This window comes from Quercus suber, unplaced genomic scaffold, assembly GCF_002906115.3.
Source record: "Quercus suber isolate HL8 unplaced genomic scaffold, Cork oak 2.0 scaffold_907, whole genome shotgun sequence".
In the NCBI taxonomy this organism is placed as follows: Eukaryota; Viridiplantae; Streptophyta; class Magnoliopsida; order Fagales; family Fagaceae; genus Quercus; species Quercus suber.
In genome coordinates, this window is record NW_027070331.1 from 1,515 (window position 1) to 73,603 (window position 72,089).

At 33.9% G+C, this 72,089-nt stretch overlaps 4 protein-coding genes, 1 long non-coding RNA gene and 1 pseudogene across 5 annotated transcripts in view; 1 reads left to right on the top strand and 5 right to left on the bottom strand.

The window, feature by feature from the left end:
• Positions 1-772, bottom strand: part of LOC136065264 (NEDD8-activating enzyme E1 catalytic subunit-like) — a gene marked incomplete at its 3' end in the record, with an annotated part of 2,281 nt that extends 1,509 nt beyond the window's left edge. Inside the window, exons 1-2 of the mRNA XM_065768225.1 lie at positions 530-772; positions 231-394 (exon numbers count right to left, since the gene is read on the bottom strand). Coding sequence (XP_065624297.1) covers positions 231-394; positions 530-631 — 266 coding nt within the window. The remainder of the gene's footprint in view (positions 1-230; positions 395-529) is intronic.
• A 2,416-nt stretch (positions 773-3,188) lies between these two features.
• On the bottom strand, positions 3,189-9,108 carry LOC112035237 (protein trichome birefringence-like 10). The gene is made up of 4 exons (XM_024068063.2): positions 8,136-9,108; positions 6,207-6,596; positions 4,453-4,611; positions 3,189-3,931 (listed from the first exon to the last, which is right to left on the bottom strand). Exons 1-4 carry the CDS (start codon positions 8,570-8,572, stop codon positions 3,568-3,570), a joined length of 1,350 nt encoding a protein of 449 aa, XP_023923831.1. The 5' UTR covers positions 8,573-9,108; the 3' UTR covers positions 3,189-3,567.
• A 3,464-nt stretch (positions 9,109-12,572) lies between these two features.
• LOC112035239 (protein trichome birefringence-like 10) lies at positions 12,573-42,385 on the bottom strand (annotated as a pseudogene).
• An 8,151-nt stretch (positions 42,386-50,536) lies between these two features.
• LOC112035236 (protein trichome birefringence-like 10) lies at positions 50,537-55,793 on the bottom strand. The gene is made up of 4 exons (XM_024068062.2): positions 54,807-55,793; positions 52,818-53,207; positions 51,595-51,753; positions 50,537-51,468 (listed from the first exon to the last, which is right to left on the bottom strand). Exons 1-4 carry the CDS (start codon positions 55,241-55,243, stop codon positions 51,105-51,107), a joined length of 1,350 nt encoding a protein of 449 aa, XP_023923830.1. The 5' UTR covers positions 55,244-55,793; the 3' UTR covers positions 50,537-51,104.
• A 6,592-nt stretch (positions 55,794-62,385) lies between these two features.
• On the top strand, positions 62,386-63,667 carry LOC136065266 (DNA ligase 4-like). Its single transcript, XM_065768229.1, has 3 exons — positions 62,386-63,104; positions 63,229-63,328; positions 63,409-63,667. The coding sequence occupies exons 1-3, from the start codon at positions 63,026-63,028 to the stop codon at positions 63,545-63,547; spliced, it is 318 nt and encodes a 105-aa protein (XP_065624301.1). The 5' UTR covers positions 62,386-63,025; the 3' UTR covers positions 63,548-63,667.
• Positions 63,668-66,787: 3,120 nt separating this feature from the next.
• Positions 66,788-69,972, bottom strand: LOC112026377 (uncharacterized). The gene is made up of 2 exons (XR_010626892.1): positions 69,499-69,972; positions 66,788-67,762 (listed from the first exon to the last, which is right to left on the bottom strand). It is a non-coding gene; the product is annotated as an uncharacterized LOC112026377 (long non-coding RNA).
• Between the last annotated feature and the right edge of the window lie 2,117 nt (positions 69,973-72,089).

The following is a 72,089-nucleotide window of genomic DNA, read 5'->3' on the forward strand; positions in this document are numbered from 1 at the left end:
CCATAACAGTAACATAAACAAAAAAAAAATTACTACTTAGCCCAAGTGCTCCACCATCTTCTAAATAACCCATGACAAAGGGTGTCATCCATATACTCTATCTTAAAGAGTAAAAATTAAAACGTTGGGGAATAATAATAATAAGCTTCGATTGAGACAAAATAAACCACAAAATAATAACAATAACATAGAAACAAAAATTCATGGATCTTAAAAGAACAATAATTTACCTAAAGAGGAATTGGCGATTGAGATTGGTGACCTCGATCGTGTCCATGTCTATAACCTCGAGATTTTTGAAACCAGATAAAGCTAAGTCCTTTAACAACTCACATCCCAATCCACCAGCTCCTACCACTAAAACTTTTACATATTCTGCAAGGTCATCTCTCAACTACCACCAACCAACAAAAAAAACCCAGAAAGCAAATTTCAAAAAGATGATAAATAGCTATAGTTATAATAGCAAAAGAAATTGCACATCAATTGTTTGACAAAATGTCACAGAGAAAAGAAAAAGACGGTTTACTTCTTGGCCAGGATCGAAGTTATTGCCGATAATATTCCCAGGGCGGAGAAGGAGCTTGTCAAGGTCCCTCGATCGGCATGGTTGCACCAGGGTGTCCGCCATTTTTGTGCGTGGGTGTGTCTCTGAGACTGGGTTTCTGCGCTTTTTGTAGTTACAAATAAAAGAAGTCTCTGAATTTCTGAACGCTCTAGCGGCGAAGCCTAAAGAGCACTAATTTTTACAGACAAAAAACCCCGATTAACCGGCAGTGTTGTGTTGTGAGTAGCTTGGATTTTACGCTTCGGCTTGGTTAAAACATCATGAACTTTTAGGGTACGTTTGGTATACTGAATGGGAATTACAATAGGAATTGTAATCTTTACTACTAGTAATAAAATGTGTTGTAATGTAATAACTAAACATATTCATTAGTTTAGTTGTAAGTTATAACATTAGAATGAAACTTAACATTTATTTTAGGAAATATCTTATTCATATAATTAAATTTCCTTAAAAATTGTTATTTTTAAATTTAAGAAAGATATATGTTATTTTTTATGATTTTTTATTTTTATAATTATTAGATGTATATGGAAGGTTTGTTTATTTAGAAATATATTAAGTTTTGAAATTAATGCACTTAGTAAGGAATAACTAATACAACCTTTTAAAGAGGAATAGTTATTCCTCATTTTGAAGAATAGCTATTCATAAGGAATGACTATTCCTTGTAATAAAAACATAACCAAACTCAAGAATAATTAAACTATAGGAATAACTATTACATTACAACGCCTATTACAGTCTACCAAACATGCCCTTAGTTTTAGGACTCCATTTTATGATGCAGTCACAAGTCACCATGACATATAGCACCATACAAAGTACAAACTTTTGGTTACATATTAGTCCAAAAAAAAAAAAATTGCTTATATATAAATTTCACCTTGGTAAATTCTAAAATTACTACCAATTTTATTACAAAAATATTATAAATTGGTGTGACCATAAAATATAATTAGCACCACTTCAACAACATAATAATAAATAAATGTTGGAATTAAGTTAGTGACACATCAAATTATAAGGTAAATGCACTAAAATTTGTGGTATTCTTAACATGGCTCTTTCAATCTTCTTAAATCAACTTTTATTATTTTCAAAACAAACCCATTGAAATTTCGAATTTATATTGAAACAATTAAAGATCCAGGAAGAAAAAAACCAAAAGGCTCTTGCCAAATGCAAATGACCATTAATTGTAATAACACATAGAAGAAACTTTAAGAGGATTAAAATTACCCTCTTATGGTCTTTTCATGATTCCATCAATGCCCCAGTGTTTAAGACTAGCTCATCTACATCTCTCCACTTCTCAGAGCTCCAATCCACTTGATCCAATTTCGAGGTTGTCTTTACTTTTCGTGGAGCTCTAGAAGGAGACCTATAATACTCTACTATACAATTGTAGTTTGTCAGACCATGAGTTGTATCATTCCACCTCAAAACCAATTAGTGATAAGGAAGACACACTCAAATTTTAGGTAGCCATTCACTTCATAGATTGAATCTTTGGTGGGAACCGCAAAGGAGAGCATGCAAAAGAGGGATCCACAGTAATGTGAGAGGGGAGAGTACGCATTTATGGTACTCTAAAAGTACCCAATAATTACCTATTGAGTCACCAGCAAAAGCTAACCGTTGTTTCTCAGTTTTTTTTTTCAACATCAGTTTTACATCAAATCTATTTTGATTACACTCAAATTAGTTTTACATTTTTTTTCCTTTGCCTTATGTCATTTAAATGAAAACTGAAAAATACAAGACTTTAAATGGAATAGTATAGGTATCATACAGTTATCTATGTAATGTCACAACTTATTAAGTAATTTTGAAAATTTTGATTCTAATTTTTTTGTGATAGACAAAAATTATATATTAATTTAGAGTAATATTACAAATCATACAATAGTTTATGATAGGTAGTTGAATTACCCTTATATTTTTGTGGAAGGAAGATTTGAATCTTGATTCTTCTTGTAAAGAGGTACATATCATGAGATACAAATTAAAGAATCAAACAAAATACTTCAATTCCCTAGTTGCTGAGAGTATGAGTTCCTTATTCTCTCTTTGACTTTAGTTCTAGGCTTGGAAACCTCATTGAAGAAGTCCTAAAATTGTGAGTTAATAGTTTGTTTCACCAAAATAATAATAATAATAATAATAATAATAATAATATAGATGTTGGATAAAAGTTCAAATTATAATTTTCTGTGCATAAAAATTAAAAAAGTGGCGTACTGTGCAGTGCAACTATAGAGACACAACTAGTTTCTACTTTTAACAAGAACCATAGAATAGGATGATAGGAAAGGTAGCCAGATTTATTTGCAAGTGGGCAAATTTTCCATTAGTTTTGAGATCAAAATAGGGTACGAACAAAACAATTAGATAAACACTCCTCCCACCTTGCAGGGCCAAAAATACCAAGTTAAATTACAATATTACATATTATGCTTACCATTTTTAAGTGAGCAAACATGATCCTACCTCCATACAATTATTTTATATAGATTTTTTTTCCTTATTACTATTCTCTCAACTGGCAAAGTAGGAATTTTAAGATTCATAATTTTTTAATTTTTTTTTAAAAAGGAACAAAATGTTTGGTCCTTGATACAAGTTATGAAATACGTAACTTTGTTAATTACATAATTTTCCCCCAAAGAATTGTACACCATCTTTAGTAATTACAATAAAATGCCCCATGTGCGAGTGTTTCTCTATAATGTCGTGTCTTTATTCCAAAAATCCTTGAACTGTGCTTCTTTATTTAAAATCCAATATTCTCAGTGTCTGATCTCTCTATCAATATCGAGAACTAAGACTGGCTTTCAAATTAACCTTGCTGCAAAACTCTTCCAACTGTCAAAGTATCTTTTCTTTCCCTTAGTCATTTTTCAGGAATTTGAATACCCTACCCTATGCATAAATGTCCAGTACTTTATCTTGTTGGCATATAAATAAGAGGCTTTCTTCATCAATCATACTTGCACCTAAAACCTTGATGAGTTACAGGAGCTAGTCGTCACATGCTTAAGGAATAATGCATAGAGGAGTTCATTCCATGTATCCGGAACTCCAGGAAGACACCAATGACTGCAATCCTGGCGATGGAGAGGTGCAGGGCCTTCCTTAGGATCTTGATAATATATAGATGAATGTCCATCTCTCCTCTGTGCAGTCATATGGGTTATATTCAATACCTCAACTTTCAGTGCTTCTGATGTGTTCAAGTGAGCTGATAATACAGAATTGGCTATTTTGACTATATCCCAAGAATCAGAAGGTGTCAATGAGGATCCCAGTTCTGGAAGTGTCTCCAAGTGACAGTTTCCACCAGTCTTCCAATCCCCTCCTCTGTATAATACATAACATTGCAATTTAATTAACTCCCCAAATAGGAGGCATATAAGGCTACTTCACAAGTATTAAAGATATCTTAAGGTCCAATCCTAGTCAAGGCTAAAGTAAATTGTTCATATTCCTTGTTTTTAATTCTACTTTGAATGTAAGCAAAATAATCTTAATCTTACTTGGAATACAAGAAAATTAATCATAATCCTAAACATAAGGCTTAATAATAAAGATGCAGTTATATATTAAGGACTTCATGTTGTGGATATAGATTGTCAGGCCAAATCACGTTAATTCCTTGCATTATCTTTCTTTCTCTTGTTTTAGCTTTGTCTCTTTGCTTTATTTTATTTTCTTTATTCTATTTCTACATGGTATCATAGTTCTAGTAGTTGTTGTTGTTGTTTTTATTTTTATTTTATTATTATTATTATTTTTTTTTAACAAGAAAGGGTAAAGGAAAAGGAATACATGTAGATTTTAGAGTACTGGAAAGCTCATGTTGTTTAAGAAACAAAACAAACCTGAAATGTCCTGGTGAGTATGTGCGAAAGAAAACTTGGGTCTTGCTAGAATTTAGTTCGGTTTGTGTCCAGTTCGCCACAGTCTCTATTGATCTCTGATATGCATGTTCTACTTTCATATCCATTTTCACCTCTGTACCTTCCTGAAAGTAACAGCCCCTGAACCAAAAAAAAAAAAAAAAGAAGAGAGAGGAATAAATGGGGTCTATTACAATCAAAACTAAAGCTTGACAAAAGGCATGTCTTGCAAAAGTAACTAGTACGTAGTGACTCTGCCACACTACCTACAATTAGCATCATCCTTCATGCCATCTTTATTTCACTTCACAAATGTTAGGGCAAAAGTAGAGACAAGACTTGTTGATTAAATTCATATACAGAAAAATCTCATTTCAATTATAATCTAAAGAAAAAAGATGAGAGGATGTAAAGTCCATTTCCTATTGAATTATAAGTCAAGAAGACCCAAGATACTCAACCATTAATAGGTTCAAGGAGGAAAAAAAGACAGGCTTATCTGAAAAGCGGCTGTTATTAGCATATATGTCATTCATCACTTTTTTTTTTTAAAATAGAAAAATAATTTAATATCCAGAAACTTCTTACCAAAAAAAAATTCTATCCAAAAACTATCTACATTGATATGACATGTACCTAATAAAGTAGATACAGTTCAAAATACTTTAAAGATAAGTAGATACAGTTCAAAATACTTTAAAGATTCCATTTTATCATGCAGTCACAAGTCGTTATATCATATATTATCAAACTAACTTTTGGTTCCATATGGATTTCACCTTTAGAAATTTTAAATTGAAATGATAATAAATGTAGTTAGTGAACTTTAACAACATAATAAATAAATGTTAGAATTAAATTTGTAATACATTATGTTGTAAGGTTTTATTATTATTATTATTTTTCTAAAATTTGTAGTGTCCCTAACTTGACTCTTACATGTCTCAATGTCTTATTTAAAAAGAAAATTCAAAAGAAATTGTCATGCACTCCAATTCAACATTTTGAAACTGCCTTTTGGCCAGTTGGATCCTTAAATCAATTTTTATTATTTCCAAAACTAACCCGCCAAGGGCCTTGTAGCTAAATTAACATCTCTCCATGCACAAAATGCTTGGGGGTTTAGGGGGGAAATGGTTTGAGCTGCGAGGTTAGCCGTATGTTGTAATTATGTTTCCAAAAAAAAAAAAAAAACCCATACCACCGTGTACACTTACGTTTTGTTTGTTTCGATGAAAAGTTTTGTGTAAAGATAGTTTTTCATGTTTTTCAGTGTTAGTAGCATAAAAATATATGAATGAGTTAAAGGAAAACTATATTCGGTCAACATAAAAAGTATGACTTACTTTTAAAGATAGTTTTCCACTAAATTTTTTTTGAAAAACAATTCTATCTCACAACAAGCTAAATAAGAGAAGTTAAAAGATTGTTTTTCAATTCATTTAAAGTTGCTACCAAACATTAAAAAATGAGATAGTTTTATAGAAAATGCTTCTTGAAAAATTACTAAATTTTCTAGAAAACATAATTGCTAAAACAAACAGAGCATTAAATTATTCTAAAGTAGAATTCTATCTTGTATTAAAAAAAAAAAAAAAAAACCCATTGAAATTTCGAAATTATATTGAAAAAAATTAAAGATCCTGGAAGGAAAACCAAAAGGCTCATGCCAAATGCAAATGACCATTAATTGTAATAACACATAGAAGAAATTGAAAGATCTAGGAAAAAATTACCCTCGTATGGTCTTCCCATAACTCCACCAATGCCCAGTGTTTAAGATCAGCACATCTGCATCTTTCCACTTCTCAGAGCTCCAATCCATTTGATCCAATTTCAAGGTTGTCCTCACTTTTTGTGGAGCTCCTGAAGGGGCCCGGCTTTGCAATACAAGAAATGGAGACCTGTAGTACTCCACTGTGCAGTTGTAGTCCTTAAACTTGAAGACTAGGGACAACTTGTGCTTTGTAATTGGGTTGCCATTCACTTCATAGATTGAATTTTTGTTGGGAACTACAGAGGAGAGCATGCAAAGAAGGGACTCCCATTGGTTTCTCCCAATTGAGTCACCAGCAAAAACTAACCGTTTGTTTCTCAGTTTTTCCAACATCAATTTTGCATCAAATCTGTTTGATTAGTGACAAGAAAATTATACTCAAATTAATTTTTATATTTTTTTTTCCTTTTCCTTTTGTCCTTTTTAAATAAAAACTGAAAAATACAAGGCTAGAAATGGAAGAGTATAGGTGTCATACACTTTTTTTTTTTTTTTTTTTTGTTTGTTTGTTTGAGGAAAGGTATATCATACACTTATCCATGTAATGTTAACTTTTTAAGTAATTTTGAAAAATTTTAGACTAATTTTCGTGGTAGAAAAATATCGTATATTAATTTAGAATAATATTACAAGTCACATCATAATTTATGATTTCTCTCTCTCTTTAAAAACTTTAAAGTTGTGAAATAATAGAAATCCAATCCCACTGAAACTCGAAGTTGTTTAGGGAAAAAAGAAAGAATGAATGATCTATGTGAGTGCACCAAATCATCATTGACTATCAATTCCTCATAACGGCTTGAGCCTTCAACTTTTATATGTCAATCTCTCACAAAAATTGATCATCAACATTTGCAACTTAATCTACAATACAACCACACACCAAACAAACTTCTATATCTAGCACCAAAATCAAAATTGGAAATCAAATTTTATTTTTCATTCACCATTCATTACCTTAAGCAAGGTAAATTAAAATTCATTTAAAAAGAAGAAAATAAATTTTCACATCTTTCTATTAACTATTATATATGCGTTCTTAATCTGAAATTAATTTTGATTTGATTAGTATTAGTTCTGCAAAGTATATCTTAAATCCGCCCTAGCTTGGACATAGTGTGGTTGTTGGATGATTCTCTTGTTAAGCAAAAATGAAAATAAAATATTAATAAAACCTAAATATATTTTAAATATAAAATTATAATATGGAAAATCAATTAAATATTATTTAATTAAATCATTAAATGTAAAAGAACTCAATTAAGGGTAATGCTATAGTCACGGGTCTTAGGCCATGGTTGAAAATGTGGCCTAAAAAAAACGTAGCTATAGGCCAAAAGGTCCTATAGCCACGTTTTTAAGAGCTATAGCCTTGTTTTAAAAATGTGGTCATAGGACTTTTTTTTTTTTTGGTAGTGTTGTCTCTCCATTTGAAATGGATATAACCTCAAATGGACTATCCTCATTGCTCATGCCCTTAATATTGAAAAACTTTCACACCATATATTCTTTCTAGCTTCCCTAATTTACTTGCTTAGCAGCCAAACAGTAAAGCAATGAAAAGTAGTAGGTCAAAATGGCCAAATACCACTGTTTTTCAAAATATTTTGCAATTTATCACTGTTTTTGAAATATGTATGGATCTACCACTAATTGAGGAGTCTTACTTTATAAACATCCATTCCTAAACTAAATACATCCTCCAAATATGAAAAATTGTTTTTTAACAATACTGAATAAACATCATTTGCAACTTCAAAATTAAATTAAGAATTGAATACAAGGTACTCGAGTTTCAAGATTTTGAGTTCAACATTCCTTTTTAAGTTTACAGTGATATTTGACCATTTTGGCATGAAAAAGTAAAATAAAACATCTTAATAAGAACCTGGGCATGTTGCAATTTTTGGGTTGCCATCTCCACTTGGTGTATGACAAGTCTGGTCTCCCATTCTCAGAACACCGAAATCCATTATCTAAAAGACTGCAATCTTTGGACTGATACAATGGATAATTCTCATCCCACACCCAATTCCCTTCAAATAAATCACACTCTCCACCCTTTTCTCCGAAAAATTCAACCCCTTTGTCCTTATTGGCCCCCTTAGACGTGAACCTCTCTGAATGACCCGGAAATAAAAACCTTTCAGCTGCAGCTCTGCTATAATCCAAGTAGAAATATCCACAAATCACACAGATACTAACAAAAAAGAACCCCAGAAAACCCACAGACTGCTCAAAGTGTCTCAAGCATTTAAATTTATTAAAAAGCTCAAAGATAGGCTTGGCTTCAGGGTCTGGTTCAGATGGGGTACTCTTAGACATATTTGAGCTCAAGAGCAAACTTTGAAACCTGTGTATTGTTTCTCTAGTGGGAAAGATCAAAATTTTGAGTTAAAATAAAAAAGGCAAAGAGTGTGAAAGAAATGAAGCAAAGGTCTTGCATGTAAGGAATATGGAAGTCATGGATAATGCGCAGTTGACATGAACCATGTTCTCAACTGCTTTCCTTGCTAGTTGCTAATTCTAGGTCAGTTTCGTTAAGCTATGAATGATATATAGTTCGAAAATAGAGATAGACTGGTATATAGAACAAAGATCAAATACGATTGGGTTTCAAATCCTATAGATTGAATTTATTCATCAGAGAAAGAGGGGGAGAGAGTCAGAGAGATTTCAGAATGAAATGCTGTGCTGAGACAATGAGAAATTAAGAGAGATTGGAGTAGACAAGCGTGGGTCTTTCTCTGATTTCTGAGAATTATTAATAGGTTTGTTTGAGTGTTGGAAGTGGCTTAAATGGCGAAAGAAAAAGTGTGCAATAGATAATATCCCACTTTTTCTCTTAAGAAACGTAGGCCTTACACACTTCCATATGTATACATATATATATATATATATATACAGCGAGCGAAATTGTTTCACTAACGGTAACCTCGGTTCCCGCCAATTACCCATGGCTGTATACTTATCTTCTGGGGCTGGGGATCATGATTCATGAGATGGTTTATTCAGATCCATTGAATACATGTATGAACATACTAATAAAAGAAAAAAGAAAAAAACAACCCCATTCCCCAACAACACAACTTGTGTAAAGTGCTTAAGATGGTGTATTCAAAGACTTTTCTAGCCATAGACGCCATGTGGCTGATGCCAGTAAAGACCAAATTGAGTTGAATACAAATTAAAAATAATAGGGACTAAATTGTTTTTGTCAAAAAGTAAAGACCAAATTGACAATAATTTCAAAATATAAGGGCCAAAATTATATTTTTGCTTATTATAAAATATAAATTTAGGGTTTTACCTATAAAACAAATCTTGTTCTTTTTTTTTTATTTAAAATAATGCATAATACTATTTAACTGTACACACTACCATTTGTCTGTTTGTTAATTTTTCCTTGAATGATTACAAAATACAACTATAATTTATGGTATATTGGTACTCGAATGTAAAATAAAAAAAAAAAAAAAATTGTACTCCAAACAATCTACAGCGTGTGTGGACTCGATTTAAATTAAGGAAAATTATTTATTTATTTATTTTGTTGTCTTCAATTGTTAGAAATAGCCTTGAAAACGTTTTAAAGTGCTTGTTCTAACATAAGCAACCTTTCAAAGGTGGACAATTCTTTGTAAATTATATATAATCATCCGTTTTTAAGTATTTATCGATTTGATAAAGGTTTTATAATTTGTACATATTTTAGCACACCATACATAAATTCACAAGATCCTCCAAGATTTATACTTGTACAATCCAAGCTTAGTTGTATCATGAAGACGGTTTTTTCTGCAACCTATTAGCAAACTCATTCAAGTGGGGGCATATATCGTCTAAGGAAAATGATTGATTCACGGCTCTAAATCTGTTTCAATTCTTATTGTATTTCCATTGTGTTAGGACTTTTAATGTTGGCTAATTCTATGAAAAATTTATTCATAAATTGTTGGACTATGTTCCATTGAAATTGTAAGGGTGAAGTAAAGGTTGAAGTTGAAGATTGCTATTCATTGTGCATATTTGGATATTTCGGTTGAATCAGAAGACAAGATTGATCAACTGAAATTGGATGATTGGAAAAAATCTTATGGCAAAAATTCACGAGATGGTTTGCGCAAGCAAACCTAATTTGGAAACCCACTGACTTTGTTTCCACAGTTTTCTTTAGCCACTCAACCCAGAATCCCTATGCCTATTTAAACTAGAATTCAACAAACCTAATTACCTATAGATCAAGAAAATCACACAAAATAGAAGGAAAAAAAAAAAAAAAAAACCCATATAAAGAGCTTCCTTTATCTTCCCATCTATCCCATTGATTCATCATTGAGAGGTTGAACACAAAGATCGCCATACTTGTGTTGGACATTTTGTTGAAACCACATAGGTAACAACAAATCTTCAAGGATTTTGAAGTAGCAAAGTGATTGGTTTCTAGTTGGTGTATCGACTTGCAATAACAAGTAACTTAGAAGGTACAAGGCTTTGTACCTAGGTTAGAGTGTATGATTGCTAATAGAAGCTTGGAGGGCTTAGGAACTTAGTTTGATTCCATGTATATGAAAACTTGTGGGAGCATCAAATGTACCAAATCAAATTTCTATAGTGGACTTGTTGAGTTGGGCTTGACCCCAAAGTGTTTTTATTGGGTTTTCACTCCATGAACTTATGCTAGGCCTTGTGTGGATATGTTTATGGTTCACGGAGTGATAAGGCTCTTGGCATTGATTGTAGCAATTTGAATCTTAACTAATTAACTACAGGGTTAATAATTAAATTAATCTATTAAAATTGGTAGTTAAGCCATTGTAGTGGTCCTAACTGGGCATGATGTTACTTACCCAAAAAAAGAAAAAGAAAAAAAAAAAAAAAGGAAGCAAACAAAAAACACAAAATAGATTAGGATGTAATGTACGTGTGTGGGGATTGGGGATATTGTACTATTGACATGTGAAAATTTTAGTTGTCTCTTGATATCTGTGATGTGCCAATATGCTGTTGTGAAAATTGCTGAGTTTTAATTCAGCCAGGACTAAAGGCAAAGTTTTCTTGAGAAAATGCAGCTTTTTAAGGAATGATTTGGACGTGATAGTACATATTCCCCTTTATGTTGGAAAATGATTAGGACATGATGCACATATATATCCACATGTATATGGGAATAGTTGTATACGATTAAAATTCATAAAATGATTGACATTAATCGGAGATTGTCACTGTTTGTGGCTCACCAAGAATAATTATAATGATATAGATTTTGGGTGGAGTCCGAAAAAGACCAAAAGGGTTCAAAACTTCAAATTGAATATGCTAGACTAATCTATATGGAGATTGTAGAGAAGAGCATGGTATAAGAGATATAATAATTAAGGATTGGTAATTAATTTTCCTCTCCCATTTATTTCATGTTCTGATGATGACAAAAAAAAAAGTGATTACTCTTTCTCTATCTCTCTATATTTTTCTTTTTGTTGATAGATTTTTTTCTTGCTTCTACCATCTTGCCATGAATTAGGTAATATTTATTCATTATTTAAAATTTTGCTTATAAACTTAAAGGGGAATGAATACCTTAATTGAGCTTGAGGAAGAAAAGGATCTGTGCTGCTTCAAGTTATTGATATGTTTCTTCTCAAAAAAAGAAAAAAAAAAGTTATTGATATGTATAAATTTAGTTATCTTTTGCTATCTGTGATGTGCCAAAATTTTCTTGAGAAAATGCCTTTTAAGGAATGATTAGGACGTGATAGTACATGCCACTTCTATCTTATGTAGAAAAAAGATTAGGACCATGATGTACATTTATATCCACATGTATAGGAATAGTTGTATACGATTTAAAATCGTTAAATGATTTCAAGCAAAAAAAAAAAAAAAAAATCATAAATAGCTTAAAATTTTTTTTTTTTTTTAGATTGCATACGCTACATGAAAAAGAAAAAGTTAATGAATTTTGCAACTCTTAAAGGTTTAGAAAAAAAATATTTATTAATTATAAATACATTTATAACTATAATTAAGAGGAATTAGTAACTTTTCATCTAATGTTCATAGTCTGTATATGAAAATAAATTTTAAGTTATATTTATCATCAAAACCCCATTATATAATACTCACAACTGTGATCCCACCTAAATACAACCTCCTACTACTTTGTTGTTGCAATACATGCATTTTTTTTTTGTTATAGTCTTGTAACACTAAGAACTCCAATAGTGATGGCATCTTTTAAATGCTTCATCTTAGCTTTATTCATTGCAATATTCATATTTAGTATTGATGTTACCCTTGCAACTCGTCATCTTTTACAATCTTCTCAACCCAATGTACCAAGCTTGCCAGTCATACCTACATTGCCTAACCCAACACTGCCACCTTTGCCTTCATTGCCAACATTGCCAAATCCAACACTACCACATTTACCTTCATTGACAACGTTGCCAAAGCCAACGCTACCACCTTTACTGCCTCCATTGACAACGTTATCAAAGCCAACACTATCACCTTTGCTGCCACTATTGCCAAAGTTGCCAAAGTCAACACTACCACCTTTGTTGCCTCCATTGCCAACATTGCCAAAACCAATGCTACCACCTTTGCTATCTCCATTGCCAAAGTTGCCAACGCTACCACCTTTGCTATCTCAATTGCCAAAGTTGCCAACGCTGCCAAAGTTAACACTGCCACCTTTGTTGCCTCCATTGGCCAAANAACCAACATTGTGAACCATTCCCTCAATCTTGCAAAACCTAATTACTACAAAGGTCTAGTCTAAATGTCCTCAATAATTTAGTTCATTTACAAGGTTTACAATACTAAAAAATAAATGAAAAAACTATTGGGTTGGATGGCTGGTACAATTGCGTTACAAAATTAAGGGCCTCTTGCTTTTTTATCTTCTCAAATGTTATGTAAGGATTTAATTTATGATGTGATATTTATTTTATTGCATTTTATTACGTATCATCTTGGAGTTTGATTTTATGTTATCATACTTAATAATCTATGTTTGTAATAATCTTTTAAATTTTTTTATTGTGACTTCTCCTAATTTGTTACCGCTGTTAAGTTGTTGTTAGAGAAATGAGAATGATGCCTATCCATCAAAATTGGTCTATTGATCTTGGCTTATCTGCTACCAAGATTAAGGATTGAAGGGGCCAAAATAAGGGGTGACTAAGAAAATGTATATAAAGTAACAAATTTAGACAATAACATCAAAAAGCTATCACCATCACTAAAGAACTAGGTCAAAGGGTACAATTTTAATAAAATTACTCATCACTAACTCACATGTCGCACAACAAAATATTACTACGCAAATATGGTAGTACATATATAAGCATTATAATATGTATGTATTTTCATTATCAAAATCAAATGAAAAAAAAAGCTTAGAAGTTTCACGATCAATAGGCTTTTTTTTTTTTTTTTTTTTTGAGAAACTGGATCAATAGGCTTCATTCAAGTAGTTGCGCTATCTTATACTGATATAAGCCCATAGTTTCCTTTATTTTTTGTAAAATAAGGTAGTCTCATATACGAAACAATGTTGAGCTAGCTCTTAATAACATATACACCATTATGTGGCCAATGTCCTATATATATAAAACATAAGGTAGTCCTATATATGCCCAATCTCAAGATCAATTCTTCATACACTTTCTATATATTTTTGTTATGAATTATGAGTTATTGGGTGCCAATGGGCTGGGTAATGAGTTGGGCTACTGGGCTAGCCCACCGGATACCCTTGGACATAAAAACTAGCCCATGGCCTGACCCACTGAGCTAGTGGGCTACTTATGGGCCTCAATAACAATGGGCTGGGCCGCCCATTACCCGGTGGACTGTCGGGTTTCTGGGTCGGGCTGTGGGCCGTGAGTTGTGGGCTATTTGATGACGCTTAACCCTACCATACCATTCTCTACAATCTATATCATTATAAATGTTCTTGGTGGGCCAAAAATAATGGCAGTCGCATAAAAAATTAAAAAAAAAATTTAGTGGCAGTCCCCATTTAGACAATAAATGTCAATCACAATCAATTTAAGCTATTTATGTTCTCTATAACAATTGTTATTAATAAAGGAAAAAAAAAAAAAAAAAAACCCTTTAGTATACATGTTTTTCACAAACTAAAAATCTAAACTAATGGAAGTCAAACTTAATAGAAAAAATCTAACATTCTTAATTTATACCGTTATATAATTAATGAGTTTGTTCCAAAGAGAATCGTCAATTAGGATATTTAATACTAATATGTTACCAATATTCAATGTTAGCCACGTCTCTAATGTAGGCTGTTTAGAAAAAAACAACAGTTATGGTAATATTTATTAACTTGTGTTATACTTAATCAATCAGTTAACGAAGAAGAAACCAGTGCATGGTAATATTTAATTGTAATAACACATAGAAGAAACTTTAAGAGGATTAAAAAATACCCTCTTATGGTCTTTTCATGATTCCACCAATGCCCCAGTGTTTAAGACCAGCTTATCTACATCTCTCCATTTCTCAGAGCTCCAATCCATTTGATCCAATTTCAGGGTTGTCTTCACTTTTCATGGAGCTCTTGAAGGAGACTTGTAATACTCTACTGTGTAGTTGTAGTTTGTCGGACTGTGAGATGTCTCATTCCATCTCAAAACCAGTTAGCGATAAGGAAGACACACTCAAACCTTTTATGGCATTCGACATCACGCTTTATGAGCCTGTTTTTAAAGTGGTTGTAGGGAGTCCAATTGTGGTTCCCCAACAGTCTTTAAACTTGAAGACTAAGAACAACATGTGCTTTGTAATTGGACTGCCATTCACTTCATAGATTGAATCTTTATTGGGAACTGCAGAGGAGAGCATGCAAAAGAGGGACCCACAATTATTTAAGAGGGGGGAGTACGCATTTATGATACTCTGAGAGTACCCAATAATTACCCATTGAGTCACCAGCAAAAACTAACTGTTGTTTCTTAGTTTTTTTTTTTTTTTTCAACATCAGTTTTGCATCAAATCAGTTTTGATTACACTTAAATTGGTTTTACATTTTTTTTTTCCTTTGCCTTATGTCCTTTAAATGTAAACTGAAAAATACAAGACTTTAAATGGAAGAGTATAGGTATCATATAGTTATCTATGTAATGTCGCAACTTATTAAGTAATTTTGAAAATTTTGATTCTAATTTTTCGTGATAGACAAAAATTATATATTAATTTAGAGTAATATTACATAGGCATGGCAATTTGGGCCCCAGCCCAGCTTGACCCTAATGAGTCGAATTTTACCAGGCTTGATAAAGAATAGGGTCGGGTATGGGTTTTTGAAAAAAAAAAATTTTTTTTTCCTTTGCCTTATGTCCTTTAAATGTAAACTGAAAAATACAAGACTTTAAATGGAAGAGTATAGGTATCATATAGTTATCTATGTAATGTCGCAACTTATTAAGTAATTTTGAAAATTTTGATTCTAATTTTTCGTGATAGACAAAAATTATATATTAATTTAGAGTAATATTACATAGGCATGGCAATTTGGGCCCCAGCCCAGCTTGACCCTAATGAGTCGAATTTTACCAGGCTTGATAAAGAATAGGGTCGGGTATGGGTTTTTGAAAAAAAAAAGCCCCGAACCAGGTCTAGGTCGGGTCCGGGTTTTATCAAAACCCAATTCGAACCCAGACCCAGACAGGACCCGACCCGTTTATATATAAAATTACTTACTTACACTCTTATATATATATATATATATATAGTTCTAAACCCTAATCTCTTGCTCATTTCTTCAGCTCCCTTACTCTTCTTTAGCTCACACAAACACAGTCGCCTCAACCTTCAGTGCCTCACTCACTCTCAATCTCACACAGCTCACACGGACAGTTTCACTCACTCTTAATCTCACTCCCTCTCAAGCACCACCGGCCCAAGTTCTCAGCATTTCACCGCCGGTCCAAGCATTCACCACCGTCGGTCAAGCTGTCACTCACCCTCAATCTCACCGCCTCTGTTCTATACTTTTCTTCAATCTTTTTTTGAAATTTTCAGTGACTGAAAATTTCCAGTCTGAGTCTCTGACATGTTTGTTTCAGTTTTTCGGTTGGTGTTTTCTACTTAAACTATGGATCTTGACCAAAGTATGTATCAATTCTAGTTATGCTAATTGTTAGTCTTGCCACTGGAATGAATATTCATTTTTGTTTTTATACTTTTGTGAAACTGCCTTGTATCAGAATGTTGATTTTCGTTTTTATGCTTTTGTTAATGGTATCTTGGGTGATGAATCTTTATCGCTTAACATGAAGAAGCAAGGGGAAAACATTTTTTTTTTTTCAGCTGTAGATTTACTTGAAAATTTTCAAATACAAAAATTGGAGGTGTTTAGGTGCTAGATTAGTATGGGAAAAATAAAATTGGGCTTCAATTTAATTTAATTTATTTTTTGGTTGGGCCGCGGATTGGGCCCAAATCTGGTAGGGCCTAACGGGCCCACAGGACTCGGCGGGGTGAGTCTAGGTACGAAAAAACTCGGCCCGAACTCAACCCGTTGCCATTCCTACTACAAATCATATAATAGTTTATGATAGATAGTTGAATTACCCTTATATTTTTGTGGAAGGAAGATTTGAATCTTGATTCTTCTCATAAAGAGGTACATATCATGAGATTCAAATTAAAGAATCAAACACAATACTACAATTCCCTAGTTGTTGAGAGTGTGAGTACCTTGTTCTCTCTTTGACTTTAGTTCTAGGCTTGGATACCTCATTGAAGAAGTCCTAAAATTGAGAGTTAATAGTTTGTTTCACCATAATAATAATAATAATAATAAAAATATAGATGTTGAATAAAAGTTCAAATTATAATTTTATGTGCATAAAAATTAAAAAGTGGTGTACTGTGCAGTGCAACTATAGAAACACAACTAGTTTCTACTTTTAACAAGAACCATAGGATAGGATGATAGGAAAGGTAGCCAGATTTATTTGCTAGTGGGCAAATTTTCCATTAGTTTTGTGATCAAAATAGGCTACGAACAAAACAATTAGATAAACACTCCTCCCACCTTGCAGGGCCAAAAATACCAAGTTAAATCACAATATTACATATTATGCTGACCATTCTTAAGTGAGCAAGCATGATCCTAGCTTCATACAATTATTTTATATAGAATTTTTTTTCCTTATTATTCTTTCAATTGGCAAAGTAGGAATTTTAAGATTCATAATTTTTTTAATTTTTTAAAAAAAGGAACAAAATGTTTGGTCCTTGATACAAGTTATGAAATACATAACTTTGTTAATTACATAATTTTCCCCCAAAGAATTGTACACCATCTTTAGTAATTACAATAAAATGCCCCATGTGTGAGTGTTTCTCTATAATGTTGTGTCTTTATTCCAAAAAATCTTGAATTGTGCTTCTTTATTTAAAATCCAATATTCTCATTGTCTGATCTCTCTATCAATATCAAGAACTAAGACTGGCTTTCAAATTAACTTTGCTGCAAAACTCTTCCAACGGTCAAATTAGCTTTTCTTTCCTTTAGTCATTTTTCAGGAATTTGAATACCCTATGCATAAATGTCCACTTTATCTTGTTGGCATATAAATAAGCGGCTTTCTTCATCAATCACACTTGCTCCTGAAACCTTGATGAGTTACAGGAGCTAGTCGTCACATGCTTAAGGAATAACGCATAGAGGAGTTCATTCCAGGTATCCAGAACTCCAGGCAGACACCAATTACTGCAATCCTGACGATGGAGAGGTGCAGGGCCTTTCTTAGGATCTTGATAATATATAGATGAATGTCCATCTCTCCTCTGTGCAGTCATATGGGTTATATTCAATACCTCAACTTTCAGTGATTCTGATGTGTTCAAGTGAGCTGATAATACAGAATTGGCTATTTTGACTATATCCCAAGAATCAGAAGGTGACAATGAGGATCCCAGTTCTAGAAGTGTCTCCAAGTGACAGTTTCCACCAGTCTTCCAATCCCCTCCTCTGTATAATACATAACATTGCAATTTAATTAGCTCCCCAAATAGGAGGCATATAAGGCTACTTCACAAGTATTAAAGATATTTTGAGGTCCAATCCTAGTCAAGGCTCAAGTAAATTGTTCATATTCCTTGTTTCTAATTCTACTTTTAATGTAATTGTAAGCAAAATAATCTTAATTTTACTTGGAATACAAGAAAATTAATCATAATCCTAAACATAAGGCTTAATAATAAATATGTAGTTATATAATAAGGACTTTATGTTGTGTATATAGACCGTCAGGCTAAATCACATTTATTCCTTGCATTCTCTTTCTTTCTCTTGTTTTAGCTTTGTCTCTTTGCTTTATTTTTTTTTCTTTATTCTATTTCTACATGGTATCATAGTTCTAGTGTTTTTTTTTTTTTTTTTTCCCTTATAACAAGAAAGGGTAAAGGAAAAGGAATACATGTAGATTTTAGAGTACTAGAAAGATTATGTTGTTTAAGAAACAAAACAAACCTGAAATGTACTGGTGAGTATGTGCGAAAGAAAACTTGGGTCTTGCTAGAATTTAGTTCGGTTTGTATCCAGTTCACCACAGTCTCTATTGATCTCTGATATGGAGGCCAAAATGGCCAAATACCACTTATTTTTTAAACTTTTAGCAACAAAACACTGTTTCGGAAATAAATAGGAAACTACCAATTTTTCTAAAACTTGAGTTTCAGAAACTCGAGTTCCTCATCAATTCTCCACCGTGGCACTGTTAAGCTGGAATTTCTGCAATTAAAAAAAAAAATTATGTGGTACTCGAGCTTGGTAAACTCGAGTTCCATGCAACACAATACTCGAGTATACCAGGCTCGAGTATGTTTTATAAATAAAATACAGATAAAAAATTTACACGGTCCTCGAGTTTACCAAACTCGAGTACCGTGTAAAAATTTTGTTTTTTTGTTTTTTTTTGGTTTGGGATAATCGACAAATAAACATAAAGATAAAAATAAGTGGCTTTTTTATATTTTTATTTATTTAAATAGAAGCATTGTAAAATATAGAGATTTTAATTTCAAAATATGAATTTAATTTCTACATTAATTAAAATTGTTCATTGTTTTCTCATAAAAATTGTTCACTGTTTTCTATATAAACTATTTCTACAATTTTGCATAAAATTATTTTCTTGTTAGCATTATTTAAGAAATTGTTCACTCTCTTTTCTGCATAAATTATTTTCTATTTATTGTTTAAAAAATTGTTCACTATTTTCTCATGAAACACCTAGTGAAATCATGTTTTCTCATAAAACACATAGTGGAAACGCCAGCCACCATTCCCTATGGAATCTCTCTAAACAATACATACCTACCATGCTCCTACAATTAGTATTTATTCATTGTATCATGATACAAGATTGTGTCCCTCTCCCTTAGAAAGCCTTCCCTCTCCCTCAGAAAATAAAACTGTCTAAAGAGAAAGGTTACAAGATTATAAGAGGGGAGAGAGTACAAAAGTCTTTCTGAGGGAGAGGGACGGCTATTACAAAAGGCTTTCTAAAACTTGGAACTTAAAAGGCTTTCTGAACTTAAAAGGCTTTAGAATTAAAGGTTATAATCATGAAGTCTATATTTGAATGAAATCTGTAGGCAACTTAATGAAATCATGTACTCACTATTAGAAATTAATCTAATATATATCATCCTTTGTTAGACCCAAGGTCCTCAATACTTCATATAATTAAGAAGTTCCTACTCAATCATTTATCTAAATAGTGAAACTTTAGGTGGTGAATCCTCTTGAGAGGCCAAAAGATGCACTAGTTGACTCATTTTATTTTAACAACTATAGAATATGCATTTTTCAACTATGAAACTTGTCAATACTAAACTAAATAGCAATTTGAAAAATGATTGTAAGTGTTTGTCTAATAGTGTAAACAGGTGGATATCTATATTCCCAAACTTAAAGAAAATTGTATTTTTTTTATAAATTGACAATTTTAACTCTTTTTCCTTATCATTTAAGCAATTGGGATAAAATATAAAACAAATTATCAATATCTTTTCCTTTATCTTTATCTCTTCCTGCCTAAACAACATTATCTATTACCGCCAAAACAACATAAACAGGATAGACATTAACAAAGTTTTATTTAGGTTTCACGTGTGAAAAAAAAAATTTGAAATGTTAGACTATAGTTTTAATTAATTTGTCATAATTTATAGTTTATATTTTGTTTTTCATTATTTATTTAGAGGAATTTTTTTTTAAATACTTATATTGGATTTACAAATCTAAGGATAGAATGAGAAAAATAAATAATTAAATTAAAATTCCTAGGAATAAACCAAACATTATAATCTCACATTCCTAAGAATTTTATTGGATTCCCAATTAAACCAAACATAGGAATAGTTACATTCTTAGGCATCTAGATTGCAAGACATCACATTTCCATTAATCTAGATGCTAGGAGTAATGTGGATTCTCTCGTACCAAACGCCACATGATTTTATTTTATGATCATCCCAGTCATCATCATTATTATTATAGAGCTGAAGTACTATACATGTGTGCACCGTAAGATGGGAGTAGATAGTTTTGTGGTGCTACAAAATATGTGAGAAAATTAAAATTTTAGTGCATACAATTTAGTGCAGTAGTTAAAATAATAAATAAATAAAAGAGAAAGATGTAACGTGGAGTGTTACTTGTGAATTATTCATATAAAACTTTTGGTTTCCTTATCAGCTAGATTAGAGAATTTAAACCTATTTGGATTAGAAATTTAAGAGTTATTGGGACCCTTTGGAATTCCAAATTATCTAAACAAATAAACCATATTTTGAGGATAATTATAAAACTTTTGGTTTCCTTATCAGCTAGATTAGAGAATTTAAACCTATTTGGATTAGAAATTTAAGAGTTATTGGGACCCTTTGGAATTCCAAATTATCTAAACAAATAAACCATATTTTGAGGATAATTGGAAATTTAAGTCTTGGAAGACTATTTAAACTAAGTGGGTTTCTTAGTAAATGTGGATGCCAAATAAAATTTGAGAGGGAGGGAGAAAGGCAGTGTGACAAAAGAAGGAGGCAAAATTGTTTAGGAGCATAAGGTTTGGCTACGAAATCAAGGTGAGAACACCATCTCAATATTGCTATACTGTTTATAAATCTTGAGATATATTTATGGTTTTGGCAGCGAGGTAAGATTCAGTTATGTCTACTATATTGACTATTCGATTACAATGGAAAGATGGTTATATATATGCATTATCATGTAAAGATCCGATTGTAATACTCTTAAGTTTATGGTAGTTTTGTATTTAATATTGGTTACCTATTGAAATTGAGGACCTTGGGTCTAACAAAGGATGATATATATTAGATTAATCTATATATATAATAATAGGTGAAGCAGAAAGAAAATCCAATTAGATTTCAATTGAATTCTCAATTTTGCGCCACTTGTCCTAACCAAAACTCAAAAAAAAAATCTAATTAGATTATAAATTTGACTCCAATTTTGTGTCATGTATCTTATCTAAATTTTCTAATTTTTGTGCCCAAATAAATAATGCATTAACATTTAACACGGAAGCCAAAAAAACCACAATAATAATGCTCATTAACTTAAGCAAGAACATCTTACCTGTACACTTTTATGCAGATTATAAATTGGACTCTAATTTTGTGTCATGTATCTTATCTAAATTTTATAATTTTTGTGCCCAAATAAATGATGCATTAACATTTAATACAGAAGCCAAGAAAACCACAATGATAATACTCATTGGCCTAAGCAAGAACATCTCACCTGCACACTTTTATGGGTGATCTCAATAGAGTCTGGAGCTCTTCTAATTCCACAATCAGAACCAAGGAGTCCAACGAGAAAGACTATAAAAGTAAAACATCATCTCCTCCTAATTCCATATCGTCATCCCATGTCTCCTCCTCTCTCAACCTCTACCATGTACTCACTATTAGAAACTAGTATGTGACCCCGTGCTACCACACGGGACTAGTTAATTATAATGATGCTATTGGCCAATTTTTTTGTTATCACACGGATGATAGAATTAAATCAAAAAATAAAAATATATATTGCATTTTATTTTTTAAGTAATGCTATTGGTCTTTCTTTTTTTTTTTTTTTTTGCTTATCATACATAGGATAGCATTAGATAAAACAATGAATAATAAAAAAAAGAATATTGCATTTTATTATTTAAGTAATGTTACAGTGAAGAAAAAAAGAGAATATTGCATTTTATTATTTAAAATATATAAAGGGACATTAAAAAATAAAAACTATCATTGAGCTTGGAATCTTCTTGGAGGCACCAATGAAGTGCTAATGTATAAGAGTGTGAAGCAAGGAAGAGTGAGATTGAACATTGTGTTTGAACCCGGCCTTGCTCTGAGAAATCTGTAAGGAGGTGGAGAGGGTAGTGTGTGGATCTAGTTGGTAGAGGTTGAGAGAGGAGGAGACANGGGGGGGGGGGTCAACACATTTGAAAGTTCCGAGGGGGCAAGTGCCCCCCCTCGCCTCCCCTCCCTCCGCCCCGCTACGTACTAGTTACTTTTGCAAGACATGCCTCTTGTCAAGCTTTAGTTTTGATTGTAATAGACCCCATTTATTCCTCTCTCTTTTTTGGTTCGGGGGTTGTTACTTTCAGGGAGGTACGGAGGTGAAAATGGATATGAAAGTAGAACATCCATATCAGGGCCAAAATGGCCAAATACCACTTATTTTTGAAATTTTTAGCAAAAAATACTGTTTCGGAAATAAATAGGAAACTACCACTTTTTCCAGAACTCGAGTATCAGAAACTCGAGTTCCTCATCAATTCTCCATCGTGGCACTGCTGAGCTGGAATTTCTGCGATTAAAAAAAAATTATGTGGTACTCGAGCTTGGTAAACTCGAGTTTCATGCAACACAATACTTGAGTATACCAGGCTCGAGTACGTTTTATAAAAAAATGCAGATAAAAAATTTACACGGTACTCGAGTTTACCAAACTCGAGTACCGTGTAAATTTTTTTTTTTTTTTGGTTTGGGATAATCGACAAATAAACATAAAGATAAAAATAAATGGCTTTTTTTTATTTTTTATTTATTTAAAAGAAGCATTGTAAAATATAGAGATTTTAATTTCAAAATATGAATTTAATTTCTACATTAATTAAAATTGTTCATTGTTTTCTCTAAAAATTGTTCACTTTTTCTATATAAACTATTTCTACATTTTGCATAAAATTATTTTCTTGTAGCATTATTTAAGAAATTGTTCACTCTCTTTTCTGCATAAATTATTTTCTGTTTACTGTTTAAAAAATTGTTCACTTTTTTCTCATAAACACCTTGTGAAATCGTGTTTTCTCATAAAACACCTAGTGGAAACGTCAGCCATCATTCCCTGTGGAATCTCTCTAAACAATACATACCTACCATGCTCCTACAATTAGTATTTGTTCATTGTATCATGATACAAGATTGTGTCCCTCTCCCTAGAAAGCCTTCCTCTCCCTCAGAAAATAAAACTGTTTAAGAGAAAGGTTACAAGATTACAAGAGGGGAGAGAGTACAAAAGTCTTTCTGAGGCCTCTCTCTCTACACAAAAGACAAAAAAAAAAAAAAAAAAAATCCAATTAAGTGAATTCACGTTATCTTTCCAGCTTTCCTAGTAGTAGTAGACTTCTACTCCTAGTACAATTCTACATATAAAATTAATGGATTCCACTTAGTAAACTTGATGGACTAGACAAAGCTGCCTGTAGAATTTTTTTATGTGTCAAGTTTCTTTCTTGGATAGCCAACTTGAGACATACATCCATGACATGCAATCTACTGAAGAGTTTTCAGCAGTTAAAGGAATTGGATAGCTAGCTGAAAATATGGTAGAAATGAAAAAGAATGTTTCATATCAATTGGTTTACTTATTAGTGACTTTGGCATTGATCATACCAGTTGCAATAGCTACTGTTGAAAGAGCTTTTTCAGCAATGAACATAATTAAAAATCGATTACGCAATCGAATAGGAGATCAGTAGATGAATGATTGCCTAGTCACATATATTAAGAAAGATATATTCAAGACTATTGAGTGTGAAGAAATCATGTAGCGGTTTCAAAATATGAAAAATCGTCAAGGGCAACTGAGTAAAATAAGCTAGATGTGAAAAAATAAATTAAAGTTTACATTTTATATTAGATTCTGTATGACAATTACATTATCAAATAGTTGTTTACTTATTTTGTTATTAATATCGATTAATTTTTTTAGATTAATTTTTTACTTCCAATCTTATCTTTTAATCTTGCCCCCCCTAACCTAAATTCCTGGCTCCGCCACTGGTACGTAGTGACTCTGCCACACTACCTACAATTAGCATTATCCTTCATGCCATCTTTTCACTTCACAAATGTTAGGGCAAAAGTAGAGACAAGACTTGTTGATTGAACTTATATAAATAAAAATCTCATTTCAATTATAATCTAAAGAAAAAAGATGAGAGGATGTAAAGTCCATTTCGTATTGAATTATAAGTCAAGGAGACCCAAGATACTTAACCTTTAATAGGTTCGAGGGAAAAAAGAGAGGCTTATCCGAAAAAAGGCTGTTATTAGCATATATGTCATTCATCACTTTTTTTTTAGAAAAATAATTTAATATCCAGATACTACTTACCAAAAAAAAATTCTATCCGAAAACTATCAACATTGATATGACATGTACTTGATAAAGTAGATATAGTTCAAAATATTTTAAAGATTCCATTTTATCGTGCAGTTACAAGTCGTCATGTCATATATTATCAAACTAACTTTTAGTTACATATGGATTTCACCTTTAGAAATTTTAAATTGAAATGATAATTGTGTGGGTAAAAGCCCAGAATTATGTACTGGGCCTAAAGCCTTATTGGAGGACTAGGGCATGTCCAAAAAGGAGAAAATGATTGAGAAGGAACCCAGGTGGGAAAAATATACCTGGAAATGAACGAAGAGTATAGTCCGAAGAGAGCGTCAGTAGTCCGAAGAGTGTGATCTCCTCGGATATGGAGAGTCTTGGTCAAGCAAGCACCTGGGAGGTTCAAGTGGCCTTCCTGACGGTTCCAATAATAAGGATAAACTTCAGGCATGTATGGAGATGATAAGAACGGATAAATATCTAGAGGAAAAGCTGCTATCACCACATTAAATGCACTGCAACAACTTTTCTGGCCGTTTTAATGTGGAAAAGACCCCTAAACAGTGCACTCTTAACCACCACCACTCAGAGAGAACCAATAAAGAGGCCTGATGGGATATATACCCAAGTAGATGCTCAAATGGCGAACAAGTGTACAATCAAGATGACCCGAAAGATACTATATAATGTAAAAGATCCCCCATAAGAAGGGGAGGAAGAAAAATAGAGAGGTGGAGAAGAAGAGAAATTGTAGTATAAAAGATTGTTAGAGTTCAAAAACAAGATTCTAATTTATAAATTATCTCCTCGGATGTCTATTCAATCATACTTTATAAGTGTTTTTATGTTTATTTATTTTTGAATCACATGCTAGCCGTTGTTTAATTCCTATCCAGCCCAGCTCTTTCACTCACTCTCTTCAAATTCATTATTTTGGGTTCATTGGTTCAGACTTCAGATCTTTTGGGCTTAGGTTACAAATCTTGACCCTACAATTGGCGCCGTCTGTGAAAAGAGCTTGAGCAAGAGTGGAAGCAACGATTGATGATGGCAGAACCAGGGCAACAACCAGCCGAATCTAGAGCATCCCAGCACATTGATCCTTTTCTTAACTTGGAGCATAGACAAGATCGTGAAGGTAGTGTACACACTACGCATACTGATCGAAGCCAGTCACATGGTGGAAGTCACGTGTCTCATGCAGAGAAGAACAAGAACATGCAACTAGAGATTCACAAGCTAAAAAGAGAGTTGCGCCATGCAAAGAGAAGGCAAACATCTTCTTACTCTGAGGATGACTCTGACGATGAGCAAGATGTCTCTTACAGACGTAGGACCAGAACACCAGTTAGTGAGTCTTTCTCTTACGAAGAAGAGCACCATCACGAGCGCCAACCTCCAAGTCCATCACATGGGGGTATAGGGAATGATGCTATGAGCAAAACTTTGAATCAAATCTCTAAATCGCCTTTCACGCACAAGATCGAACAGGCAAAACTTCCTCGTCGTTTTCATCAGCCAACATTCACTGTCTACAACGGGAAGACAGACCCTGTAGAACATGTGAGCCACTTCAACCAGAGGATGGCAGTCCATTCTAAAGATGAAGCTTTGATGTGCAAAGTCTTCTCCTCCAGTCTTGGACCAGTTGCGATGAGATGGTTTGACAGCCTGAAAGCAGATTCTATTAACTCCTTCAGAGAACTCACTCAAGCATTTGGTTATTGTTTTGTCATATGCCGAAGAGTGGCTAGGCCCTTAGCTTCTTTATTATCCTTGAACATGCAAGAAGGTGAGACCTTGAAAATATACTCTGATAGGTACTGGGAGATATTCAATGAGATGGAAGACGACTGTGATGGAGTGGCCCTTAATACGTTTAAGCTTGGCCTCCCCACTAACCATGGTTTAAAGAAGTCCTTAACTAGTAAGCCAATTACTAACGTGCGTCAGCTCATGGACCGTATTGATAAGTATAAAAGAGTTGAGGAAGATCAATAACAAGGAAAAGGAAAGGACAAGGTTATCCCCCAAGAGAGGAGGGATTTCAGGTCGGACCATTACAACAACAGTAAATCGCGGAGAGATTTTGCTGGACAATCAGGATCATCAAATCCTCGACTAGTCAGTATTGTATTCAAAGAGCCAGTGCACCAAGTCTTAAGAAAGATTAAAAATCAATCATTCTACAAGTAGCCGAGTAAGATGGTGGGAAACCCTGAGAGGCGTAATCATAATCTCTATTTCCAGTACCATCAAGACCATGGGCATACCACAGAGGATTGCAGGAGCCTATGAGATCATTTGGACCAACTGGTCCACGAGGGTAAGTTGAGACAATTCTTACACCATTCAAGTGGTCGAGGAAGTCAGGCGAACTCAGAGCCCCGAAGGGATGATTCTTCAAAGCCTCATTTTGGAACTATCAATGTCTTCTTCACAGCACCGGGGAGAACATAATCTTGGCCATTTAAGGTTATGTCGGTAGCCCAGTTACCCACAGGAGACCTTAGTCATGGTCCAAAAAGAGCTAAATTGGATACTAAATTAGTGTTAGGGTTCTCGAACGAAGACAAGGTTGGAACCATCCAACCCCACGATGATGCTTTAGTAATCACCCTTAGAATTGGAGGGTATGACGTGAAAAGGGTAATGGTGGACCAAGGTAGCGCGGTAGAGATAATGTATCCTGATCTTTACAAGAGGCTAAACTTAAAACCCAATGACTTAGCACCATACAATTCTCCCCTGGTAAGTTTTGAAGGAAGAGTTGTTACCCCGAAGGGCCAAATACGATTGCCTATGCAGACTGGTGCAGAGGTAGTAGAGGTGGATTTCATCGCTGTTTCTTCTACTTTACATCAGAAAGTTAAGTATCCATCCGAGGGTCAAGTTAACGAAATCTTGGGAATCTATGGCGAGACAATGCTTGGTGGCTACCATCCAGCATAAACTTGAGATTAAGTCCTCGGTCCATGCTGAAAGGGATTTTTAGCAATCAAAACATCCTGCACCGCATATCAATGACTCAACCGAGGGTGTGAGATGTGAAGAGTTGACAAAGGTTGCCATCAGAGATGATCCATAGAAGTTCTTTCAGGTCGGGTCTCAATTACATCTCTAGGAGAAGGATGCGCTTGTAGAATTCCTTATGAGAAATATCGATGTATTTGCTTGGAATGCTTATGAAGCCCCAGGGGTAGACCCAGAATTCATATGTCATCACCTAAATGTCAACCCTTTAGTCAACCCTAAGAAACAGCCTCTTCGGTGCCCATCTAGGGAATATGCTGATGCAGTACGGAAGGAGGTAACAAAGCTCAAACAAGCTGGAGCTATCAAAGAAGTTTTTTATCCTGAGTGGCTAGCAAACACTATGGTGGTGAAGAAGAAGAATGAGAAATGGCGAGTATATGTAGACTTCACTGAATTAAATAAGGCTTGCCCTAAAGATCCTTTTCCTATGCCTAAAATTGATCAGCTAGTAGATGCCACTGTCGGCCATTCTCGGATGAGTTTTCTAGATGCCTTCCAAGGTTATCACCAGATACCATTGGCCCTGGACGATCAAGAAAAGACTGCTTTTGTCACCCCTATTGGGAACTACCACTACAAAGTGATGCGATTTGGTTTGAAAAACGCAGGGTCCACTTACCAAAGAATGATAACAAGGATGTTTGAGCCACAATTAGGTAAGAGTATTGAGATTTACATAGATGACATGGTGGTGAAGAGCAAAATTGTTTTAAAGCACGTGAAAGATCTCGAAAACATTTTCGAAGTTCTCAGAAAATACAAATTGGGTTTAAATGCTTCTAAGTGCTCATTCGGTGTTGGATCAGGCAAATTCCTAGGTTACATGGTAACCCATAGGGGGATTAAGGTCAACCCAGACCAGATAAAGGCCATCAACAATTTGCAACCTCCTCGAAATCCCAGAGAGGTCCAAAAATTGACTGGAATGGCTGCAGCTTTGAATAGGTTTATTTCGCAGTTGGCAAACAGGTGTAGGCCTTTTTTCTCGCTGACCAATAAGTGAAAAGGATTTGAGTGAACTGAAGAGTGTGCTTTGGCTTTCTAACAACTTAAAGACTATTTAGCTTGGCCACCAATTATGTCCAGTCCTGAGCCAGATGAAGTCTTATTTGCCTACATTGCCGTGGCTCTTTATGCTGTGAGTTTGGTGTTGATACGAGTGGACCAAGTTAGGACCTAATTGGAAAGGGTCATATCGTATTACCTCAAGGGCTGGCATTGGGGCGTATTTCTTGAAAGATTTAGATAATCATGTAATATCATGCCCCTGGAATGTAAACAACCTTAAAAGGTACTATTATTAATCGAATCTTTTCTTTGATCAATATGCCAATTTATTATATAAAGTTTTTGGATAAGTGTTTAAACTTAAATCCAATCATGTCTGAAGTTCTCGGACCAGATGATTTGGATTAGTTAACACTCCATTACAATTCTCCTAAGTGTTTAAACTTAAATTCAATCATGTCTGAAGTTCTCGGACCAGATGATTTGGGTTAATTAACACTCCATTACAATTCTTCTAAGTGTTTAAACTTAAATCCAATCATGCCTGAAGTCCTCGAATCAGGTGATTTGGGTTAGTTAACACTCCTTTACAATTCTCATAAGTATTTAAATTTAAATTCAATCATGCCTGAAGTTCTCAGACCAGATGATTTGGGTTAGTTAACACTCCATTACAATTTTCCTAAGTGTTTAAACTTAAATCCAATCATGCCTGAAGTCCTCGGACCAAATAATTTGGGTTAGTTAACACTCCATTACAATTCTCCTAAGCGTTTAAACTTAAATCCAATCATGCCTGAAGTTCTCGAACTAGATAATTTGGGTTAGTTAACACTCCATTACAATTCTCATAAGTGTTTAAACTTAAATCCAATCATTCCTGAAGTCCTCGGACCAGATGATTTGGGTTAGTTAACGCTCCATTACAATTCTCTTAAGCGTTTAAACTTAAATCCAATCATGCATGAAGTACTTAGACCAGATGATTTGGGTTAGTTAACACTTCATTACAATTCTCATAAGTGTTTAAACTTAAATCCAATCTTGCCTGAAGTCCTCGGACCAAACGATTTGGGTTAGTTAACACTCCATTACAATTCTCCTAAGTATTTAAACTTAAGTATCTGAATAAATGCTAGCTTACGATAAATCTCATCGTGCAAAACTGTGAGATCTTCATATCATTCTTTGCCTTTAGTGTTTGTTAATAATTCTTATACAATCATTTTCTTCCAGTATTTGAGTAAATTGTCTGCGTCATTAATATGATATCATTGTTAAGTTTGCCTATGTTATATTAACTACAAGTCAGTCATTTGCAATAATAGTAAATTTCATAACATGTACAACGAAGATAGAAAATGAAAGAACAATTCCATTGATTAAAAAGAAAACACATTACAATCCCTTACATAAAAAATAAAAAATAAAAACTAATTCAAGTACGAAATAAAATTTTTTTAGACATCTAAGTCTTCGTTTGAGGAGCCAAAGAGTCAACTGTCTAGTTAGGCTGAGCAACAGCAGCATCTGGGGCTTGATCTTTACTTTCTTCTTGAACCTCCTCAGATTGCTTACCCGTCCCACTAGCCTGACCAGACTCCTTGGGTGCTTCAATAGGATCAGGAAGGATCTGGTCGACTATACGCTGCTCCGAATTTTCTAGGAGTTCGCAAATGTTAGGGTAATAGTAAACACCCCCAGGCAGCCTCAAGTTGGACTCTGAAGGGACCCCAGCAGCATCGAGGGCTTTATCCCAAGTTACTTCACAGTACTCTCTACAGACCTTTGCGAACTCCTCAGTAAGTCTAATCTGGATCTCCTCCACCCCCAAGCTTATATGCTACCTCTCTCTCAGCCTCCACTGCTTCCTTGGCCAACAGGGCATTTTTCTCGGCCAATTAAGCAGCTTCCTTAGCCTTCTAGAGCTCAGCTCGAAGACCTTGCACCAACTCCCTCTCTGTTTCCAGATTGGTCTCAAGCATGTGTATCTGGCTGCGCTGGTCTTCGGCTTGCTTTGTAACATTCTTCAAGCTAGCATTAAGGCTATTTCTGTCCTTTGTCACCTCTTTCAGCTGCTCAGACAGCTGAGAGTAATCTTCCTTCAGATTGCCAGAGACTTTTCAACCTCAAACCGAGTGTGGGCCTCGGCCTGGGCTTCATTGTAAGTCCTCTTATTCCACTCTTCGGCCATATAAACCTGCTGGGTAATCTACATAGTAGAATGAAGAATTTCAATATAAAGCAAAGAAAAAGGAGCGAATAAAAAAGATCAATATTTTAACTGAAGAAGTGGATTAATTCACTTACCAAGGCTAAATCCCTTTTGAGGGATAAGAAAAGTTCATATTAGCTGAAGCGCCTGTAAGACTCCATGTCCTTCGGAATAAGAAGTGGTTGCTCTAGGGCTTCAGCAACTAAACCTACCCTCCCCCTATGATAATTTCTGATGGATGTATCCCAGGGAATAGGGGCATCATCCAGTTCCAGCTTAAGGGACCAGGTGCGCGGTCTTCGGCGCACCTCAGCAGCAAGAAGGTCATCTTGGCTATCGGTGGACGAAGCCCTCTTGCTTCATTGGTCCTTTATTACTTTCTGTTGTTTGGCTTCTTTTTGAGGTGCCACCTCCTTTTCTTCATTATCTGCGAAGGGCCTTTTCTTCTTCAGATCTGGTAGTTGCTTTAAGTCGAGATCAGAAGGAACCTGAGGGGGTGGTGAAGGAAGACTGACAACTGGTTGAGACGTACTAGTCTCTTTGGCCCTAGCTTTTTTTATTTCTATTCTTTATCAAGTCCTTAAGACTTTCCATGTCTTCCTCTTCTGAAGAATCATTTGGAAGAGCAGTTATCAAAATAGGAGGGAGAGCACTGGATTGCCTGTCAATCTCCTCCTTGGCATTCGAAACTTGAACGACCTGAACCCCTCCTGAAGCTTCTTCTTCAAACTTGAACTGATCGATCTGTTCCTTAAGCGAAGAGGTCGAAGAAGCAACTCTTTCTCTTTCTGCAGCTACTTCCAGAGGAACCTGTTGAACCGGTTAAATGAGCTGTGGTATACCCTGTGGGTTTGGATGTGGTACGGGAGGAAGATCGAATGGTGAAAAAAAATTTGGCCGAGAGACGTCTACCCGATTTAAACGATAATCTCCCTGCCTTATAGCATTGCTAACCGAGTAAAAATCTTTCGGCTTCAGATCGTAGCCGAGAATAAGAGGAACAGCTTGGAGTTGTTCGTCCTCACTTACAAAAATTTCTGATCTTAATAGGTAGTTGAGCGTGGCAACGTTTGTGAGGTTAAGCCAAGGAGTAACGTGTTCTCTATCTGTTACATCACAACATAATTAAGTACATTCAGAAACTTGAAAATATTGATACAAAGAAAATAAAAATTATTAAAAAACTAAGATCCTAAATCTGTTGTTAGGAGACCTAAATCTAAGATGGCCCACCTGGCTCTCCTGGTTGGGTTGGGCAATGAAGACCGTTATGCCACGCGCCCGAAACGATCAAATAATCGTCTTTCATCCCTTTGTTAGATTTGGGAAGGCAGGAGAGGAGCCTAACAATGTCGGATCGGGATTTAAGATAATATCCCGCTCCCTTCTAGCTGTGACACTCGTACATGCGTACCACATCAAGCCAGGTGAGTCCCAAGCCTAAGTGACGGTTCAAATCCTCAATTGCTCCTAAGATCCTAAAGACGTTGGGCGCACACTGGTCAGGACTAAGACTATGGTTTTGGAGATAGTCTCTGGTAATAGGACCCATAGGGATAGTCATTCCCCCTTCTAGGAAGGCGATGATGGGGATTATAACTTCGCCCACCCTTTGATCTGTTAGTAGTCCTTCTAGAGGATAATATCTCAAACCCACATCTTAAGGTATGTGATATGTTGCCCTAAATTCCTCCATCTAGGCGGGGCTATCCACCATATACTTGAATCTACCCATCTTAGTTAAATAAAAAATGAGAAACACTAAATGCGGTGACTGGGGAGTGAATATTCGAAGGTCAAAGAAGCTAGCCGAAGAGAAAATGAAGGTTTGAGGAGATTAAAACTTACACAAACAGGATTGTGTAGTGATCCCTAAATCCTTGGAAGGATTTGTGCAAATTTTTGCAGAAATGAGATGTGTGATTTGAAGAGGATGAGCTTGAACGTTTGGGTTCACTGGAGAGTAAGAAATCACAAAGTAGAAGAGAGAAAGTCTTCTTTGAGGCTTTATAGAGGGGCCAGAAAATGGGTGGGAGTTATCCCGTCCAGATTCTAAAGAAAAACATCATCCGTAGGATTGATGATCCATCGTTGGATGTGAGAGACAGAATGCCGCCTGGAGTAATTAATACTACTTCGTTAATACCGCAACAACAGCAGCAATAATGAAGTGCTCAGGTTTATGCTCACACACGTGTAAACTTAGATATTCTTCGTCTTTTTATCTTTTATTTTCTGTAACAAATCAAAATCTTATTTTTTTTCCTCGGATGCTGTTAGGACATATGTGTTTCACTTGTTAAGAACATATGTCATTCATTTATGTAAATTGGCTAATCCTTTGACAAAACGCACTCTATTTGTAATTAGGTAGTTCTAGGTGTTTTTAATATTTCAAGAAACAAGGTTTCAAGATCAAGTGTTGAAGTCATCAAGTCTGTCCAAGAAAAAACAAGCTGAAGTGCGAATTCATTAAATCTCGACACCTTCTCGATAGCTCCTCAACACCTGATATCTATTGAGAATTATAAAATTAGATTTTCTGATTTAATTTATTGGGATCCGTGAATATGGTTTTGGGCCTTCTTTTCTCCTAACCCTAAACATATAAAAGGATTCTTTTTAGGGCCGTCAAAGTGTTCACAAGTTGCACAAGCATTGAGCAAACTCTGTTCAAGCAAATTGTGACCAGAGACAAAGTTTTTGCCCTAGTTCATCTCTTCTGAAGAAGTTGCTATGTATTTTTGCACCAAAGGGTTTTGTGACCGAGCATCTTCTCAATCTTCATCATGTAGGATGAACTGAAGAACTTTGCAGTCAACCTCTCCTTCAAGTTGGTGTTTAAAGTCGTGTACTAGGATTCGCCATTAGTTAGTCACGTACTTGGGAGCCGTGCATCAAAGGTGGGAACTGTCACTACAGATCAAGTCCAATTGGGTATTGGGGTAAGGGTTCAACTGTAGGTTGGTAAGATACTTGGGATTCCTTTACTTGCAACCGCTTGATTTGATAATAGTGGAGTTTCAGAAGTGGTGACCTGAAAATCACCCGGTAGGGTTTTTGCCGCGAGGTTTTTCCCCATTCGTAAACAAATCATCGTGTCATTTAATTTCCGCTACATATTTAGTTATTTGGTGATTTGTTTGTGCTACCACGCGTTTGCATGATAAATTGATTAATTAATAACTTGGTTAATTAATTAATTAATTTCTATCACAATGGGTCAATTTAATTTGTGGCCTATCAAGTGGTATCAGAGCAGACACACTTTGATTAGGTTTTAATCTTTGCTGTGTTTGATCCATTGACCCATGTTTGTCATGGATAGAGAACAGTCGTTAATTATACCTCCTTTATTTGATGGGACTAAAAATGCATACTAGAAAGTACGCACAAGAGCTTTTTTGCAGTCCTTAGATGAAAAGGTGTGGCAAGCTGTAGAGATTGGCTGGACTAAGCCAAAGGAAGCACTGGCCGATTGGGATGAAGCCAAGATCAAGGTGGCAAACTTCAACAGCATGGCATTGAATGCGTTGTTGACTAGAACCAATGTTGTGTCAGCAACATTGGTGGCTGATCCCTTCCTTATTTTCTCATTATTTTTCCCTTTTGATGTTCCCCCCGCCCCCCAAAAAAAGTCCCTAGTTGACCTTCCTCTTTTGGGAGGTCCTAAGAGCTGACTTTCAATTCTCTTTTTCCAAAACTTCTAGATGCTACTTTTCAGACCCACCTTTTGACTACTTCACCCTTTGTTATTTTCTCTAAATGGGCAGATTCCTCTCTGTCAGACTGAAAGATCCCCAGCCACCTTACTTCATGGTCCATCTTCCTGCATTCCCTGAGGTACCAGACTTCTTTTCATGAAGTGCTGATTCCTAAGTCATCAGCCTTTTTTCTAAACCATGGGCGGCATAGGTGGCTGATGGGACATATCCACCCTCGTTCTTTGCATTCATAGGCACGCTTCCTTGAGCTGTCTCAATTCTAGCCGATCTCCTTCTGCATATCCCCAGGTATCCTAGTTAAGCTCCCTATCTAAGCTCCCCAGCAAATTTCTCTCACAAAGGCTGGGCTGAGCTTCCTTTTCCCTTTTCCCTTTATTTCCTAAGGCCCAAAGCTTACCCATTTATGGGTTTAGACCCCCTCCTACTTATTTTAAGTAGTCCTTAACTGGCAGATTTGGGCCTTGTCCCAGCCTTTTTTCTAAACCATGGGCGGCATAGGTGGCTGATGGGACATATCCACCCTCGTTCTTTGCATTCATAGGCACGCTTCCTTGAGCTGTCTCAATTCTAGCCGATCTCCTTCTGCATATCCCCAGGTATCCTAGTTAAGCTCCCTATCTAAGCTCCCCAGCAAATTTCTCTCACAAAGGCTGGGCTGAGCTTCCTTTTCCCTTTTCCCTTTATTTCCTAAGGCCCAAAGCTTACCCATTTATGGGTTTAGACCCCCTCCTACTTATTTTAAGTAGTCCTTAACTGGCAGATTTGGGCCTTGTCCCTTCTTTGAAAGCCCAAATGGTTTTTAAATTTCAACTTTGTAATGTTTTGGTCCTTAATACAATATTTGTGATATTTTGGACCTTAACAACAATTATGTTTTATGTTGACTTTATTGCATGATAAAAAGTGTTGTAATTGCATTAATTTTGTTCCTTGTATTTTGTGGGATTTTATTGTATTGAGTTTAATATTAAGTTGGTGAAAAATCAAGCATACAATAAAGATCAGTGTTGTTTTGCGACTAGCTCGCAAGAAGTTCGCGAGTAAAGGTTCTCGTGAAAAAGCCACGTGAGAAGCACATGCTAAAAGCTAAAGAGTCAAGTACTAGGTGAGTACTTCGCGAGACAGGCCATCTCGCGAAGTACCCGCAAAACTCTCTGCCTGGAGGATTTTAAATGTGACTTTCTTACCCTTCACACATACTATATATACTCTTATTACCCACAAAAGTAAAAAGGCTATTCTAAAAGAGAGCTACTCATTCTTTAGTGAGAAATCATTGTAATCTTTTCTCCTTCCCTCTTCCATTATTATACATTGAGAGGAGATTTGTACACAAATACAGCTCACGCATATTCAGAGTGTAGATAGTGTTTTCGAGCTTGGGAAGCATTTGGGATTTGCCAAAAGAAGCCGGTGAGGCTAGGTAGATGCAATCAAGTGGTATTGCAAAATTCGAAAGCTAGTGAAGACAAACTCCGAGAAGTCCGTTAGTAGCAGGAGCTTGAAGGGCTCAAGTACATTAAGTAGACTAGATTTAGAGGGTCTTTTGTTATTCGTGTACTCCAACTTATTCACTAATGAATCGATTTCGACTTGGAGAGTTGCAGAGAGGTTTTTCACCAAGTTCTTCGGTTTCCTCTTTGATAACACGTCCTGGTGTTATATTGTGTTTATATCTCTCTTCCCTTACTCTTTAAGCTTTACATTTATTGTTGCTTGCTTGCGCTTCATTTTCTCTTGTTCCGCACATAGATAAGTTAGAGTAAAAGCAATTAAGCCGTAATTTTAAATTTGGGGTCTAAACAAGCTCGTGTGTTTCACATAAATCTGAGCTTTCATTTGGAATCAGAGCTAGTACACTTGTTTTGGTTTAATTACCTAAGTGAGGTCCTTGACCCCCTTCTGTTTATTGTTTTGGATGTTGTTAATTGTAACATGCTATGTGTTTGTGAAAATGCCTCTATAACTTTTTATCCTCATGCTTGTGATGACAGGTTACATGAATCTATGGGTGTTGTTAATATTTCAAATGTCAAACTCTTGAAAAAAAAGTTTAAGAAGTTTCATGAGAAATTAAGCATGTTCACTAGTGCAAAGGATGATTTGATTGCTAAGCTTAATGAATCCAACAAATTGGTTGAAAAGTATAAGAAACTTGCTGAATATTCTCTTGAAAAACTAAAGGAGTTTGAATGTTTGAATATGGATTTGGATGCTAAACTTTTTTTGTCTAACAAACTTGTTGATGATCTTAAATGTGAAAATGAATCTCTTAAGATGCATGCCAGGTGTTTGATTGCTGAACCTATTGTTAAAAATGAAGATGTTATTTGTTGCAATCATGTTGTGAGACCCGATTTTGTGCTTATTGTGAGTTCTATCTCTAAAAACAAATCGGTGTACATTTCTCCACACAAAAGAAACCAAAAAGTGGAGAGAAAGGTTCTTAAGCCTAAGCCTTCGTTTGGGTCTCATCCTAGGGATTTGAGTGGACCTAAGTTTGTTCCTACTTGCCACCATTGCGGTGTGATTAGTCACATAAGAACTCAATGTTTCATGTTGAGGAGAGAACAAAACCATATTGCCAGATCTCTCTCTAAAAAGCCTAATGGACCTAAACATATTGTTTGTCACCATTGTGGTACTTTTGGTCATGTAAGACCTCATTGCTCTAAGTTTCAAGCTCTTAAAATAATCAAAAGAAAAGAGAAACTTGAACTCCTTGGAAGTTGTGTAAAGAAAGCTAAACCGGATTTGATTGAAAGTGGTAAATTGTTGAAACATATGGTTAATGCTCTTACCTCCTTGTCTGTGTGCATCTCCAGCTCCAGTTCTCATTCTTCCAACCCTCATTTCACTTATCATGAGACACTCATGCCAAACAAACATTCCGTTTAGATGAGGAAGGGTTCCTATGGTTAAGCTTATGCTCTTTTGGTCCTTAATCTAATTCTTTCAATCTTTGTATGACTCTTCATGCATTAAATGCTTCTTTATCATGCATTTGTGCATCATGCATCTCTTTATATGCATTGTTTTTGTTTTTATTGTTGATCTTATTTTTATGCTTTTATTTTGTGTGTGTAAAAATCCAAAAACGCATAAAAAGTAAAAAATCCAAAAAGTGACTATGTTTGTTTGAGCACATATCACATGTAAGTTTGGCCTAGTACCTCCATACTAATGGCGTAGTGCATTTACGAATTTAGCTTATTATGTATGCACATTTTTAAGTGTGAGCGAAATCTAGAAGTTTACATTTGATTGTTTTAAATAAATCTTCAAGCTTGTCATAAATAATTGGTCAATAGTCTTGTTTAATCTTGATACATGCGTAGACTTATGTCTATATATCTCCACACATTTATTTTTATGTTAAAAAAGTCTACAAACGTCAATCTTTAAGAAAAGAAAGAGCTAAAAAAGTCTTATTTCGAAAACTAGTTTGACTAGGAAAATGTGGAGGAAATTGTATTCAAAATGAATGGTGCTAAAGCCAAAGACTTATTCATCAAAGAAATATAAAAAATTCCATGGCATCGTTACTCAAAAATCAAGTTGTATTGATCAAAAATATGAAAAATGGAAGTCAAATGAAAATCTTTCAATCATGTAAACACTTTGGTGGGGGGGTCATATATGTTCATTTCTACTTGTAAGATAGGTCACTTGACTTCGTGCTAGTTATATATAACTTGATTGAATTGATCATTGAAATTTCATACTAAACTATAGACTAGTTCATACTTGATTCACACACACAACACACAAGGCTAATGTTCAATGAATGCCTATTTCATTTGTGTGATTGTACGTGTTCAAATGTGATGAGTGTGTACTCAACCATATGTGAATCAAACCAAAAAGATTTTTGATCGTTTTATTTGTATTTGGAAGTGTTTTTCATCACTCTTTGTTTTTAAGTTTTGTACTTACTTTGTTTTTCAATGTTTCAAGCTTGTTTTTGTGTTGAAAAACAATGGTTAGAGTCGTTCTCTAGTAGTTTGCGACTTGGCTGTGAGTTGTGAAGCTGAAAAATGCATTTTTTGCATTTTTGGTCATCAGACAGAGACTTTCGCGAGTAGCTTACGAGTAACTCACAAGTTCACAACTCGCAAAATTCCCGGATCAACTATTTTATGGATATTTCGTGAGTTTTTGGTCCAAAACTCCTCATGTGACTCTATTATGACTTCATCCTCTCCAAACCCTCTCTTTCAAAGCTTTTACATCAACACCCAGCTAATATCAAGTGTTTTACATTCCATAAATATTTCTAAGGTACTCTTTAACACTTTTGATTGATTTTAATCCTTAGATTATGTTTTTAAGGGTTTTATGTTCATAATTAGGATTTTCTCAAATGAGGGTTGGAAAACTTAATTTTTGTCAATCTTTTTTATTGAATTTTGTTTTAAATGATGATTTCTTTGGATATTGGCCCATTGAGGCAAACATAGCATGTACTAAGGGTAGATCTCACCATGTTCATACATTACTACACTTAGTTGTTCTTGGTGTGCATGCTAGGTGTTTAATAAAATGCCTCTATAGCATTTTTTTCACTCTTTTGGACTCCAATAAGTACCAATTTTTGGGGATTACCATGATTATGCATGTTTATCCTGTTCTGATCATTGGTTGTGTGTTTTACACACTTTGCCCTATGAGTGCTTGTTCATGCATTGATCATGCATCTCATATGCACACTTAATGCACCCTTATGCACACACCTTTGCTACCCTAATCATGCCTTAGTCTATATCTTGTTTCCTCATTCTTAGCATATCATGTTTACTTTATACTTTATAGCATTGTGTTTTTTTTAAGGTGTTTTGTTTTTGTTTGAGCTTCATTTCCTCATTCATCTTGCACCCCTCATGTATCTATACCCTTGTTCATATCTTTTTTTTCTTTCTCTCCTTCCTCTTGATTCATTTGTCTATTCATGATAAAAAATGAGAGACGATACAAGAGAGTATACCGAAGTGTATCGCCATTTCTATATAACTCTTGTGCACATTCTTAAGGGAAGAAATTCTATCTCGTGCACATTCGTTGAGGGAGAAAGCCATAAGAGAGATGCATATACCACGGGGAGAAGACATTTCTTTTAATGAGAAAACCTTACTTTGTTTGTTTAACATTATGTGTGTTTTCTTGTTTGCTTTATAGTGATTTGAGTTATGTTTAGTATCTATACTTTGTTGCTCTCATCGCATCGTGTTTATATGTTGGACATGCATACATCCTTATGTTATTGTGCTTTATTGGTTGCATGTTCAGATGATTATTTGCTTTGTTATATGATCATTGTAGTCATTTACATATGACTGTCATGTGTTTGATCAAGTTATGCTTTATGTTCACATATCTCTTGTCTATCTTGATTACATTTTACTTGTTCTCTATACATGCCTTGTATTCTACTTGTTTCGTGTTTAATGAAGTTTATTTGTTATGTGCAAGTGTTTCAGGATACAGGTGTATATGGTTCAAGTGTATCACAGGTTTTAGATTTAGGTGTAAGTGAGTTTTGCCATTATTCCCAAACTCACGTTTAAGTTTAAAATTGTTATTAAGTGTTTTGTCACGAAATAGCCAAAGGAAGATATTGTAAAGTTGTGATTTACAACTATATTTTATGTTGGCTTTATTCCATGACAAAAAGTGTTGTAATTGCATAATTTTGTTCCTTGTATTTTGTGAGATTTCATTGTATTGGGTTTAGTATTAAGTTGGTGAAGAATCAAGCATGTAATGAAGATCAGTGTAGTTTCGCGACTAGCTCACAAGAAGTTCGCGAGTAAAGGTTCCCGCAAAAAGGCCACGAGAGAAGCACATGCTAGAAACTGAAAAGTCAAGTGTCAGGCTGCATTTCGTGAGTATTTCATGAGACAGGCCATCTTGCAAGGTACCCAAGAAACTCTATGCTTGAAGGATTTAAGTGTGACTTTTTTACCCTTCACCCATACTATATATACCCTCACCCACAAAAGTAAAGGAGGCTATTTTAGAGAGAAAACCCTAAAGATATTTCTACAACACAACACACCCACCATTTTAAAGAGAGTTACTCATCCTTTAGTGAGAAATCATTGTAGTCTCTTCTTCTTCTCTATTCCATTATTATACTTTGAGAGTAGATTTGTACCCAAACATAATCCACACATATTCAGAGTGTAAAGAGTGTTTTGGAGTTTGTGAAGAATTTGAGATTTGCCAAAAGAAGTCGATAAGGCTTGGTGAATGCAATCAGGCGATATTGCGGGATCCAAAAAGCTAGTGAAGACAAGACTCCGAGAAGTTTGTTGGTAGCAAGAGCTTGGAGGACTCAAGTACATTGGATAGACTAGACTTAGAAGGTCTTTTGTTATTCGTATACTCTAACTTATTCACTAGTGGATCAATTTCGACTTAGAGGGTCGCGGAGAGGTTTTTTGCCAAGTTATTCGGTTTCCTCTTCTATAACACGTCTTGGTGTTATCTTGTGTTTGCATCTCTCTTCCCTTATTCTTTAAGCTTTACATTTATTGTTGCTTACTTGCTTATGGCTTAGAAAGTAGTTCCAGTAATTGTGCTTCATTTACTCTTATTCCACACTTAGATAAATTAGAATAAAAGCAATTAAGTCGTAATTTTAAATTTAGGGTCTAAACAAGCTCGTGTGTTTCACACAAATCTGAGCTTTCACTTTCTTTTCTTCTTTTTTAGTTTCAACGTGTTAGACAAGACTAAGTCAAGTCTCCTTAAGAGACACGGTTGACTTGAAGACTTTTAGAACAAGTTCATTAATGAGCTTTGACAAATGTATACGTTGAATTGAAGGGTGTCACCGTCACGTGCACCCAACACATTAGACTAACAAGATTGAACAAATCAATATGTAACATTCTAATAACATTGACCAATAAATTCAGTAACATTTTGATAAAAACCTGGGCAAGTTGCAGCCTTTGGGTTGCCATCTCCACTTGGTGTAAAGCAAATCAGATCTTCCATTCTCAGAGCAACGAAATCCCTCATCTAAAAATCCGCAATCTTTGGACTGATACAGAGGATAGTTCTCATCCCACATCCAATTACCTTCAAATACATCACACTCTTCAGCCTTTTCTCCAAGAAAATCAACCCTTTGGTCCTCAACAGCGGCCGCTTTAGATATGAACCTCTCTGACTGTGCTTGAAATGGAATCCTTATAACCACAGCTCTATAATCCAAGTAGAAGTAGCAGCAAATCACAGAGATACTAGCGAAAACGAATCCGAGAACACCTGCATACAGCTTAAAGTGTTTAAAGCGTTTACATTTCTTGAAAAGTTCAAAGACAGGATTGGCGTTAGGGTCTGGTTTTGATGGGGTCTTAGACATTTGAGGTCAAGAGCTGAGTATGGAATCTGGGTATTGTTTCTCTGGTGGGAAAGATCAAAAATTTGAGTGAAAAACAAAGGCAAAGTGTGCAGGGCTGGTATGCAAGAAATATAGAAGCGTCATGGGGGTATATAGTACAGTTGAACCAATTTCCTGAACTGCTTTACTTGGCACGTACGTAGGTCAGTTTTGTTAAGCTATGAATGGCAGTTTAAAAAGAGAGGGATTGTTTTCAAGGAAGCAACGAAGCAATATTCATGGAGGAATTCTTTTTACTTTTTCTTCTTTTTCGATTACTATAAAGAGATTGGTTTTGGAAAATAGAACAATGATCAAATACTAGCAACTGGTAATGAGAATTTGGTTTTCAAAACTTAGATCAAACTTGAGAGAGAGAGAGAGAGAGAGAGAGAGAGATTTTAGAATTGATACAACAGGGGGGCTTTGTAGTCTCCGGAGATATATATATATATAAAGAGAGGGATGGAATTTGTGTCTGTGACTATAACACTAACGCTGCAAAATGTTTTGAAGTAACAAGCTCTTGTCTAAAAACACTTGTATTATATCAAACTATTCAGCAAAAAATTTAGGAAAGAAGCACATGGACGAAATTAATTAGTTAAGTAGACTGTTTTTAGAAATCGAGTTTGACAAATTCAAGTTCCAAGTTTATTTAACTAATTAACTTCAACCGCATGCTATTTACCAAAAAAATTTCTAAAATGGTACTATTTAACAAATTTTGCCCAATTTTTTTTTTTTTGAAAGAAATTTTGCCCAAACTAGTCATGTATACAAGCTAGCTATAAATATTACGAATTTTTTTTGAGAAAATTTCAACTTATGACGTTCACTTCTGATAATAACTTTTTATCATTAAACCATTATACCAATCGATTTTTAGTATAAATAAGAATTGAACCATACATCTCTTATTCAATCATCAAATTAATCTAATTGAAACCCACATAAATGTTATGAATATAAATGTGTAATACTAATCACATGCATAACATTTATTATTATGGAGCCAAAACCACTGTGCTAGTAATCAACGAGATTGTTCCAAAGAGAATCGTTCAAGCTTTGCCGAGTAATGTTTTTTTAAATTTTAATTCTTGCTTTACTGCGTTTTGTTTCCTTTGTTGTTTTCTCCTAGGGCCGACTCACTAGCATTGAAGCCACGTAAGCCAGATAGTTTCTTCTCCCATGCTTGGCCTGCTAACTTGAAACTATCAATCACAATTTTTTATATTCGAATTAATATCCCACCACTAAGAGCATTCACATCAGCTCTTTTATAAATGTGTAAAATACACATTTTGATCACTTTTACATATTTTGCACCCAAAAACCCTTTACATCAGTTCTTTTAAAATCATTCAAATATGTGTAAAACTATAAACGAGCTACAGTACCCGTGTAAATTTACACGGGTACTGTAGCTCTTGTATTTCTTTTTTTAATAGTTTTTTCTCTCTCTCTCTCACTGCCACTCAGCTCCCTCTCTATCTATCACAGACGCTGCCTCTCTTTCTCTCCACAACTTTCATCCTCATTTTGGTTGATTTGTGTGGGTTTTGGTTGCTGATGATGGTGGTGATGGTGGCTGGGCGGTGATGATGGTGGCTGTGGGTCTGTGAGAGAGAGGGGCAGTGAGGGAGTAATAATAAAAAATTGTAAAATAGAGAATATTTTATTGAATAAACGTGGAAAATAGATAAACTGATGTGGGTGTATTGTAAAAGTGATCGGGTAAAATAGAAAAAGTAGGCTTTTTCATGTAAAATAGGCATAGAATTTACAAGAGCTGATATGAATGCTCTAATTATAACGATAAGATAAACAAGACAGCTCAAATTTAATGCTTGGGCCCGAGCAGACAGATAAGTATTTGGGCCTTTGGGGGCACATAGTGGGTTCCATCAACCCCAACCCAATCAACTTCAGCACGTAAGGAAAGACAACAACTGCTGCCACTCTTAGGATTCTGGCCCAGGATATGTGGTGACGTAAGAAAATTTTTATTCAGAATTAATATTTGCAAGTCAATTGTATTTTTTTTAATATTTTAGGACCTAATAATATAGTTTATTAGGATTATTAATATTTTAATATTTAAAAATTTTATTTTCATAATAAGGCAATTAGAGTTTCTTACATTATTATAACTAAAGTTTAGTGATTCTTTATAAGCAAACTATTTTATTCTTTTTTGAGATAGTTGATAATTTGATGAGAAAAAAAAATGACCTTATTGGTTTATTTGGTCTAGTAATGACTCCAATTCCACCTAGGTGCTAACTTATTGTAGTTTTTCTGTTTAGTGCTAATTCCAAGCCAAGTCTGGATGTCGACTCTTAAGTCTCGTATCCCTTTATTTTTTTGTTTTTTAAGTTCACTGATCAATTGTTCTGGTTATCTTGCTTCGGTTCGACAATACAATTAGCCGCATCATCAGTTGGCATTGTCTCTATGAACGTTAATTACTTTTCTCTATGACAAAGATTGTATGGCTAAAACTATACCAATGGACACCCAACAAAACATCAGCAACACTTCTGATCAAGCTGGGTCAAAACGCCCAAAATGATCATGCTGAAGATAGTCCAAGGATTGTTGATTTAGAGAAACATGTGAGAGATATGACGCAAGACATGTAGCAACTCTTGTATCAAGATTTGATGCAACAGCTTTCTTCCCGAAGTTGTTCCACCATATAGCTAAGAGTGCAAAATTCGCAAATACCAAGCGTAGAAGGGAGATAGTGAGAAGGAAACGAAGAACAAGGGGCCAATCAGCATGATAAGACCGAGAGCCAGATGGGAGATCAACCGACAAGAGGTCAGCGACAATCACTAGAGAGAACTATGAGGATTTATCTTGCAGAGGAAACAAAAGCCTCCACATAATAGGATGAACAACTTAAAGAGGTAAAGGCGATGAGATAATGGAGGCCATTAAAGGAAAGGCACCAGCAATGGTGGAGGAACTTGTTCAGAAAACAAATCTACCTTGCACCTCAGCATTAATGAGCTCTCCCCCACTATAATGCCATTATTGGTGAAATGACTCTGAACTAGATGAGAGTTGTTACATAGAGGGTCATATTAACGGTTGTCTATAAGATAATTATTAGTAAACTATTTTAGGAAAGTTTTGATATCACTATCATAAAAAAATATTTAAAAAATAAATAAATAAATTAGTAATTACTTTTTTCTTTTCTTATAAAAAGTTTTTAAAAATATTTCCTAAACCAATGTCCTTAGGTTGTATTTGGATGGCAACATTTAGATTTGATTTGGATTTAGATTTGGATTTGGATTTGAAATCTATTGATTTAAAATACCTTTATCTAAAATCCCTTAATTTTAAAATTCTTTGTTTGGCTCTTTTTAAACAAATAAGGATTTAAAATTCATCATTTGAAATTCCATTGTTTGGATACCTAAATTTGGATTTGAATTTGGATTTAAGATCAATAAAATATATTTTTTAATTCTTATTTTTCTTAATCCTTCTATATTTTAATTTTAGTAACGTTTTTAATAAATACATGAGGTAATATTAATAATTCAATTGACAAGATAATAACTAAATACCTTTAGTCATAAACAATTAAAAAAATATCTTGCCAACTATTGACAACTAAAATTTTTATATCAACTAGAGAGGAAACCTGAATGCATGGATTTTATCTTAACATTCAAAATCTCAAACAAAAAAATTATTCTAAAGTTCATAACAACTAAAAAGTTATATATCAAGAGAGACAGATTAATGCCCAAAATATGTGTATTTTCTTCCCATTTCTATTATGTTTTTCAAATAATGCAAAATTCAAAATAAGAAAATTACAAAATAAGAAAATTACAAAATAAAAGTATAAATATAAAGTCTCAAAGGGTAAAATATCATTTTCATCCCTAAACTATCACAAAAGTTCGTTTTTCGTCCCTAAACTATCACAAAAGTTCATTTTTCGTCCCTAAACTATCACAAAAGTTCGTTTTTCGTCCCTAAACTTTCAAAAGTTCTATTTTCGTCCCTAAACTTTTTCAAACGTATTGATTTTCGTCCCTTCCACATCAACACTCTGTCAAAGCCACGTCAGCACTCCATCAGACAGAGGGACGAAAATCAATACGTTTGGAAAAGTTTATGGACGAAAATAGAACTTTTGAAAGTTTAGGGACGAAAAACGAATTTTTGAAAGTTTAGAGACGAAAAACGAACTTTTGTGATAGTTTAGGGACGAAAATGATATTTTACCTAAGTCTCAAATAACATGATGATGCCGAGATTGATTTTCCTCAAACATTTCCTTTGCCAAAGCATCTTGAAAGGATGTCCACTCATTAGTAACTCTAACAAATGTGATGTTTTCTTCTGATATCTCATTTTCATTTAATGAAACATCTTGTAACTCAAGATCCACATTGGAACACTAATTACGTAGCCTCTTTGAAAGGCAGCAAACCATGGAGATCCTCACTATTAATTGAGAGAGGCTACAAAGTTAGCAATAATTAAGATTGAGAAAAGTTGGTAGAGACTAGAGAACCTAGTTGAGATCGGAGTACTTGAAGAGGACCAAATATGTGCCCTTTTAATCATATTCTATGATGCTATGTATTATATTATGTTCTAATTAATAAAGTTGTTTTATTATTATTTAAAATAATGATAACATGAATAATTGGACATTATCATATAGTCCATGGATACATAATATGTGATTTATGTGATTTAGTCACAAACGATATAAATCACAAACTTTTTGTAAACTCAGAATTTTAGTTCGTAGTTGGTGATGAAATTGGGCATTTCATCTATAAAGACTATAACATATCAATTAAGATGATTTGATCTTAATCATGAAAGTGGAGACTTTTAGTTGATATGCTTTAAGTGTTAAAACATATTGAACTGGACCGTTGTAAGATTTATTATTCTACTAACGACTGTCAAATGAATAATAAATCTCACGACTTCTATTTACATGAACTCTCAATCCTGATAGAATAATGAACTTGATCATGAAGTGTAGGTTGCTTTGATATATTAGGAGTGAGATCTAAAGTCACGATCAAAATCTCAATATGTTGAGTAACCACATTTAATGTTGAAGAAACATATATTCTCAAGATGGAATTCATAATCTCTTAACAGAGATATAAAATATTCTCTTGAAATAAATTTAATAGGTTTGGTTATTCAGAATGTTAGGCTTAACTACTTTAGTAAGAAGTTACTAAAATATAACTTAAAAAATTAAACCGAATACTCAAGGATTAAGATGTAATAATATTAAAAGTGGCAATCAACATTCATGACTTTGTATTACTACAAATATTTTAATGAAAGTGTTGTATATATAATAAAGTCTTGGAATATAATTTACTAATAAGGCCTAGAGTGAAATTATATTTATATAGTGGTATTAAATATAATTAATGGTAATTTTAGACTTGTCAAAAGTTGATAAAAAGGCCCAAAACTCATTGGAGCTAGTGTCTTATTTGTCTATTTTGGTCCCACTTCGAGCCACATACTAAAGTCCAATTGGAATGACCTAAAAGGCTAACTCAATTAGATAATCAATTATATATAAGGATAGAAACATATAGATTTTTGTAATGAATGAAAATGGTGTGTATGTGAGTGTAAGCCACTCTCTTATTCTCCCTTGAACACATACATATAAACCGATTGAGAGACCACACTCCTTGGGCATAAGTGGAATTGGAGTGAAGATTAAAAGTGTTCCCAAGACTTCTAATCTTTGGTTTTGAATTTCACTATACCAAGGTATGCTTTCTTGTTATCAATTGCGAATGAAGTAAATCCGTTAATTTCTCGCTACATATGTTTTGTATGAGATACAAAACTGTATTTTCCATGTGTTTTTTCTACAACTACAAGCCTACAACCCCATGTAACAAAAGAGGCCCGACAATCCGAGTCCTCCAACAACCAAGCAAGTGGAGCTAAGCTTTAATCTCAAATTGCTGAAAAGTGAAAAACATAGAATTTTAGTATGCTCAACACTTAAGTCTAAGGTTACAAATAATGAAGATGAGTAAGAAGCCTTAGTGGTTGGATTGAAGGTGGTCTAAGCACTAAGAGTTTAGCTCGTTATTGTGAACAGTGATTCACAACTTGCAAAGCAAGTCTAAGGAGAATATGAAGCCAGTGGAGACAAAATGAAAAAAATATCTAAGGAGAATCGTCATGGACATATAGGGCAACTTCAAAAAAATTCCTAATTAAGCAAATTCCTCAGGAACAAAATAGGAGTGTTGATTGACTGGTCCAATTAGCCTCGACGCTAGAGCCCGACCTGAACAGGTTAGTCCCGGTCGAGTACTTAGCCAAACCAAGTATTGCGCAGCTAGAACTAAAGGAAATGCATGTGGCAATGTGGAGGTAAACTACCCAATCCCAATCTTTATGTTTATTAGAAAGGAAGAGCTAGGAAGATTAGGATATGAGCAAGCAGATACACCATATTTGAAAAGGTGTTATAGAAAAGAAGCTTATCTCTACCCTATCTATGTTGTCATTCCTCTTATAAATCCGAGTATATTCTGAGAGGACATTGACAAGGAGTGAAATGCAAAGAGGGCCAAAGGGGATAAGAAACAATGGGTAATGCAGATCAAAGCATAAATCTGTATAATATCAGTTGAAGTTTAACATTTATTGTAGTTCCTTCTTTCACTTTTGTTGAGTCATATTAGTGTAGCATTTTGATTTATTTTGGTCCATTTGTTCCAATTTGGTCCACTTATGTCCATTTGATCCACTTTGGTCCATTAAATTCATTTCAGTCCACTTCGGTCTATTTCGGTCCACTTCAAACTATTCAGTCAATTTCGGTCTATTCGGTCCATTTTGGTCCATTAAGTCCATCTAATCCAATTCTCAGTCCATATCGGTCCACTACAATCCATTCACTCCATTTCTCTAGTTCGTTTTAAAATGGTGTCGTTTATGTAAGGTTTTTTAATCATTCCTGTAAATGGAATGTTTTTTTACATTTAATTTTATTTTAATAAAAAATGCATCATTTTATGTTAGTTTAAAATGATTTAGAAAATGACAATTATTTTTGTCAAGTCATATACATAAACTTAGACACACGAATCACACATGTGATATTACACTTATAATTAATATAATTCTAACGATTTCATTTTATTCCAAACTTTAGGGAGTCAGATATAACGATTGAAAATTTATAAACTTGACACTTATCGTAATGATAAATGACTCCCCTTGCCATGACAATCTCTTAAATTCTCTAATATCAAGGATTATTTGCTAGTTGGCAAACTTTCTGTTACTAGAGATAAGAATCATGCTCCACTAAAACGATTGAATAACCTTTTATTTTATTTACTAAGTCTAAATAAGTCTAGAAGGAGCAGTATCCAATGATATATATATATACACACACACACTCACCAAAGAATGGCAGCAACATTAATTGTGTAGGAAGTACACGTGTTCTTTTCTATCAACAAAGAGATTAAATTTTATAAGAATGTAGCATAAAACCCAAGTTTTACACCCTCTAATTTCAACATGTCACATCACTTATGACATATTTAAAAATAGAAACAACCACATCCAATCAATTTTAATACCCACCTAAAAATTCAACAAAATTAAGAGTTTATTGAAATGTTATTAGGTATAGTAGAATGTATTGAAATGTGGGTTTTACGTCTCATTCTTACCAAATTCAGATGCATCAACAACATCATGTCTTATAACTCAATTGGTTGGCCCATTCTCGTAAATGGAGACATCCTTGAGTTCAATTCCCCTTACTCCCAACTACTTAATTATTTATAAGATAAATAAATAAATAAATCCATCAGCAATCAAATGGGGCTTGATTTAAGGGAGAGTAGTCGGAGTACTACGGAGTTAAATTGCATATAATGATGACGTTTCTTTAATGATCAAATATGGTCCTGCCTTCGTACCACTTTAATACAGAAAGAGCTCAATGCAGTGCCTTTTGCTTGTAACTAATCTTTGCTTGTAACTAATCTTAACCGATAGGTGAAGTAGGAATTACAAGTCATTAAAAAAAAAAAAAAAAATCCCCTTACTCCCAACTACTTAATTATTTATAAGATAAATAAATAAATAAATCCATCAGCAATCAAATGGGGCTTGATTTAAGGGAGAGTAGTCGGAGTACTACGGAGTTAAATTGCATATAATGATGACGTTTCTTTAATGATCAAATATGGTCCTGCCTTCGTACCACTTTAATACAGAAAGAGCTCAATGCAGTGCCTTTTGCTTGTAACTAATCTTTGCTTGTAACTAATCTTAACCGATAGGTGAAGTAGGAATTACAAGTCATTAAAAAAAAAAAAAAAATGAACCAAACCTTTGGTCCTTGGTAAATGTAAAAAAATACAAACAAAATTTTGTAAATTATGTATTTTACTCCTGAAGAACTATACCACCTGACTAATCACAATAAAATACCCAATGTGTGAATGTTTCTTTACACTGTATGTCTTTAATCCAGAGATCCTTGTCCACCCATTTGCCCCCTATAATTGGGCTATTTGTATCTAACTAATCATCTGAAATCCTCATGATCCGACCTCTCTATCAACGTCAAAATATGAGACCCACTTTCAACCTTACTTAAACAGTCTTGCAACTGTCACAGTGTGTTGTTTTCTTTAGTCATTTTTCAGAAAGTGGAATCATCTGTGCATAAATGTCCACCTTTTCTTCTTGGTATATCATGCCTGCAACCACACCTAATACTTGGATGCATTATAGGAGTGAGTAGCCTCGCGCTTAAGGAATAGTGCATAGAGTAACTCATTCCATGTATCAGGGACTCCAGGCAGACACCAATGACTGCAATCCTGGCGATGGATAGGTGCAGGGCCTACATCAGGACCCAGATAATATAGAGATGAATGCCCATCTTTTCTCTGTGCAGTCATACGAGTTACGTTCAATACTTCAAATTTTTTTACTTCTGATGTGTATAAGTGAGTTGAAAAGACAGCATTGGCGATTTTGAATTGCGCCCAAGTATTAGAAGGCACCAATGAGGATCCCAGCTCTGGAAGTGTTTCCAAATGACAGTTTCCCCCGGTCCTCCAATCCCCTCCTCTGTATATAACAAAACTTAAAAGTTTAGCTCCCCAAATAGGATGCATAAAAAATCTACTTCACAAGAAAAGGGCAATGGAGGGAGAATAATAAGAAGAGTCAATTGTTTTAAGTAATAAAACAAACCTGAAATGCACAGGAGCGTATGTGCGAAAGAAAACCTGGGTCTTGCTTGAATTTAGTTCAGTGTGTATCCAGTGCGACACAGTCTCTATGGACCTATGATATGCATGTTCTACTTCCATATCCATCTTTACCTCTGCACCTTCTTGGAAGTAACAACCCCTGAACAAAATAGATGTACTTTTAATCTTTTCTCCAACTAAAAAAGAAAAAAGGAATTATGAATATGAGGTTAATAGGTTCTAATGATACTCAAAACTAACCCATGATTTAAGGGAATGTCTTGCATCAATAATTACATATACTAACTACCTAACATAAAAAAATTTAGGTAGGATTTGGTGCAAATGTCACATAAGAAAATTTATTGTTTCAACTCTCATATAAAGGCAAATCTCATTGCAATTTTAATTTAAAGATGATAGGATGTATGGTCCCCATTTCCTATTGAATTATAAGTCAAGGAGATCCAATACAAGCAACCATTAATAGGTGTTCAAGCACCCATACCATCAATGTTCAACTAAACCTCATAATTGAAAGGGCCTACTTATCCAACAAAACTTTAGTTTACCATCAGCTCAGCATCTTAATTGTTTCAACAACAGCACCTATTAAGAGATCAAACAAAAAAAAAAATAGAGAAATTCCCGAAGAAGAAATGAAGAGCACAATTATAAACATCCACCTGTTGGGCAAACAATATGAAAAGAAACCAAGAAACAGCTAAACCTCCCCCACACACCTCCCCCCAAAAAAAAATATAAAAAAAAAAAAGGCATCAACTATCCAAATTTTTTTTCACATACTTTGACATTTCACAAAAAGCCATCAACTATCCAAATTTCTGAACTTACAGGCAGGGGTCATTGTTATGACATGTATTCAATTAAGTAGGAGCAGTTCTAAATATCTATAATCCTATTAGGAGGCTATTTGATGGCATAGTTTGTCATTAGTTGCCTTGAAATAGTATCCTATCAACTTTTGATTAGGTATGGATTTCATTTCAACCTCTTATATGGAAAGCAAATTCAAAAGAAATGGACCTAGTGAAATTGCCTCTTTGCCACTGCCATAGATCCTTCAATGAATTTATTATTATTTTCATAACCAGCCTAGTCATAGTTGTTTATTTAAAAAAGAATAAACAAATAAAGGTAAGAACTCATGCCAATGAAAATGACCCTAGTAAACACACACACAAAATTTGGAGGATTAATTACCCTCTTATTGTCTTCTCATAATTCCACCAATGCCCAGTGTTTAAGACCAACACATCTGCATCTCTCCACTTCACAGAGTTCCAATCCATTTTATCCAACTTCAAGGTTGTCCTCACCTTTTGTGGAGCTCCTGCAGGGGGGCGGCTCTGCAATACAAGAAATGGAGACCTGTAGTACTCCACCGTGCAGTTGAAGTCCTTAAACTTGAAAACTAAGAATCCCTTGTGCTTTGTAATTGGACTGCCATTCACTTCATAGATTGACTCATTGTTAGGAACTGCTGACGAGAGCATGCAGAGGAGGGACTCCCATTGATTTCTTCCAATTGAGTCACCAATAAACACTAGCCGTTTGTTTCGCAATTTTTCCAACATCAATTTTGCATCAAATCTGTTTTTTGATAGACAAGAAACGAAACATTCAAATTAGTTTTATGTACTTCATTATATGTTTTTTTTTAATATACAAGTTGGAATGAAAACTGAGAGATAAAAGACTAGAAATAGAAGGTTATATGTATTATACAGTTAGCCATGTAAAATCACAACTTATTAACTAACGGATAAAGTGGGGAAATAAGCTAAATGACAAACAGATACAGCAAAATAGAGCAATGAAAACTCAATTTCAGAAAAGAAATGGAATTTGTCTTCATTGCTTAGAATTTGCATGTCATCATTCCAAAGGTTCACGGGCAAAGCCCAAATAGAGAGGAAATGCTCCAAAATTTAAAAAGCTACATAAACAGACGATCAAAAATAAGAAAATGACACAAAGGAGAAAAATGGAAATAAAAAGATTACAAATCATGGAATAATATACTTAAAATTACATTGGAAGAAACTCAACCATTTTTGTCCATTGCAAAAATATCCCATTCTAAAAGAAATTTAATTTTAAGGTGAAGCTAAAAAAGATTGTCATTTTCATGGAACAGTAGAGTATTTTAGCTCAATAATCAGGTCCATTAGCCATGGGCACTACTATCAGAAGTGGTTAAAAATTAAATTCCCTTCTCACTCACTGAAAGCTTAAGCTTTTGGTAGCAGTGGTAAGTTATCAATGACAAATTAGGCAATTATAATTTCTCAACTAGAATAGTCTAAAGGTTAAAAAGTTTGGTTGCCAGAAAAGACAAGAAGGCAATAGAGAACGCATTTTCAAAGTATTTTCTTAATGTTTTCCGTCATTGCAGCATATCCTCTTGTAAACATCTAACGGTGAAACTAATCAAGGTAGTCGCTTCATTTCTCAGGAAAAAAAAAAAAAAAAAAGATAGCCACTTTCAAAGATAAGTAAATTATGAAAGTTTGATAATAAATTACCCTCACTGAGTGCCAAAGAAATCGAACTAGGTAAAATGTCTACATAAATAACACATAGAAACGTCGAACTCAGTGCACAAGGCTTCTGCTTGGTGAAAGGTGATTGATGGACAAACTTATCCCAAATTTGAAGAGGCTAATTTCCGGAATCATATCCGTGACACATGGCTTGAGTACAGGACACTTGCCATCAATCACAGTCAGTCTCAAACATATCCAATAATAATAAATGAATTTTACTAATGTGTACTCTTAAAGGCACATATTAATTTCTATTTTTAGAAAAAAAAATTTCGAGACAACTCTTTCAAATTCTGAAAAAATATTTTCAAAAATCCCAAGTAACATTGTGATATTCTTTTGTGCTTAGAAAAATGTGAAGTGCTTCAGAGAAAGACAATTTGAAGTCTAGTACAATCTAATTGTTCTTTTTTTCCAACGTTCTAAAGGCTCAATTGAAATAATCCAAATATGTTTTTACTAGCCAACAAGAATGATTTAATTCTTGAAAATAAAAAAATAACAATCCAACAAGAATTATCTAATTCTAACAATTCAATTTCTTTACTTTTTTAGGCCAAGTTTTTGTTTTTCCATTTTCACTCATTTTCTCAGCAACCAAACAGTACTAAAAGCAACAAATAAGTAACATTCTAGTAAGAACCTGGGCAAGTTGCAGTCTTTGGGTTGCCATCTCCACTTGGTGTAAAACAAATCAGGCCTCCCATTCTCAGAGCACCGAAATCCATCATCCAAAAATCTGCAATCTTTGGACTGATACAAAGGATAGTTCTCATCCCACACCCAATCCCCTTCAAAGATATCACACCTTTCACCCTTTTCTCCAGGAAACTCAACCCTTTGGTTCTCACTGGACCCTTTAATCTGAATCCTTGGGAACCTATCTTGGTCAGGAAATAGAAACCCTTTAGCCACAGCTCTATAATCCAAGTAAAAGAAGCCGCAAATCACACAAACAGTAACAACAAAGAATCCCAAAACTCCCACAGACGGCTCAAAAAGCCTCAACCGCTTAAATCTCCTTAAAACTTCAAAAAATGCCATGGTTTCAATGTCTATCTCAGATGGATTCTTAGACATTTGAACAGAAGATCAAATTTTGGAATCTGGGTGTTGTTTTTCTAGTGGCAAAGATCAAATTCTGGGGTATAAAAACAAAAGGCAAAGTTTGTGGGGCTAATGGAACAAAGGCACAAGTGTAGTGGTCAAGCAACATATAAGAAGTCATGGAAAGTGGTCAGTATAGAGCAGAAATATTTCTTTAACTCCTTTGCTTGGTAGGTCAGTTTCGTTAAGCCATGAATGACAGTTCAAAAAGAAGAAAGAGAGAAATGGGTGTCAAAGAAGCAAAGAAGCATTCATGGCGGATATATTTTTTAGACCCTTTTTGTGTTTTTCTTCTTTCTTCGGTTACTTTAGAAGAGAGAGAGAGCGGTTTCGGTGAATAAAATAATGATTAGAAAATTTAAAGCGCATGTAGGTATGTTACGGGTAACGAGAATTTGGTTTCCAAATCGGATCCTATACACGAGCGAGTATTAAATTTATTCATCAAAAATAATTTACCCTAAAATAAACTAGGAGATTTAAGAATGAAAATATTATGGACAGAGAGAGAGAGAGAGAGAGAGAGAGATGGGGTGTGAGAATAATGTGGTTTGAGTTGAAAGTTCACTGACTCGCTCGTGGTGAAAGTACTTGGCTTAAAATGGAGAAAGAAAGTGGGTAACGGATAGAAGAACGTGGAGAAATATTATTGGGGTTTTGTAGGGCTAGTGTCTTTTCTGATTGGGTCGTTTTGTACACTTTGAACTTCTAGAGCGTGGAAAGCAAGGAAGTTACTATTTCTCTAATGAGAATCCCGACAACACTACGGCTGTAAAGCGCTTTTGAAATAATTAACATGGTTCCTAAATTATTTTTAGCAAATGGGACTAGAAGTGTCTAATCAAATCAAGTAGGGAGTATAATACGTATTTGATGAATGTATCTTTTTCCTTATATAACGGAGAACTTTATGCCATGCATTTGATGCATATATCATATATCTTACATAAACTCTATGTGTCTAAATTTTTTATCTCACTTTTCTTACACTACTATATACTCTACTAATAAATACTTACTATGTATTTATCTAATTAATTAAATACTACTATTAATTAATAATTGTAGTATTAATAAGTTAATAATGATAGTATTTAATTAATTAGGTGAACACGTGTCAAATATTTATTGGTGGAGTATAAAGTGAAACAGAAAAAGTGAAATAGAAAATTTGGACTTAAACTCCACCCGTTTAGTGTATGTTTTTTTCTCTCACATAAAGGTAGACCTTATATTATATCATATATTCAATGCATGTATTATACCTTTTACATAGGAGTGAACTCCACACGTCCGGTGTATGTTTTTTCCCTATTACACATGTCTAGTATATGTGTATTCCCTATGTGAGAGCTAAAATTCATGCACCGAATGTTGGAGTCCACTACTATGTGAAAGGGAAGAAACATACACTGGATACATGATGTATTTGGGTTGAAAAAAGCATGTGCAAGTGGAGACAACATCTCATGCGCCTAACTTATGAGACTTATTTCTCACTGATTTGTGTACTCCACTCAACTTATTTCTCATTGACATTTGAAATTTTGTATGCATTCGGCATATGAGGCGTACACAAAACGTGCAAGTAAGGGTGGAGAGGTCATAATTGGGATGAATTAAAGGTGTTGTATCAATCTTAATTAGGTGATTTTGATATTAATAAAGTAGAAATGAAATGAGAAGAGGAGAGATCATCATGAATTATAATAATGTTAAGAGTGAGAAAATAATTTTTTTTGAAATAATAATTAAATACGAACAAAATTAAATTATAAATATGATATGTGTTCTTGTTCACAACCAACTAAGTCTAGAGTTCCATTAAAGAGTGTTTCCACCATTATTGTAACTAGAATTGTCACTATCGCTCCCACTAAGAGAGTGTTTTTATAAGGTATCATTCATTTTGAATCTTCACTTACTTTTTTTTTCAACATGACCAANTTTTATTTTCAACATGACCAAGGCTATCCATTGATTTGCTTGGCCCATACTCATATTCTAACTCCTTTTTGGACAACATCGAGTTGAATCACCCTTTTTACATAAAGTCTTGTGTACATATTTACATGAAAAATACAAATTATGAATAGTTATTTGATTAAAAAAATCATTGAATATTTTATTTATTATCATAATATGCATCTAAATGCACTCACTAGGGATTAGAGACCCAAGTAGTCCTAGCCATAACAATGGATATTAGGCATTGTGTGTATCAACCATTCAGTATTGTAGATAATGCATTAAGTTTCCTTCTTGGAAAGTACATTCACAAGAATGAAACTCAAAGGAATTGAAAGGGTCTACACAAGCGGTGGAGCATGTGTTTAATTTGATGCAAAGCGAAGAACTTTTATCTGAGCTTGACATGCTGCAAATCCTCTTAAAAGAAATGGGTACCTTTGGGAATATGAACACAAGTGGTGCATGAACCCAACTCAATTTCTTTTTTTTTTTTTTTTAAATAGAGCAATCAAAACCAAGTCAAGATGATATGGAGTTGGCTAGAAATTTTTTTGATGAAAGTACAAGAAAAACTTCTTACCTAAGATTATGGAATTCATTTATATTTTTTTCAGAATTGACTTGTTTTAGCTTTGGCGAATTTCATGTAATGGGTTGTATGGTCCTAGAATATGGGTGTTTGATCCTTTTGGACTCACCAAAAGGGTTTTATATGTAAATCTAGCATGGGTGTGGAAGGTTTTGATCCTTTTGTTCTTGGAAGAAAAGTCTATAATCATATTGCAATAAGGATATTGGGCATATTAGCCGCTCTATTCCGTTTTAGTGTCCATCCACCCTAACATCTATACGAATGTCATGGGAAATATTGAAACCATCCTTTGTTGTTGCTAGAACTATGTAGTATATAGGTCATCAACCACCCCCATCGAATTATTGGGTCCTACTTGTTATCAATGGAACTGGAGATATTTCCAACAAGAAATATATCGAAGAGATGGCATTGGAATAGCTGAAAAATCAAAGTTAATCAAAGGCTTGGTCTAAAGTTTATGAAAAATTAGCTTTTTATGATAATATGGTATTAACTTAAAACTATTTAATCTTTTACTATTTAATTTTAAGAATAGGAAAAACTGCACAAAACAAAGTAGAGGAAATAAACAAAATAGATAGGACGTAGAATTTGTGTCATCCATGTCCTTAGCTATTGAATTGGCCCAGGCCTAGTGTTTGTATAGATAAGAGAAGTTCGTCCAACTGGCTCAGGGCGGCCGTTTTCCATCGGACCCCACCAAACCAATGGAGGAGAAATGAAATCGTACGCGTATGTGATATACTGATACGTGACTACTGATAGAACTTGATACCTATCATTTCATAACAAAAAACTAGCTAAGAATCTTTCTTTCTTTCTTTTTTTGAGATTTTCCTAGAAAGATAATGGGAAAATGACACGGTTAATTATTGACAATTGACTCTATATAAATTGCCCCCACGTTACAAGTTTAAAGAAGACGCTTACCGTGCATCCAACGCATTATTTCAAGCGAAAATCATATTACGTACCGTGCATTGTAGGTGTAATGGTCATTTTATAAATATAAGTTTTTGTGAAGTGAAAAAAGTAAAAGTTAAAATTTAAATTTTTAAAAAAGAGTTTCACACACATATATACTTAGATTAGACTAAAGTAAATTTCTATCTTAAAAAAAAAAAAAAAGTGAGAGAAAATAATACATGTATTAGTTTTAGATTTGTTGATGAGCTTTGGTAAAAAGTTGGAGGAATTACATAGTGATAAATTCTATAATATTTCTATGATTTTTTTTAGGTATGATACTCTCGTTAATGATTGTGAGCACTTATTTTTCAATTGTAATAATATCCCAATGTATGGTTAGAGTTATGTGGGTATCATACATTTAAAATATTACTAGCCTCATCACATGCGTTTCGCACGTGCGATGATGCTTTTTTTTTTTTTTGGGTTAGTGGTCTTATTTTGTAAAAAAAAAAAATTGTTTTTTTTTTTTTTTTTATTAGCTATCTTAGAAAAGTAGAGGTTCATCTCATGTGGGTAATTCCTCTCCTCAAAAGAATTTCTATTCCTCCTTTTTACATTTAAAAGCGGAGGTTCATCTGGATACTTCTCTGTGTGTGAGAAAATCAAAGCTAGCTCAACTGCATCCGCGTTATATAAAAAATCCACAACAATTTTGTTTTCTTCAGGGGCCTTATCTGGTCAGTTATTACTATTAGTCCTTAATTATTATTTTTTTCTTTTTTTAAAATACTAAAATGGTGGCGTGCTAAAAGACATGAAGATAGAGAAAAAGTGTCGTATAAGTTTAGTAAATTAATGAGACATTAATAAGCTAACAGTAAAATAAGTTAATATGAACTTTTGGATAACAAAAAAAAAAAAAAGTTAAAATGCAAAATTAGAGCGTTACTTGGCAAGACTTCATGCACTCATACATGAGATCTCTGCTTTATATATATATATATATTATATATATATATATATATTGATGATTATTCCTTTATAACTCCTAATCACTAATCAGCATGAGTCTAAAAAAACTTTGTGATAGAACTTTATCAAACATACAAAATAAGCATATATTTTTTTTATCTTTTAAAAAAAAAAAAAAAAAAGATATTGCTATTGTGTTCATCCTTATAATAATTTAAGTACAGATTTAATTTTCATTATTTTTGACAATTTTTCTTTGATTTCATTTATAATTTATATATTGTGTTGGTTTAAATGAATTTTTTCTCAGGCTTTCAAAGAATGAACTTTAGATAAGATGTTCAACTTTTATACACCAAGCATTGACTGTAAATCTTGTTCGTGGAACAAATCAAGATAAGAAATTAAAATATGGTCCATTATTTGGTTGGCTTGATTTGTCTAGACATCAATTTTCTCTCTTACCAAAAGTCGGACTTTTAGGCGGAAAGTTTCCTTGGTTATTACTTGTATACAAAATTCCAAGATCATTATATTGGAATAGGCCCTTATTGACCTAACCAATTGGAATAGTATGAAATTTCTCTCCATCCACACTAAACGTTGTGTACACTCCAAATTTTTTCTGCATCTCATAATAATATGTTGTGAAAAGGTTCATCCAAGTCCAACATGATTGAGAGTTATAATGGAGACTATAACCCAGAAGCTTACTATTCAATACTTTGCGAGAAAAAACTAAACACTCATTTGATGTAATAGGAGACTATGGAATTGACATTGTATACACTGGGATTTATTCTTGATGTTGTGAAATTGCTGTAGTACTAAAAAACTATAGCTGATAGTTGGCAAGTCATGTTCTTTAAGCAGTGAAAAGTCTACGATGGAAAACTTTATGTTCCTACATATAAATGTTTGGAGAGAAAATTGTTAGCCTCCTCATCCATTGGGACCCCCCTATTTATACAAAGGAAAAAGGGTCCAATATTCCTGAGTATAACTTAGTCACATTGGAATTTTGTGCAATTGTGCCTACATTTCTTTTAAAAATTATTAAACTTTAAACTCTAATTTGGTGATTTTTATATGATTTTTGTGGTTAATATTTGATTAGTAAAGACATATTAGCCAAAAGAAACGAAGGTAGAGCTATTAAAGAAATCTATACTTTCAGATTAGCAATACCGATGGCCAATGCTGCATTGTCATTTGTGGTTGTGGAATGAATAAGCAGTATGTTGTTTGGGCGAGTAATAAGGCCAAGCAATTAACTATATTAAAAGGGATTAGCAACTTTTTTCTTTCTCCTTTGCCATTTATGGTATGTATATGCCTTTTTCACATATGCTCAAGTGAATTACCCATTAGGATTTCCTTAATTAGATAAACATATTAAATTTTTTTTAAAGGGAAGTTCTATATTTATTAAATGAGATATATATATATATATATGTCGAGGGCATGTAACTGAATTGGCACTTCCCCATACACAAAGTGTCTAGGGTTTAAGGGAGAAAATGTTCAAATTGTGGGAGTCAAGGAGAAAAGGTTTAAGTTGTGGGGTTAGCATAGATACTGTAATTATTTCTAATATATATATATATATATATATATTATGTTTCCTTGAGCTAAAGCAGTTGCGATGGATGTGTGGAGTGGATGGTTTTTTTTTTTTTTTTTTAGTCCTTGAGTATTTTGGGTTGTTTCAAATGAGTAATGGCTCCTCTTAGGCTCCTAAAATTTTTGGTTTGTTGATTTTGCTATCTATAACTCGATTCTTCTTTACCTAATAAAGTTTGGAATTTTTTTGTAAGTATATTTTTTTCTTCAAGAAATGAATAGAAATCTACCTTCATGTTCATGCTCATGTTAATGTTCATATTTGTAAACCTAAATCATATTTAAGCCCTTAATTTTAAAAAGAAAAAGGGAAAAAAAAAAACCCGCAGGGTTTCGGTGTCTTGATAGTAGTAGGTGGCCTGTATAACAAAGGTGGTGACCCCTTAGATTCCTCTTTCTCTCTCTTTCAAATGTTTTGTCAGTCTTAGATTTTTTTATTTGGTAATGTATAGTGAAACAGTGCATTTTATATAACAATCCACAACATTTTTGTGTCTCTCTATCTTTCTTCAAGGCCTTATCTGGTTAGTTATTATTATTAGTCCTTAATTTTTTTTTTTTTGCTTTTTTTAAAATACTAAAATGGTGGGTGTACTAAAAGACATGAAGAATAGAGAAAGGTGTGGTGTAAGTTTAGTAAATTAATGAGACATTAATAAGCTAACAGTAAAATAAGTTAATATGAACTTTTGGATAATAGTAAAATACTTAATGAAAGAGGTAAAAAGAAAAAAAAAATGCACAAAGCAAAATTAGAGTGCCACTTGGCAAGACCTCATGCACTCCCGCATATAGTCTCTGCTTTTATATATATTGATTGGGTTCTAATTATGTTAGAGGTTAAGTTATGACTGAACTCAAGTGAGAAAAATGTTTATAGTTCTGCCATCTCCTATCTAAGCTCGTCAAACATTGGTTTTTTAGCAAGCAGGTGTTGTTATGATCATGTTTAAGTATAGTTTTTTACGAACTGATGGTGTCTCTCTTTTTCTTCTTTTTTTTTTTTTTTGTGGTGGGGGGGGGGGGGGGGGGGGGGATTTAGGGTTTGAAAAAAGTAAAGGAATTTTGAATTTACTTGTCTGCAAGCCCCTGTTGAGATAGGGGCAAGGCCCTTAGTGTTTGTTCCTCAAGGCCTGCCCTGGTGGTATTCCTATATCTCTGCTCACCTTGCATTCCTTACTCCAGTTGGTGGAGATATATGCATTGCCTTTCACTAAGGGTTTGAGGCTTAGAAACATGTAGGGAAGACACAATTCTTGTCATTGAACCAGTTTCTGCAATCCATTGGACTGTCTCAATTCTGACCTCCTCACAGAATCTGCTAACACACATAAACCATATTATTTATATACTTCATAGCACAATTGCGTGTATATACTGTTGATACTGTCATGCTCCATATTATATTTTGATACTAGTTTCCCTTGGCATAGAAAAAAGAAACAGGTGAGAGAGGATGTAATGCAATACATTTAGACAATGCATTCTTTTTTATATCATGTTGCATGTCTTATCTGTTTAATGATGGAGACAATTTGATTGCATTTAAAATGGGATTTTAATCTTAATGGTTCTTTTTATGTTAGAAGTTGTTAAATTATTTCAAAGCTGTGCTAATCTTTCCTTGACATGTAGACTTTGTTAATGTCCCACCAACCCATTCTCTTGATTCATTCCACAAAATGGTTGCTGAGAATGGAGGGACTTTCTCAATGAATTTGAACAACTCAGTTACCCATTGTGTTGCAGCTGATAGCAAGGGTATTCTTCTCTCGCTTTGAAACTCATGCATGCACAACCACTCACTCACACAGGTGCACATATGCATTCACAAATGCATATCTATTACTGGCTGGAATATATGATGAATAAGAAAATCTGGCAGGGATTAAGTATCAGGCGGCGAAACGTCATGGAGATATTATTAATTACTCTTGGATATTGGATTGTTGCTCCCAGAAGAAGCTCCTTCATTTACAGCCAAAGTTAGTCATGCTTTGTAATCTATAAACTTACAGACAACCTTTTATACTAGTAAAGTTCATTTGGCTGTTTTCTGTTGAAGGCACTTCCTCTTCCTTTCCAATTCATCAAAGAAGTTACAAGAAGAAATTGATGAATTTTCTGACTCTTACTACCAGGATCTTGATCTTGCAGACATCAAACAGGTATATCTGCATAGGAGCTTAAGTTTTCTACTTTAAATTTGTTATTGTGATTAGGGTAATTAGTGTGATTTATGTGATTGGGAGAATTAGAGTCTGCAGCCTAAGTGAGGTGGCTGCACTCTTTATATATAACTAACATAAAATAAAATAGATTACAAAAAGCCCTTTTACGCTAATTAACAAAATTTAATAATATTTTGTGCTATAGAGAGACTATACCATTTATGGAAACTTTNGGGGGGGGGGGGGATGGTGTGGTGTCATGAAAATAGGCATTTAACCATTGTTAACCATTGTTGAGATACAAGTTACAATAGACTTTGTGAATATTCTCAACAAAAATTGCTTTAAAAAAAAAAAGTGTTCAATAGTATTTCCTGATTTCCATGCTACAAGCCAGAATCTTGTTTTGGGCTCATAATTTTCCTTTATGACTTACAAGGGAACTTTTATGGGCCATACTTACACTGCATGTGTCGTTTATTATGCAAGCTGATAAGGTCACATGTCTTCTATAGCGACTGTTTAGCGAGATCGAGGAAGACACCATAGTCAATTTTTTCTTTGTATTATTCAACAAAAATGGCCAATGATCCGTCAGAGATCATTGCAAACTGCCAATTTGGCAATTGCCTCTCATTTTTGACTTGTCTAGTGTGATTAGATAACATGAATACGTGTCTCATGATGCTACCACAAATATCTTCAAAATGATATAAAATAATCGATAACACATACAACTGGTTTGAGCAAGTCATTCATCACAGCTTAGAATCATGTAGAAACAAGTAACAAGAGACCATTAATTAGCATCTGTGCTCTAAGCATCGGATATTCGCATTGTAAGAAGGAGGGTGCATATATTCGATATATGACGTAATTATTGATGCTCTACACGTCATATGTTTGTCCTGAATCATAACTAAAACAACAGTTTAGTGAAACAAGATGCTTGTAAACTGAGTAACAATAAACCCAAAAGTAGCAAAATCAGGAACTTCTGTGGACAGTACCAGTAATCGCAGAAAGTGCTAATAGTGCAACAGGAAGTTTTCTTTACTTATATGAAGCAGTTCTTGAAAGGTTATTTTACATATAGAAAGCAAATTATATGAAAATGACATTGACAATCCTGATGACAATGGAAATGGCTATAGCCAGAGCTGTTATGGTTCTGTGTCAAATCTTTTCACATGAAATATTGTTGAAAGAACCAAAAACAGATCATTCAAAAATATTTCCCTTATTCCATAACTTTAAGACACAATCATTTTTTTACTCATAAATTTCCATCAAGACTTTCGAAGTATATTGTAAGGAACTTCCACGTGCCACACAATTGCACTGCCTGTGTCATTTAGGATGCAAGTTGATAAGGTTACATTCATGTTGTCAACAGCGACCATTTCGTGATTTAAGCACCGGTCAATTTTGTTCTTTGTATTAATTGCCAAAGATAACAAATCAACCATAAGTAACCACTGCAAACGCCAATTGGCAAGTACCTCCTTGACTTCTCAAATTGATAACTCCAGAAAACCTGAATAAGTATCTCATCCACAAAGCTAGGTGCATTTAGCAAGTTGACAAGGTTACATGCATGTTGTTCACAGCGACCATTTCATGATTTAAGCACCGGTCAATTTTGTTCTTTGTATTAATTGCCAAAGATAACAAATCAACCATAAGTAACCACTGCAAACGCTAATTGACAAGTACCTCTTTGACTTCTCAAATAGATGACTCCAGGAAACCTGAATAAGTATCTCATCCACAAAGCTAGGTGCATTTAGACCTTACCAATAATATCTTCAAATTATATGCCAAACTCAACAATACATGCAACTGGGATGTACAAGTTCATCATCACGACTGAGAATCATGTAGAAGAAACAACAATAATTCTATAATCAGCATTTGTGCTAGATGTTGGTCCTCGATCAAAATTGAACCAACATGGCACACGGATAGCAGTTTAGCGAATTAATAAACCTATTTAGTTAAACATAATGACAATACACCCAATAATAAATAAAATGAGGAGATTCTGTGGACACTGTCAAAAATATTTCCCTTATTCTATAACTTTAAGACAATCATTTTTTTACTCATAAATTTCCATCAAGACTTTGAAGTAGATTGAAAGGAATTTCCATGTGCCACACAATTGCACCGCCTGTGTCATTTAGTATGCAAGTTGACAAGGTTACATGCATGTTGTTCACAGTGACCATTTCAAGATTTAAGCACCGGTCAATTTTGTTCTTTGTATTAATGGTCAAAGATAACAAATCAACCATAAGTAACCACTGCAAACGCCAACTGACAAGTACCTCTTTGACTTCTCAAATAGATAACTCCAGGAAACCTGAATAAGTATCTCATCCACAAAGCTAGGTGCATTTAGACCTTACCAATAATATCTTCAAATTATATGCCAAACTCAACAATACATGCAACTGGCATGTGCAAGTTCATCATCACGACTGAGAATCATGTAGAAGAAACAACAATAATTCTATAATCAGCATTTGTGCTAGATGTTGGTCCTCGATCAAAATTGAACAAACATGGCACACGGATAGCAGTTTAGCGAATTAATAAACCTATTTAGTTAAACATAATGACAATACACCCAATAATAAATAAAATGAGGAGATTCTGTGGACAGTGTCAAAAATATTTCCCTTATTCTATAACTTTAGGACAATCATTTTTTTACTCATAAATTTCCATCAAGACTTTGGAGTAGATTGAAAGGAATTTCCATGTGCCACACAATTGCACCGCCTGTGTCATTTAGTATGCAAGTTGACAAGGTTACTTGCATGTTGTTCACAGTGACCATTTCAAGATTTAAGCACCGGTCAATTTTGTTCTTTGTATTAATGGTCAAAGATAACAAATCAACCATAAGTAACCACTGCAAACGCCAACTGACAAGTACCTCTTTGACTTCTCAAATAGATAACTCCAGGAAACCTGAATAAGTATCTCATCCACAAAGCTAGGTGCATTTAGACCTTACCAATAATATCTTCAAATTACATGCCAAACTCAACAATACATGCAACTGGCATGTGCAAGTTCATCATCACGACTGAGAATCATGTAGAAGAAACAACAATAATTCTCTAATTAGCATTTGTGCTAGATGTTGGTCCTCGATCAAAATTGAACAAACATGGCACACGGATAGCAGTTTAGTGAATTAATAAACCTATTTAGTTAAACATAATGACAATACACCCAATAATAAGTAAAATGAGGAGATTCTGTGGACAGTATCAACAATGGCAGAAAGCACAAATAATGCAACTTGAAATTGTCTTCACTGACATGAAGCATTTCTAGAAATGTTAGATTACATAAAAAAAGAACATTTTATGACATTGACAATTTTTAATGGACAGGTAAAACAATAAGCAACAATTTCTGTCCCCACCCCAGAGAGAGAGAGGGGGGGGGGGGGGGGGGGGGGGTGTGTTGTGTGGTTGGGGGGTGCCTATGCATTGAGTTTCAAAGCCACAACCATGTTAAGACTAAACTGAGTTCCATAGTCATTGTTGAAGATCAAAAAGAAAAGCAAATGGAATGAAACCCAAATCAACCATTCCAAACCATAACATTCAAAGTCATCTCATCTCCACTCCACTCCCCACCTCTCCCCAACCCAAGAAGAAGAAAACTGAGACCCAACCATCCAAAAATTAAACAACCATATAACATCACACAGAAATTCCAACTTGTCCCATCAACCATAACACAAGCTCATCAAGGATCCTGGGGAGAGAACATCATCTGTAGCAAAAAATCCTTGCGCTCATCAGTTGGGCAACCAAAGAATGCCCTAACTCTTGCAGCATCTTGAGTCAGGAAAGTGTAGGCCTTGTACCGTAAGTTCTTGTCACAACCCATGTTTACCAACTCTGCAAAAACTTCTTCCTCCGAGTAAACAAGAGATTGACCTCTCTTTATAATATCATTTCCCTCCCTGATTGCTTCTGCAACATCTTTAATTGCGTCCCTTATACCTTCAAACTCTCTTGTACACACATCATCCCTTGGAGCCTTTTGTTTTTTATTGTTCAAAGATGTTGCAGACTGATCAACAAGGTGCCTATCATAATATACATGACGCATATACATTGCATATGTCACATAACAAAGAACTTGAGCCACAGCCATTCGTCTCCTCCGATCCCAATTCGAGACCCAATTTTCATCTTCCAAATTATCTTGCCAATCCATCTAACACATAGATTTCATTACAATTACATCACCATACTAAACGTAACATTTATCTTACTTTGTTAGTCATTTTCCCCCACCAAATAACCTCCAATTACACAAATAGCATCCTAAGTGACAAACATTACAAACCAACAGAAACTTTGTGGTTGTCATCATTCATTGAGCTCAAACATTAAACTTTATCCAGAAAGTACAAATCAATGAAATGGGTTTTGAAGAAACTGCTACAATTCTGTTTACTATGATGCAAACAGAGTGAAAAAATGTCAGGTGTTCATGTGAGCATTGCATGTTTAGCAACAAAAGATATGAAAAAGATCATAATTAAGCCAAAATGTAGCACTAAATTAAGAAAAAAACCCATGCATAATACAGAAGTCAGAGTTTGAACAAGAACAACTATCCAAACCAATGTCATCAATATTAAATAGAAGGGAAAAGGAAACGAAAGTTAAAAATATACGATTTGTCCTTAAAATTTAGGTCAGATTCTAGTTTAGTCCCTAAAATTTGCATGTTTCCTCCTTTTTTTTTTTTTTCTTTCTTTAATAACATAGGGAACCTTTCTAAAGAAGATCCCTTTGGATTCATCTCTAGCCAGTAAATCCTACGGGCAAATGTCCCTACTGCCAAAACCAGTTGCCAGATAATCCAAAGGCATTCACCCCTGATGGGCTAAGTAGTTTATGATCATGCCCTAAAAAGCTCTCTTTTAGCTCTCAAAAAATGGTAAATGTATCGAGTTAGTCCTTCTGTAACCTTGCTGTTATAGTGATATAGCAGAGCACCACATGGCTTTGTCAAATTTTGCTATATAAGCAATAATTATATTAGCAAGGCTATGGAAGGACCGACTTGGTAAGTTTACTTCACTGGGAAATTAAGTGGGTTCACATTGCTAAAGTACAAAGCACTATAAAGTTCATGCATTGCAATCAACGTGGCTTTTCAAATCATTTCACAATAAGGTGGCCAAGTTTCCATCTTTTTAAAAACCTCCATTACCATTAGGTAATCAATGAGAGTGGCTTAAACAAAGTCCTATCTTTTTTCTTTTTTTGGCACCCAACATTTCTATCTAGATTTTAACCTCAATTGAAAAGGACCCAATTCTGGAATTTGTGAGTTAAGCACAAAATTCACTCTTCTTGATATATATAACCAACAAATAGATTGAATATAGTTCATGCATTGCAGTCAACATGGCTTTGAAAATCATTTCAAAATGTGTCCAACTTTCCATATTTTTAAACCCTCAATCAAGTAATTCAAATGATAGTTGCTTAAACAAAGTCCTATCTTCGTTTTTTGGGCACCCTACATTTCTATCTAAATTTTAACCTCTTTTCAAAAGGACCCAATTCTAGAATCTGTGTGTTAAGCACAAAATTCAATCTTGTTGATATATATAAATATATATAACCAACAAATAGATTGAAAGAAGTATATGCATTGCAGTCAACATCGCATTGAAAATTATTTCATAATGTGTCCAAGTTTCCATATTTTAAAAATCTCAATCAATTAATTCAAATGATAGTGGCTTAAAAACAGTCCTATCTTCTTCTCTTTGGGCACCCTACATTTCAATCCAAATTTTAACCTCGACCCAATTCTGGAATTTGTGTGTTAAGCACAAAATTCAATCTTGTTGATATATACAACAAACAAATAGATAGAATACCAAAACCCACTTAGAAATAAGAGAGTAATAATGGGTTAATGAACCATACCTTTTTTTTTCTCTACTTGTATCTTAATCCAAACAGACTGTAGCTCAGAGCAACACAGAGTATAAGAAAAAGAACCCCAATTTTATTTTTCAAAAAAAGGAAAAGAAAGAAATGCAAAAGAAAGCTAAGATTGTGGTTTAGTTTTGTTGGGAGGGGTCAGAGTCAGATTTTTGGAGGGTTTCTTGAGCTTGTTCAAGAAAGGGTTTGAACCCAAGTTGGAAGTTTAGGTATCCAAAGGCTAAGGCTCCTATCACCACTATCCCTGACCTAATCACGTTCAACTTTGTCGTTTGCTTCATCTTCTCTGTCTCGCTGTATCTGTCTCTCTCTCTCTCTAGCTCTGCCTCATTCTCTTTCTCGCGACTTGGTGGTAGTGAACTGCAGTGAGAGGATTACCAAGGGAAATCGAAACGACTTGTAGTAATTTTAGAGTTGTTTTTGGTTAGAAGAATGAAAAATTAGGAAAATAAAAAATGGTGAAATGATAGAAAAATAGAAAAATAAAAATATAGAAAAGATTTTAGTTTTGGCCCATTGGATTCACCCTATTTAGTTGGATAGAATATTTTTTAATTTGATTAGAGAATATGGAAAATATAATTTGTATAAAATTATTCTTATATCCTTATTTCATCAAACAAGAAAAATATATTTTTTTTGATAGGAAGAAAAATATTACTTATTAAGTTATTATCAATTAAAATTATTTAAATTACCTTTTATGAAAATTAACACATTACACATTACACTATATATTGTATTACTTTTCTTTGATATTATATTTATCTATGTAAATATATATATATATATATAAATAATTGAAATCTTTGAAACTTCCACAATTTTTCATGTCACTACTATTTTTTTTTTTTGACAATTTTTAGTATCACACTTTGCGATTAGCTAAAACTATAATTGCACCACACCTTATTTATGTGGTTACATGTGTAGTGCTGTACGATGCGGCGTGGTTTAGAGTTTAGCCAAAATCATAACCACACTGCAACTCATTTTTATAGTCACATATGCGGTGTGATGTATAAGATACGGTTTAAAGTCTGTATATTTTTCAAATTTTGGACTTTTCCTACCCAGTCAAAACTAAGTTTTCCTTTGGTTTGCGTCAAATTTTAAACTATTGAGTTAGTTTTTCTTTATTTTGGGCTAACTTTCCTAGTTAACACTTGCTAGGGTTATCAAACTTTTTTTTTTTTGAAAATTAGGGTTATTAAACTATTAATAATATATTTAATATTAAAATAAATAAATATATTAATATATAGAGAGGGTATGGTTTGTGCAGTTTTCTTATTATAAAACCGCAAACCGCACTGCACCACATGCGGTGCAGTTATGCAATTTTGTAGGTGGTTTTGGTGCAATTTTTGCGGTTTATGCAGTTTAGTGAACACCCCTACATATATACATTGAGTCACTTGACGTAATGAAAATTTGTATTATGTAGTGTGCAAATTCTATTATATTAAAAAACAAAATAAATAAATAAATTATGATTGATGATGAATCAAGGTTTAAATCTCTTTATCCATTATAACTAATGAATTATAAATAAATAAATTATGATTGATGATAAATTAAAATAAATATTAAATTTTTGGCAATAATTTTTGTTTTAGTTGGAATAGAATTTGTAATTTATTAAAACTTAGATAAAGAGTTTTTCCTATTCAAACAATTAATAAGATAATTTGAATTCTAACTGGAGTAAAATTTTTAATTTTCAAAAAATTAAGTATTATAATTTTAGTTGAATTAAATTATCTAAATTTTTTATTAAAAAAAGATAAATTAAATTATCTTAAAAACTAAAAAAAAAAATATATATATATATATATATATATTAACTACTCTATACTACTTTTTGTATTTTTTTTTTTAATCATCTTTTTGTATTTTATTTTATGTTTCACTAATTACAATTTGTCATGTATTTATTTTTTTCCATTTTAAACATTGACTATTTTAAAAGGGAAGTTAAACAAATATATAACAAGTTATGATTAATGGAATATAAAATAAAATACAAAAAATAATACAGAAAATTTGCATTCATCTTCAAACCCATAACATTGACATACCTTCTGATAAAAAAATAAAAATAAATAAACATAACAATTAAACAAAAATAAAGGTTCACCAAGTCATGAAATGCAGCGTTCACGCAAGGAAAGATTCCATCCTTATTTTGAGGTAGCCATGAAAGTCGCAACATTTTAAATGTTTTGGTATGATGTATGATTCATGCGACCCATCATAATCTAATGCAACTGATGTGTCCAGTGGAAGTCATTAATCATTACACATAATTTAATGCAAATGATTTGTGCAACCCAGATTTTTGTTATCATTTTTCTATTTTGCATATTATTATTAGGAAAATGTTAATGAATGGTCTAAGGACATTGATTTAAGAACAATTTTTAAAAATATTTTATGAGAAAATTATAAAATAATTAATTTTTTTAACTACTTTTTATATTTTTCACGAATATGATATCAAAACTTTTCTAATATGATTTATTAATAATTATCTTAAGAACACCGTTAACATGACTCTTATTATTATATTA

Coding starts and splice junctions, on each gene's coding strand:
- LOC112035237 (XM_024068063.2), bottom strand. CDS start 8,572: ATGTCTAAGAGTACCCCATCTGAACCAGACCCTGAAGCCAAGCCTATC. Junction 4,612..6,206: donor TATGGGAAGACCATACGAGG/GTAATTTTTTCC, acceptor TTTTTGGTTCAG/GGGCTGTTACTTTCAGGAAG. Junction 3,932..4,452: donor TACTCACCAGGACATTTCAG/GTTTGTTTTGTT, acceptor TGTATTATACAG/AGGAGGGGATTGGAAGACTG.
- LOC112035236 (XM_024068062.2), bottom strand. CDS start 55,243: ATGTCTAAGAATCCATCTGAGATAGACATTGAAACCATGGCATTTTTT. Junction 53,208..54,806: donor AAAGACTGCAACTTGCCCAG/GTTCTTACTAGA, acceptor ATCAAAAAACAG/ATTTGATGCAAAATTGATGT. Junction 51,754..52,817: donor TATGAGAAGACAATAAGAGG/GTAATTAATCCT, acceptor TATTTTGTTCAG/GGGTTGTTACTTCCAAGAAG.
- LOC136065266 (XM_065768229.1), top strand. CDS start 63,026: ATGGTTGCTGAGAATGGAGGGACTTTCTCAATGAATTTGAACAACTCA. Junction 63,105..63,228: donor TGTTGCAGCTGATAGCAAGG/GTATTCTTCTCT, acceptor AAAATCTGGCAG/GGATTAAGTATCAGGCGGCG. Junction 63,329..63,408: donor CTCCTTCATTTACAGCCAAA/GTTAGTCATGCT, acceptor TTTCTGTTGAAG/GCACTTCCTCTTCCTTTCCA.